This window comes from Aristolochia californica, unplaced genomic scaffold (assembly GCF_029961685.1).
Source record: "Aristolochia californica isolate CCGP_79_NKW_82.1479 unplaced genomic scaffold, dmAriCali1.0.hap1 SCAF_12, whole genome shotgun sequence".
In the NCBI taxonomy this organism is placed as follows: domain Eukaryota; kingdom Viridiplantae; phylum Streptophyta; class Magnoliopsida; order Piperales; family Aristolochiaceae; genus Aristolochia; species Aristolochia californica.
In genome coordinates this window covers 193,853-253,715 of record NW_027181793.1, presented here as the reverse complement: position 1 = coordinate 253,715, position 59,863 = coordinate 193,853, and the positions used below count along the sequence as shown (strand labels likewise).

The 59,863-nt window shown below is 36.6% G+C and overlaps 2 protein-coding genes across 2 annotated transcripts; both read right to left on the bottom strand.

Moving 5' to 3' along the window:
* Positions 1-26,625: 26,625 nt before the first annotated feature.
* Positions 26,626-31,525, bottom strand: LOC137946461 (DNA repair RAD52-like protein 1, mitochondrial). The gene is made up of 5 exons (XM_068792769.1): positions 31,455-31,525; positions 31,023-31,271; positions 28,379-28,416; positions 28,158-28,252; positions 26,626-27,123 (listed from the first exon to the last, which is right to left on the bottom strand). The coding sequence occupies exons 1-5, from the start codon at positions 31,484-31,486 to the stop codon at positions 26,980-26,982; spliced, it is 558 nt and encodes a 185-aa protein (XP_068648870.1). The 5' UTR covers positions 31,487-31,525; the 3' UTR covers positions 26,626-26,979.
* An 18,311-nt stretch (positions 31,526-49,836) lies between these two features.
* Positions 49,837-53,047, bottom strand: LOC137946989 (protein NRT1/ PTR FAMILY 4.4-like). The gene is made up of 5 exons (XM_068793282.1): positions 52,921-53,047; positions 52,237-52,454; positions 51,698-52,138; positions 51,092-51,231; positions 49,837-50,805 (listed from the first exon to the last, which is right to left on the bottom strand). Exons 1-5 carry the CDS (start codon positions 53,045-53,047, stop codon positions 49,929-49,931), a joined length of 1,803 nt encoding a protein of 600 aa, XP_068649383.1. The 3' UTR covers positions 49,837-49,928.
* Between the last annotated feature and the right edge of the window lie 6,816 nt (positions 53,048-59,863).

Below are 59,863 nucleotides of genomic sequence, written 5' to 3'. Positions count from 1 at the left end.
AATAGCAATACCTGAAATGGGTCTGGGCCCAATAACATGTATCAAATTGTGAAAATCTTCAAAAAAAGAGACCCATAAAATAATCCATTGCGAGTTTGTGCACCAAATAATATGCTAACCAAGTAATAATAATCCAGCCGCAGAAAAAAGGACCTAGTTAGATATCAGACCAAAACAACCGAGTCGTGGAAGAATAGGTATAGAACTCGGGACCCAAACACGTATATTGAGGCAAACAAAAGTGGACTGAGTCAAGTTGACCCGAACCCGAGTTGACTTGGACTGAATTGACTCGGATCGAGTTAACTCGACATAACATAGGTTGAGCTTGGGTCGGCAGCGTCGCTGGGTTAACTCGGCTCGGTCCAGGTTGGGTCAGAACAGACATGGCCCGACATTGGATCAAATTTTCCTAACTTAGGAAAAATTTAATCAATCTGCCTTCGTCTTCCTCACGACGTCGAACAGGTCGGCAACTGAACTTCTTCTTCTCCCCCTCACCGAAAGATTGTAATGGACTCGGTACATGGTTCACTGGTTCAAATCAGCACCTCCTTGACGGAAATAATCCATCGACCAGAAACAGAAAACAAACTCACAGAGTCGTATTCTCCGACAATGGCGTTGGTGGTCTCCGAACAACGTGTGACAACAACGAGAGGTCTTGGATGGCGATCAAAGGAGTTTTCAAAAAATTAGTGGTGGAGATATCTTCTAGAAATGATGTGAGGTGGAGAAGAAAATTCCGAATTCAGTAGAGTCGTCGTCCTCCCTGTTGGGAGATAGGGCCCAAGCCCACATGACCAAGGAAGACCCACATATCCAAGTGTGTTGGCAGATGGGCCCAAACCCATAAGACCAAGGAAGACCCACACATCCAAGAGATGTGGAAGATGGGCTCAAGGCCCATAGATCAAGGAGAAGGCCCACATGCCCATAAAATGATGACAGGATGGTAAATAAAGAGTCATCTCATAGAGATGGCATTGATGTAATTAGGTTAAAGTTCTACGGTTAAGACCCTAAACCCCAAACCCTAAGTTCAAGGGTATTATTGTAATACAGTAGTTTGGTTAATCTATAAATAGAGCTTTAGGAGAAGGGTTAGGACATAAAGTCCTTAACCTCTTCTTCCTCTAGTTTTCTCCCAATGGGTCTCTGGAGTCCTAAAAATCAACATGGTATCAGATATTTGATTTTCAGGATTCCGACTATGGTTTTTTAGATTCATTCTCCGTTGTTTTTTTTTCATAGTTTTATTTCTGCCATTTTGTTTTTTTGCCGATATTAGTTTCATCTTTTGCCATTTTATTTTATTATCGTGTGAGATGCACTCTGCAATTGCGGTGGCGTCGACCATGAGTTTTCGGAGCCTCCTACCTCTCCCATCACTGGTATCAAAGCATATGATTTTTTTTTTTTTTTTGCATTGGTGTTTTGATTAAACCTCATCCACCGTCCTGTTCTTCTGGCATCTACCTCACTGTTTTGGCTCCAGCAATCAGCCAACATCTAGATATTTTTTCGGAGCTAGTCAACAGTAATTCAACGAGTTTTGGTCTCCATCCATCTCACTGGTTTTCCTCGCTTGATAAATCAAAATTACATTATAAACGGCTAGTTTTCTTCAACTTTGATCATGGTTAACCAACTGGGGAAGCCTCACTCGAGCGAACTAGCGCTTGCTTTCTTTGTTTCTCCTGCCAAACAACAGTGTTTCATTCTCCTTTGAAAATTTTCGGATAGATGTGAAAGAACTAGAGCCTAGCTAGCAGTAGAAAACTGGTGCTTGATCCTCTCCGAGGGTATTGCAATAGATTGACCCGTCTCAGAGTATCATTCATTTCCACTGCCGTGAAGAAATGCCGGTGTACGTTTTTGGTCATTGTTGATCTCGCTCGTTCAACGAGGGGGAGTTTTTTCTTCGTCATGAGTTTCTGCCGGTTCTCGTCTCTTTGCTAACGCCACCAACCTGCTGCCATTTTAGAAACTCACTGTCTGGAAAGTTGCAGCTCTGTTCGGCTGCGAGGGAAGACGACCCACCATTGCCAAAGAAGAAGAAGACGATCTGTGTTGCTATTTCCTCTCATTCAAGAAATTTGGATGGAAAATTATTTGCGAAAGAAGATTATAATCCAGAGCTGTTTCTTATTTCGAAAAATCTCTCTACCAATACGTTGCTATTTTTAGAACATGGCTCTCCATTACTGTTATCTCTGTTTTTCAGAAAGTCTCGTGGCCGTATCCCGCCCTATTGCGGTTTCGGAAGAAGAGATATTGTTGCCGTTTCTGGAAGTAGCTCTCGTCTTTGTCGGCTGGTTTATTCCGGAAGGTTTCACTTGTTAGGAAATGTGAATTTCCTATTCTAATTTGGGTAACATATTTATTATGCAATTATATTTTTTATTTTTAATGGAATGGGCTGAAATTAAATGATCTTATTTTGTATAGCCCATTAAGGAATGGGCCATGGATATGGGCCCTGAATATGGGCCAATTGAGTAGATACCATAGGGAATTATAGGAACCCTATATAAGGAGACACAACATGGTTATGGTCCCCAATATACTAAATCACATACAGTTTTTCTTCTCCCCATCTGGAAGAGAGACGAAGGTCCCATTGAGGAATAAGGCGATAAGAACGGATATTGATGTTGTGGTATTCCGCAACTAAATTGGCTTATTCCTCAATGGGACTTCGTCTCTCTTCCGGATGGGGAGAAGAAAAACTGTGTGTGATTTAGTATATTGGGGACCATAACCATGTTGTGTCTCCTTATATAGGGTTCCTATAATTCCCTATGGTATCTACTCAATTGGCCCATATTCATGGCTCATTCCTTAATGGGCTATACAAAATTAGATCACTTAATTTCAACCCATTCCATTAAAAATAGAAAATATAATTGCATAATAAATATGTTACCCTAATTAGAATAGGAAATGTGAATTTCCTAACAATATCCCGCTTGGGTTACATATCATTCCTAAAATAATTATATCACAAATTCTTGAGGCGTGCATCTGTATACTATTAATAATGGAACCACCACGACTTTCATCACATTACAGTCGTGACCAAACCACGATGATTAGCATACTAATACATTCAATGACATAGATCAAATATGGATGAGTCGCATGGAAATTACATGTAATGTGATCTCAAACATGCCTATTTCCAATTGGTCCTTCTTTAGTCTTTAGTGAGATCTTTCCATAGTCCTTAATGCAATGTGAACATTGTACGTAGAAAAACACAAGCAAGTTCATAAATAAAATAATAAGCAATCAATTTTATTAAAAAATTGAATAACTCAATGTCTAAAGCAAACATATAGTACAAAAATGACTCCCACTAAACCAAGGTATTCTCAGAAATAACGCCCATATGAGCAGTGTGCTCATGAAAGACCTTAGGTGGTAAACCCTTGGTTAATGGGTCTGCTAGCATAGAGCCCGTCCCTATATGTTCTATAAACTTTGACTTCATCGAGCTCCTGTTGTTGTTGGAATAAAGTACCACCGAGTTATTGTCACAAAAAATCTTTAATGACCTGTCAATGCCATCTAACACTCGCAGCTCAGTGACAAAGTTTCACAACCATATTCCATGGTTTGATGCCTCAAAACAAGCAATGAACTTCGTAGCCATGGTTGAAGAAGCTATGAGAGTCTGCTTTGTAGACTTCCATGAGATAGCTCCTTCACCCACATAAAGATGTAGGTTGATGTGGAGCGTCTACTATCTTGGCATCCGGCAAAGTCGGAGTCAGAGAACCCAATGATCTCTAAACTGTCTGATCTCCGATAAGTAAGCATGTAGTCTTTTGTTCTCCTCAAATAACGCATCACCTATTTGGTTGCCTTCCAATGTTGCATACTCGGATTACTCAAATACCTGCCCAGAATTCCTACTATAAATGCTATGTCGGGACGAGTACAAACTTGAACGTACATTAAACTCCCTACTACTGATGCATAGGGAATTTTCTGCATCTCTGTTCTTTCTAGATCATTTTTAGGGCACTGTTTGAGACTAAACTTATCTTCTTTAGCAACGGGTGTGTCTCCTGGTTTATTATTTTTCATGCCGAATCTGCTCAACACCTTATCGATATAGCTATTTTGTGACAACCTAAGGATACCTTGAGAACGATCTCTAAGTATCTGTATACCTAATACAAAAGAGGCATCACCAAGATCTTTCATCTCGAATTTCTTTGTTAGAAATTTCTTAGTTTTAAGCCTATATCGCTACTAGCGAGCAGAATATCATCGACATATAATATCAGGAAGATGTATTTACTCCCACTGAACTTATGATATACACAATCATCAACAACATTCGCCTCAAAACCGTATGAGGTTATGACTTGATGGAACTTGTGATACTATTGACGGGAAGCCTGTTTGAGACCATAGATGAATTTATTCAATTTACAGACCATAGACTTTGAATCACCAGATACAAAGTTTTCTGGTTGTACCATATAAATCGTCTCATCAATCTCCATTGAGAAACGCAATTTTGACATCCATCTGATATAGCTCTAGATCTAAATGAGCCACTAGTGTCATTATTGTTCTAAAAGAGTCTTTCGAAGATACCGAAGAGAAAGTCTCTTTATAGTCTATGCCTTCCCTTTGAGTAAAGCCTTTAGCGACTAGACGGGCCTTATATCTCTCGACATTGCCCTTTGAATCCCTCTTGGTTTTAAATATCCATTTACAACCAATGGGCTTCTCACCTTTAGGCAAATCGATGAGATCCCAAACGTCATTGTCATTCATAGACTTTATCTCATCCTTCATGGCATTAATCCACTTTTCAGAGTTAGAACTGCGCAAGGCTTGACATAAGTTAATCGGGTCATCTTCTATCAATCCGACGCCATCCTCATGTTCTTGGAGAAATATGATATAATCATTTGGAATCGCATTTCTCATCTCCTTAGTGGATCTCCTTAATGGCACTTCTTGAGGTTGTTGAGTTTTTACTAAAGGTAGTGCAAGAGGAAGAATCTCATTGTTGGCTTGATCTGAAACAATGTCAGGAATAGGAGCCTGAACATTGTCCTCTAGTGCCTGAACTGTGCCTTGAACAATAATAGGTATGAAGACCTGATCACTATCAATAACAGATTCTTCTTCAAAAACAACATTCCTTATGTTTTCTTCCCCTCCAAACTCAATATCTCCAAGGAATCTCACATTTCCCGTTTTAAAGAAGGATCGTGATGTGGGATCATAAAACTTATAACCCCGAGAGCGTTTAGCATAACCAACGAAATAATAATTAACCGTCCTTGAGTCCAGTTTTCTTTCATGTGGCCTATAAGGCCGTGCCTCAGCTAGACAACCCCAAATGTGCAAGTGCCTAATGCTAGGCTTCTTGCTTGTCCAAAGCTCATAGGGGGTTTTGGCAACTGCTTTGCTCGGTACCCTGTTAAGGATGTACACTGAGGTCTTGAGAGCTTCTTCCCAAAGTGACTTTGGCAAAGAGGAATGACTGATCATACTCCTTACCATATCCTCAAGAGTTCGGTTTCGTTGCTCTGCAACACCATTCATGTTGGGTTTGTCCGACATGGTGTATTGCGGAACAATTCCACACTCTTTGAGGAAAATAGCGAAGGGTCCTGGACGTTGTTCTCTTGATCCATCATACCGTCTGTAGTATTCACCACCACGGTCGGATTTGACAACCTTGATTTTCTTTCCAAGTTGAAGTTCAACTTCAACTTTGAAACACTTGAAGACGTTCAGGGATTGTGACTTCTCATGTATTAAATATAAGTAACCGAATCTAGAGTAATCGTCTATGAACGTAATGAAGTACTGTTGGCCATTCCAAGAAGCTGTAGGGAATGAACCACATATATCTGTATGTAAAAGTTCTAAGACATCTTTACCTCTTTCGGCACCTAATTTTCTAACATGTGTTTGTTTCCCCTTGATGCACTCAACACAAACTTGAAGGTTTGTAGTATATAGGGATTCAAGAATTCCATCCGACACAAGCCTTTGAATTCTCTGTTTAGAGATGTGTCCTAAACGTTTGTGCCATAATGTGGCGGAATTCTCACTGAATTTTTGCTTCGTACCACGTGAACTACTTTATAATATTTCTCTATAGGAACTAACAACATCAAACATATATAGATTATCAATTAAGGGACCAGAACCAACAAAATTTGAATTTTGGTAGAGACTAACTTTATTATTTCCAAAAGAACAAGAAAAACCTGATTTGTCTAAAATGGAAATAGAAATTAAGTTCCGCCTAAAAGATGGTGCAACAAATGTCTCAAATAAATCCAAATAAAATCTAGTGTTTAAAGGTTCCTATAGCCTCTACTGCACCTTTATTGCCGTCGCCCACAAAGATGAATTTTTCAGCATCACTTGGCGGTCAGCTCCACATGCAACCCTGCAAAGACATACTAATGTGAGTGGTAGCACCAGAATCCACCCACCAAGTGTCTTTAGGTACAGAAGCTAAATTAACTTAAGAACAAACTAAAGTTAGAGACATACCCTTCTTTACACGCCATGCGGCGTACTTGGGACAATCCTTCTTCATATGTCCCGATTTCTTACAGAAGTAGTAGGTAAACTCCTCAGCCCGCTTCTTCTGTTTCTTAGTCTGAGAAGAACCTACCGCAGTATCCTTACCTCTCTTCTTCTTCTTGTACTGAGAGGTTGAGGCCAAGTGAGTCTTATCCCGCTGCTGCCTCTCTTCCTCTTGCACACGGTGAGATATAAGCTCATTTAGGGACCATTTGTCCTTCTGAGTGTTATAACTCTCTTTGAATTGGCCAAAGTGTGCAGGAAGAGAGATCAGAACCAAGTGCACGAGCAAGTCCTCAGACAGCTCTAACTTAAGTGACTCGAGTTTTGACGCGAGATTAGACATTTCCATGATGTACTCTCTTATGTTCCCTTTGCCTTTATACTTCATCGAAATGAGTTTAGCCAAAAGGCTACTCGCTTCCGATTTTTCATTCTTGGCAAATTATTGTTCAATTTCTTCTAGGAACTTCTTGGTGCTCTTGCTCTCCGTCATAGAGCCCCGAAATGCCTCCAGAATGGAGCATTTCATGATCATCAAGCACATTCGGTTAGAGCGCTCCCACTTCTCAATTTTAACCTCATTGAGGTTATCCGGAGTAGAAATGGGTGGCTCTGCCCCAAGTGCAAGATCCAAATCCATACAACCGAGGACAATTTCCATGGTATCTTTCCATGCCTTAAAATTCGTCCCGCTCAGCATTGGAATGCTACTTATTTGAGCAGTAACATTTGAAGCAGTAGCAACAGAAACTGTATAAAGAACAAAATAAACAATCAGACTCACATTAACTAGCATGTCATATAAAGAAAAATATACAAGTAAAAAATAAAATCCAAATCGGGGACCCATCTCAAGATACCTATTACAACATTAATTCCTAGTCTTTGGACAGAGAAATTAATTGTAAGTGGTACTCTCAGTGCAACGATCAAATACTGACAATCAGTTCTGTCAAACAATAGCCTTTCTTTGGACCAACTATTGTTTACATGAAAAGTTTTTATAATTGTCACACATTTATCATCACAGGTACGTTGTTGATTTGGCCAAATTGTGTCTTCCTTTTGGGCCGAACACAATTTGCATAAATAACTGCGTACAAACATCTTTGTATTTCTAAGAAAATTATTCTACACTACAGAGGTTACTTTGGCAACATGTAGCTTCAAACAATTTGATTGAAAATACTAGACCAAATGAACAAAATATTTTTTTTTATTCAGAGTCCCAACAGTGTGGCACCGCCCCATTGACGTTGCGGCGTTGGTCTTTATTTCCTTGGAACTGCAATGAATGTTCTGTAATTTAATATATATAAACAAAACATTTATCCAAATGTAACAAACAAATATGAGCAACCTTATTGGGCATATGCGCCAAATGCAAGAGTCAGCTCGGTCGAGCCAGCTCAGCCCAAGTCGACCCGATCTGCAGCAACCGGTTCTAGTTGACTCACCCGAGTCAATCTCGTTAGGTAAATCTTACAAACCCAGAGTAGTTTTTTTTTTATTTTTTTATTTTAATGTAGACGTCCAACGGAAATAGCAGCGCGCCCGTACAACAGTTGTCCAACGGATGCATGCCCACTGCAGTGAACCGGCACTGCAGTTGCCCAACGGGCATGGCAGCGCGCCCGATTGAGTGAACGGGCGCTGTTGTCACCCAAGGGCCACGACAACGCTCCTGACGGGCACTGCTGTTGCCCAAGGCCATGACAGCTCTCCCGACGGGCATTGCTAGCGCCCAACGGGCACAACAGCGGTCCGACGGGCACTGCTAGCGCCCAATGGCACGACAACGCTCCCGACGGGCACTGCTGACTATGGAAAGATCTCACTAAAGACTAAAGAAGGACCAATTGGAAATAGGCATGTTTGAGATCACATTGTTACTTACCATTGCGCCAAAAGACCGGTCTGTTAGCTAAGGCGCAACATGCATATTAAAGACAAGTCATTCCAACACTCCCCCGCACGGGGAACACCCGTGTACAAATGCAAATGCACAATCCCACCTATACGGGGACGGCCAAAGACAAAGTCCCACCTATGCGGGGACGAAACAAAGACAAAGTCCCACCTATGCGGGGACGGGACTCAAACTCGAGACCACCTGCTCTGATGCCATGTTACTAACCATTGCGCCAAAAGACCGGTCTGTTAGCGAAGGCGCATCATGCATAGTAAAGACAAGTCATTCCAACACACATTACATGTAATTTCCATGCTACTCATCCATATTTGGTCTATGTCATTGAATGGATTAGTATGGTGAACATCATGGTTTAGTCACGACTGTAATGTGATGAAAGTCGCGGTGGTTCCATTATTAATATATATGATGGTTCCATTATTAATAGTATACAGATGCGCGCCTCAAGAACTTGTGATATAATTGTTTCAGGAATGATATGTAACCCAAGTGGGAGATTGTTAAGAAATTCACATTTCCTATTCTAATTTGGGTAACATATTTATTATGCAATTATATTTTCTATTTTTAATCGAATGGGCTGAAATTAAGTGATCTAATTTTGTATAGCCCATTAAGGAATGGGCCAATTGAGTAGATACCATAGGGAATTATGGGAACCCTACATAAGGAGACACAACATGGTTATGGTCCCCAATATACTAAATCACACACATTTTTTCTTCTCCCCATCCTGAAGAGAGATGAAGGTCCCATTGAGGAATAAGGCGATTTAGTTGAGGATGACCACAACATCAATATCCGTTCTTATTGTTCGTCACAGTAAATTCCTCATCAGAAGACGAAATTCACGGAATGAATCCAGGTATGTTTTCAATCCTAATATTCTAGCATGTTGTAAATTCTGGATAAGAATTTACTATTACGGATTCCAACATCCCTCTGGTTTTTCGATCTATTCGGCCAAGACAAAGAAGAAGATACTGTTGATAAATTTAAGGTTTCCTAACTTTGGAAACATGATTTATTAAATCCGGGCCGGGATGTTCTGCCACAACCCGGATCAGGCGACTTAACCCAGCAAACCAGCAACCCGAGCACTTCTGCACCAGTATTCCGAGTTAACTGAACCAACTCGGACCGAGTCAACCCTGTCCAGGTCAACTCAAAATTGGTCTACTTATTTTTATCCTCGGTATACGTGTCTAGACCAAAGATTATACATATTTCTTCCACAAATCGGATATATTAATCAATTATTTGACTCGATGCGATTCGATAATTTTTTTGCTAGATTATTATTTTGAAGAATTGACAGATCATTCCTTGGTCAACATATTATTTGGTATAGATATTTGCCTTAGATTATTTCATGGGTCAATTTTACAAGGATTATTTTGGTTCGTGCAATATGGGCCCAAACCCACTTCAACTGCTGCTATTGTGTCTCTTTGGATGAGACATTATTATTGAATAAGAGGTAGCCTCAGTATCTTTCCTCTTACCATAATTTATTTGACTCTCAAAAATATTTCTGTTGGGACACCATGAGAGTCGGTGCTTAGATTGGGACACCATGATGGATGGGTTTATTACAACATATCATTATACTTCCCCCCATTAATGTCATTTATTACTCCTACCACTCGAGAGACGTTGTCCTGTGGAGTTTTCCAAACATACCTATAGAAGATAGGAATTTGCTAAACATCCAACATGAATTATTTGACTGGATTAAAGAGCATTGTCATACAACTTGAAGTGATGCTAGTCACATTTTTCTTATGCCAGCTGGGCCTCATGAACGTGAGCACCAACATGAGGGGGAGTGTTGGAAGATATGGATGACCGCCATTTTATACAAAAAGATTTTGCTAGCTAAAGTCAAAAACTTGTTGACTTATATCAATATCCCTGCCAACGAATTTGGAAGAATTCATTGGTAGAGACAAATTTTTTATAACAAATTTTGAAATTCGTTGGCAGAGAGTCTATTCTCTGTTAGCAAAATTTGGCATTCGTTGGTACAAGACAATGCTGCTTTTGCAACAAAATTTTTAATTTTATTGGGAAAGCATAAAAAATTATATTTTTTATAATTTTATTAAATTTAGTGTTTTCTTTGTTTATTATAAATATAGTGAAGTTATAAATAAAAATAAAAAAATCAATTGAATTATAAAAAATGCATATAACAAGAAAAATATATACAAAAAAATCCAATTTTTTTATAAATTATACAAAAATAGTAGAAACTATACACCATTTGTTGGAGGATCTGGAGGAAGTTGATTTTGAGTCAGCATCTACTGAAAGATGTAATGCATCTTATCCTCAATGGTTTTCAACCTATTTTCAAAGTTATTTTGTAAATTATTTAGTTGTTCCTTAGCATGACACTCAGACTCCTCAACATGATGCATAGACTCGTCAGTTCGACACAATACATTTATCAACTGCTCTTGATTTTGGGTCAACACCTCTTTAGTATGCAACAACGCCTACTCCATATATGCAATCGACTAAGGGGAAGATGATCAGACCATCTTGACTACTGGCGATTGAATGAAACCCAACCCCTTGAGTAAGTCAAGAAAGTATATTTTTTTCGAGTTAATTTCTATTGAATGAAGATGTAATTTATATAATCGTAAATCTCACGATTTTATACTATCCATTTACAATGGTTGAGCTTATCGTTGATTTCAACCGTGATTTTCTCAACACTTCCCCTCAAGTTGGAGAAGGAATGTCAAGAACTCCCAACTTGCATATCATAGTTGAGAAGAGTTCCTTTTCCAATGGCTTGTAAAAAAAATCCCAACTTGCATATCATAGTTGAGAAGACTTCCTTTTCCAATGGTTTATAAACACATTAGCAAGCTGATTTGTTGAAGCAACATATTTGGTTACAACCGAACTATCTTGTATTTTGTCACGAATAAAATGACAATATATCTCTATATGTTTGGTTCTTTCATAAAAAATGGGATTGGTTATTATGTGTAAGGCAACTGTGTAATCACAATATAACGATGCTGGCTTTGGATGTATTATTCTCAACTCTGTCAATAATGACCGGAGCCAGGATAATTTGCAACATGTACTTTTCATGGTTCTATATTTGGCTTCTACTGAGGTGAGTGATACGGTTTTCTACCTCTTTGTCCTTTGGGAAATAAGAGATGATCCCAAAAAAAAAAAAATACAATAACCCGTAGTGGATCTACGAGATATTGAACAACCAACCCAATCTAAATCAGAAAAAGCTCAAAAGGATAAATCGTTCTGAGAAGTGAAAAACAAACCTTGTCCTAAACTGCTTTTTAAATAACGTAACACACGCAAGACAACTTCCATGTGTGGTTTGCGTGGTGCATGCATGAATATGCCTAACACATGGACCAAATAGATAATATCCGACCGGGTGATAGTCAAATAAATTAAGCATCCAACAACTCACCTATACTGAGATGGATCGTTAAATAATTCTCCTAAATTCAAAAGCTTTATGTTTTGCTCCATGGGAAAGTTCACAGGTTTAGCACCCAAAAATCCACCCTCTTTTAAAATTTCCAAATTATATTCTCATTGTAAGATAAAAATACCTTTATTTGACTGAGAAACTTCGATGCCCAAAAAATACTTCAAATCACCCAAATCTTTAATCCAAAAATGACTATGCAGAAATTTCTTGAGGGCTAATATGACATTGACATCATTACTCGTAATAAGAATATCATCAACATATATCAACAAAACTGTAAAAGATTTTATTTTTCGATATATGAATAATGAGTAATCTGCTTTGGATTGAACAAATCTAGAAGTTTGGATAGCTGTAGAGAACTTGGCAAACCATTATCGGGAAACTTGTTTTAAGCCATATAACAACTTGTGAAGGCAGCACACAAGATTTTCCCCCTGCCGCCAAAGACAAAGAGGTGGAGACATATACATTTCTTCATTGAGATCACCATGAAGAAAAGTATTGTTGACATCATGTTGATGAAGAGACCAATTCAAGGCGATTGTTAAAGCCAATAAACAATGAACCATAAACATTTTAGTAGTGGGAGAAAAAGTGTCATGGTAATCTATACCTTCTAGTTGTGTGTAACCTTTTTCACAACCAAATAAGCTTTGAAACGATCAATAGTACCATCCGATTGCCATTTGATTTTATAAACCCATCGACAACCGATAGGTTTCTTACCAAGAGGTAGAGAAGTGAGGGACCAAGTGTGGTGGGTTTCTAAAGTGGCCAATTCATATTGCATTGCTTCTTGCCAATGTGAATGAGAAGTTGCTTCTGTATAAGATGTAGGTTCGATATCTTGAGTGACAACAACAATATAAGATTAATGTTTCGCAAAAGTAATAGTCAAAAAATATTTCACACTAGAAAGAGAGGCAATTTTATAGGGGCCCCAAATGTCACAATGAATTAATTCAAAAGGTCTCATAGAGGAAATTGAACTAACAAAAAACAAAAGTCTACTTTGCTTTGCAAAAGCACAAACATCTCAAGCATGATTAGACTGGAAAGAGAAATTTAACAAATATTTTGACATAAAATCTAATATAGAGGAAGATAAATGCTCCAATCAGCGATGCCACAAGGCTATGGAAGAGGAGACCTGATGACTGGGTGAACGACATGAAGTGGTTGCTACAGATAGAGGTGGAGGTTTTGGCTTCTTTGATGCTAATGCAACCAAGTGATAGAGTCGGTCTCGTTGTTGACCTAAACCAATTGTCTTCCTCTTCATTACATCCTAAAAAATACACCACTGAGGGAAAAATGTTACTAAATAATTGAGATCTCTGGTAACTCGTATCACCGACATTAAACCCACCTTAAAGGTGATAGTGATAAATATGATAGAGATAAAGATAAGAGCTAATAGAATTTGAGATTGTCTCAAATTGTAACTATGAAGCAATGTAAACTCTTCCTAGTGATAATGCTTATCATGTAAAATCTTATCTCTTTGTAACCTATAAATGACCGAATTGATGAATGTAAAGTATTGGGAAATTCATCAAATCTTATTCTTTACATGGTATCAGAGCTCCTGATCGATTAATCAGAACCAGTCTGTCGCCGCTGGAAATCCTTCTCGGAAGCAGCCACAGCCAACTGTCGATACCCATTCTTGGTACTTTTCTCTTCCCCTTCTACACTTCTCTAAATAGCTTTCGACAATCAAAGTACAATCTCGCCGGCAATATTCTCCAAAAAAAAAAAAAAATTGTCAGCAGCCATCCTCTATTTTGAACTTCCTTAAGCCGTCACAGTCGATCTCTATTGCCATCGCCCCTACTCATCGCCATTGCCTCCTGCTGCCACCGCTGCCCCTACTACTACTGGTCTCAGTTTGTCACCTCTAGCCAGTTGCCACACTGGCCAGTGCCGTAGCTGAAAATCCTTCTCAGAAATAACCACCTTTGACTGTCATTCAGTCTTGCCAGCGCCATCACCGCCGTTACTTCTCACCGGTGCCATCACCTTTGTTACTTCTCGTCGGCACCATCACCACTGTTACTTCTTGCCGATGCCATCACCTTCCTCTCCAAATCTTCACCTCCATCTTCGGCAACCAGGTGATCGAGATCGCCTATCTCCAAATCTTCACCTCCATGCATGTCTCGACAAAACATTGACCCTACCTCAAAATCTTCCAATGGTATCATTCACTTGGACACACTGTTCCATATTGCATTGTCTTTCGACAGATGTATCCACAATTGCTATGATCGCCAACTCTTCACTCAACTCCTCAATGGCAACCACGTGTACATCTTGTGGCCAACACCTCTCCTGCTGATTCTACTTGGGTTCTGGATAGTGGTGCATCACACCATGTTACCACCTACTTGAGTAATCTCCTTAGTCATAGTCCTCATGACGGCACTGAAGACATTGTTATTAGTGATGACACGGGTCTCCTTGTTACTCATACCATTTCCACATCCCTCTCTACATCCTTTCGTATATTTTCTTTAAATAATATTCTTTGTGTTCCTACCATGCAAAAAAAATCTTATTTCTATCTCTCAGTTTCGTCAATCTAATCATACTTCCATTGAATTCTTACCTACTTCATTTATTTGAGGCACGTCCAAGTAGTAGAGTCTCCCTTGTTCACGGCCTCCACCAATCACCTGCTTCGTTATAAGATCCTAAAACACAAGAGATGTGGGTGAAAAGGTAATTGAACAATTAAAATGTTGTGTTAGCTGACTAAAAGATAAAAGATTCAAGGGAAATGTAGAAACAAAAAGAATATCTGTGAGCGGAAGTGATGGTGTAACAGAGGTGGATCCTTTCTTGAGAACTTTTGTTTGGGAGCCATCAACTATGGTAACAAGTTTATGCGAGAGACAAGGAGAAACTGAGTGGAGTAGATTTTTGTTACCTATGAGATGCTCGGAGGCCCCTGAGTCAATTATCCAGGATGAAGAGGAAAAAGTGGCAGAGAGCATACCTAAAGCGGTGGTGGCAGAACCAATTGAGGAGAAACTTGGAGGAGAGACCATCAATGTTTTCATTTTCTGGCATAAGTCAAACTCATCATCGGTAAGGGTTTTCTTTTCTGTTGATGGGGAGACTGGTTCTCCTTTGTATCACTTACTGAGGCTTGATTAGCCTTAACGCAATCCAGTATCCATGGTTTTTAAAATACTGATCTATAGTGTGGCCATATTTATCACAATGGGTGCATTCCCTGTCGTCTGTTCTGACAAAACTATTCCTTCTACCTCTTCGTTGTCCTCCTCTATAATTTCTTCCACGGCCTCGATCACGGTCGGTTGATGTTCCCTTATGGCTGGAGTACATAGTAGATGACACTTCAGTAGGAGAAGGAAAAGAAGAGTCTGAATTGCGGAGTAATGCGGCACATACATCATCAAAGGTGGGAATAGTAGAGGCGCTAAGGAGTTGACTTTTAGCAACTTCGAGATATGGCTTAATGTTTGCTAGGTAAATGGTAGTGGCTAAGGCTTCCTTCTCCTTGTCTTGGATAGAGACATTGGTGGAGGTAGGCTAAGCTAGCTTCCATTCTTGAAGAAGGCCTCTAAAACGAGCCAAATATTCATAGATATTTTCTCCTTGTTTAGTGTTGAACATCTTTGGAGAATATCATATGGCATGTGTAAGTTGTCAGAGCTAGAGTACAACTTAGCACATGTCTCCCAAATTTGTTTGGTGGTGTTGAGATGAATAACATTGTTGGAGACAGGTTCTTCCATGCTGTTGCTGAGCCAACTAATTACCAAAGTGTCATTTTTTAACCACTTAGCTTAAGCAATATCTTCTTCATCAATGGGTGGCCCAAGTATGGTGAGGTTACCAAGTAGATCCCTTGTTATAAGGAACCGTCAAACCAATGTGGATCAGCTCAAGAAATTTGATATCCCTCTCAAGGGTATGGTAGTGATCTTGAGAATATCATTCTTGTTACCCATGTATTCTTCAGCCATAAGAGGCAATTCAAGGGTAACAATGTACTCAAATTTGAAGTAGCCTAAGTCAGGAACTTGGAGATTCAGACCAGCCAAGGCTAGCTCGGGTAGATGGGAGGAGAACCCGAGCTTTGTCAAGTCTTTAGGCAAGGAGAGAACCCTCTTAGGCCAGTCAACTTGCTGGCCAAAAAATTATATAATTAATTCTCTAGTCTTCCTTGTAGAGAATAGCAAAAAATCAATCAATAAGCATGAGATCAAGTAAGGTAAGGTAGCAATTCCGAATTAGATCTTTCAAAGATCATTCCAAAAATATATTTGACTCCAACTTCAGATAAACCAGTATATATTCAGTCCTCATGAATTAGGCAAGATATAATTGATAAAAAAATAAACAAAATCAGGCCTAATCAAGAAGATATTGTAAGATCTTCAAAAACAGCAATCTTTCGTCAAAGTGATTTGCGTCAACTAGCCACTTCCTTTATTATTTTATGCTCGGTTCATTTTATGTAAAACACAATTTTCGATGTTTGATTTTCCAAGAACAATTAGCCACCTCGTGGCTCTCAAAAAATTCTCCAAAAAATCACAATACCGAGTAAAGTTCTTCAAACAACTCAATTAATGAAGAAACTTTGCATAGAAGCTAAGTAATTAGATTTATGAAATCTAATGGATAAAAAACCACTCATAAAAGGCTCAAGAACAATTTTCTTCATCAGTAAAATCTTGTTCCCGCAAAATTATAACCTTTTATGCAAAAAATCTCAACATAAACCAATTTTCAGCCAAGAACTTGCAATCCGACAAAACTGCCTTGGTAAACTTCTAATCCGAGATGCATAAATCTCAATAATTTCATAAGATGAAGAAAAAAATAAAATCATCTCTAAACCATCTTCTAAAGATTCGAAGACCAAGTGCATGAAGTAATAATAACAAGAATGAAAATTTATCTCACAAACTTCAATTTTGCTTCACAAAGAGCCTTCTATGAGTAACTTTGATCATAACTTCTTAGAGCATTCTTTTGACGTGGGTTTAAGGTTTCAAGCCAGATGAGAGAGGGAGAATAAAAAGAGCAAAGAGAGAGAGAGAGAGAGAGAGAGAGAGAGAGCTCGGGTAGAGAGGAGATATGAGAAAAGAGAGAAAAAGAGTTTAGGCAAGAGAGAGATTCTTCACGAGTTGAGAAGTGGATAGTTTGATTGAACCCTTCAACCAAGACCCCTATTTATACTATTTTCATTACATATTTAAAGATAAGATAGGATCCATAATATTCCTAATTACATCAATCATGATTATCCAAATCTACATAAATCAAGGGAAGATAAATCGATTACATTAATCAAGGAAGATTGCCAAATCTTCCAACTCATGTGATAAGGATGCCAAATCATGTGATGACTCATATTGCCACTTCACGTGATCATGGTGGGTCCCACCTTGTAACACGCATGATGACACAAGTATTTTGACCATTCCTCAGCTAGTTCTTGGTGGCCTATTTTGATGATATCCTCATTTATAGCTAGACCAAATACCAACACCTTGACCTTCTTTGCCAAGTATGCCACACACTCTGAAAGGAGAAGTTTTATGCAAATCTCTAAAAATGTTCCTTCTTGACTAATTAACTGGTTTTCTTAGGTTTTGTGGTAACTTCTGTTGGCATTGTTGTTGACCCCTAGAAGGTGAAAGTCATCGTTGAGTGGCAAGAACCAACCGTGCTCCATGAAGTTCACACTTATCATTTTCTTGGCACTATCTACTGATGATTTATTAGGGGATTCAACACAATCATGTCTCCAATCACTGATTGTATGAACAAAGGAGAGTTCTTTTAGTTGAAAGTTACCTCTCATGCTTTTCAAGAAATCTAGAAATGTATGATAGAGACACTTGTTATGAGATTACCTGACTTCTCTAAGGTGTTTGAAGTAGAATGCGATGTATCAAATATACATATAGGAGGATTACTTAGTCAGGAGTGGCATCTATTTTCATATTTCAGTGAAAAACTTAATGCCGCCAAACAAAATTACTCAACCAATGATAAAGAATTTTATGCAGTCACTCAAGCTCTACGGTACTGGCGTCACTATCTACTTCCACAAGAATTTTTCGTATACTCCAACCACAATGCCCTTCACTATCTCAACTCCCACAAGAAACTCTACCATAAGCATGGTCGATGAGTCGACTACCTATAAGAGTATTCATTTGTTCTTAAGCATAAATCAGGCAATGAAAATAAGGTGGTTGATACCCTAAGTCACATAATTAGCATGTTGTCCACCATGAGCATTCAGGTCACTGGCTTTGAGAAGCTCATAGATGAGCATGCCTCATGTCCCGACTTTGGTGGCATTTATAATTGCAGGAAGGACCATATCACACAATTGGTGACTATCATATCTAGAATGATTATTTATTTTGGTGCAACAAGTTGTGTGTTCCCGTATGTCAGTTCAAGACTTCTTAATTTGGGAGACTCACGCAGGAGGACTTAGTGGACATTTTGGGCCCAATAAGACCATCGCAGAGGTAGACTGTCAATTTTATTGGCCAAGTTTAAAAAGATATTTTGCCACGTGGGTAGGATAGTGTAGATGATGCCAGTTGGCCTAACACAACAAACATGATAGGGGATTGTATATTTCCTTACAAAACCTCAACATAGATTTTGTCTTAGGTCTTCCCCATACCATTTGGAAACACGACTCCATCTTCATCGCAGTGGACCATTTTTCTAAGAAGGCTCACTTTATCCCCTATACTAGAACATCTAAAGCCTCTAAAGTTGCTCGACTTTTCTATGATGATATCGTCAAGCTATATGACCTACCTTAGACCATTGTTTCGGCTAAGGATGTTTGCTTTATGAGCTATTTCTATAAAACTCTTTGGCACTTAATGGTACCAAATCAAAGTTCTCTATTGCCTACCACCCCCAAACTAATGGTCAAACTGAAGTCATTAACCGAAGCTTGGTAAACCTCCTTCACTACCCCATAGGAGATCACCATCGCACATGAGATTTAATTCTCACAATAGCCCAATTTGCCTACAAGAACTCGATCAATAGGTCCATAGGCATGAGCCCATTTCAAGTTGTCCATGGTTATCAGCTTAGGAAATTTTTAATTTTTAGGATTCCATGGATTTAGCTCATGGAGAAAAAAGGGAGAAGTCGTATTGGGAGAAAATAGGAGGACGAAAGAAGTTATGGACTTATGTCCTAACCCTCTCCCTGAAGCTCAATTTATAGATGAATAACATTACAATGTAACAATAATACCATTGAAACTCAAACTAAATACATCAATGTCATCTTTATGAGATGACTTTTTATTTACCATAATGCCACCATTGTGTGGGCATGTGGGCCTTCTCCTTGGTCTGTGGGCCTTGAACCCATCTTCCACCTCTCTTGGATGTGTGGGCCTTCCTAGGTCTGATGGTATTGAGCTCATCTTCTAACACAATTGGACTTGTGAGCTTGGGCCCATCTTCCAACAAAAACCTTTGGATTTTATACCCATGTCACCTCATGCTAGGGTTTTAGAGCCCACCACAACATTTGCACCTGGGGTTCAAGACCTGCATGTCGAAATCACTAAACAAAATCCAAGCAAGTAATGCCCAATAAAAACATTTGGCCGAGGTGCATAAATATGATAAACAATTTAATATGGGTGACTACTGTCATGGTTTAAAATATGCCTGAGTGGTTTCCTATGGGATCTACTTAAAAATTTCAAGCTCAAGTGTAGGGCCTTTTAAAGTGTTGAAAAAGGTAGGTCAAAAAGCTTAAGTTGTTGATTTGCCATTTGATTCAAACATCAACTCCACTTTAACATTAAAGACTTGATATCCTTTTGAAATTAGACTTAAATATGAACCAAGTATATCTTCTCTTCATAAAATACACTTTTTTTGAGATAAATAATTTGATAGATTTCGGACTCTATAATCTGGCCGAATTGAGTACTCTTTCTCCTTTGGCCAGGATGACTATTGACTCTTTCGAGATCGATTTCTCAATATAATTTTTTTTTATTGAGAATTGGTTGAATAGGTAAGAAAATAGACATAGAGATATTTCTTTTGATATATAATTCTCCATATAAAGTCTCATTTTTTATGGCATAAAATAGCTTAAAATTTAAAGCTTTCTAATGTTGCACGAAACTGCTCTGCTTCAGATATCGATTTCTCTTTCTAGAAAAATCAGATCTCAACAATTGTTTTTGAGTTGGAAATTAGACTCAAATATCTTTCCCAAGATGTACAATTTTTTATATTAAAAATAAGTTAAGATAGTTAAAAATCCAATAAAAAACATGAATTGGGAAATAAGAGTAAATGAATGTTGGAAGATGGGCCCAAGCCCACACGACCAAGGAAGGCTCAGACATCCGTGTGTTAGATGACGAGCTCAAGCCCATAAGACCCAGGAAGGCCCATACATCCAAGAGATGTGGAACATGCGCTCAAGGCCCACAGATCAAGGAGAAGGCCCTTAAGCCCACATAGTGATGGCAAGATAGTAAATAAAGAGTCATCTCATAGAGATGGCATTGATGTAATTAGTTTAAGTTCAAGGGATATTATTGTAATATTTTAGTTTTATCAATCTATGAATTGAGCTTCAAGGGGAGGGTTAGGACATAAGTCCATAACCTCTTCTTCCTCCTGGTTTCTCCCAATGGGTGTCTCTCTCTTTTTCTCCATGAGCAAAATCCATGGAGTCATGAAAATCAACAAGGAAAAATGAGAAATTCCTCTTATTTCTTGTTACTTTTCTTCTTCCTCTTCCTCTCCTTCTTGTCTATCTTTTTCTCCTTTTACATGAGAGGGAGAGGAGAAGAAAAGAATAAGAGAAGAGAGAAAGGGAGAGAGAGAGAGCCTTTAGGGTAAGAAAGAGCCGGGACAAATTAAGAGAAAGTGAGAGAGGTTGAATACTCTACCCTAGGTCAAGGGCCTCTATTTATAGTTTTTGAGAGGATGTTAAAAATCCATAATGCCGTTAGGGGTACAAGCTTTACATAAGAAAAGACATAAGTAGACATGTTCTTCCTTGAGTAATTACATCCTCGTGTCATCTTTATAAGAACTCTTCTTATTTACCATGATGTCATCTCTCTTAGATGTGTGGGCCTTCCTTGGTCGTGTGGGTTTGTGCCTATCTTCCAACAATTCTATTTAAAAGCTTGTTGTTCTGAAAGATTATTGAGCAATGAATTTTGAGAGAGCTTCCTTTCCCCAATTACTCTTGGTTCTCTTATTCTTCTTCCCTTCTTTTTCTTCCTCCTCTCTTCTTCTTCCTTTCTTCTTCTTCTCCTTCCATTCTCCTCTTGCACCCTCACTGTCGGAGACACCATATTCCCATCCTGAGTCAATTTTATCCTTAACGTTTGGCCTTATTTCCACTTTTTCCCTTATTTGATTTTTTTTCATTTTTACCCTTGAGCTTCTACACCCCTATGCATGTGCATGGGTCCACATTTGTGCAACATTTTCTCTTGCTTCTTCTTCCTTCTTCCTTCATGCTTTTGAGGATTTTAGAGAAGCTATCATTCCACCCCTCTTGAAGATCAACCTTGCCCTAAAGGTTGGAAATCCATAAAGCGAAGAAGGAAGTCATCCTCACTTCTTCTAGTGGGGTTTGATCCCATTGAACAAGGTCCTTTGTATGTAAGCAGGAGTTATGTCGTACTTGACGTTTCTTCAATATAACTTGTGGGAGAGTGGTTGTTTTGGCTTCAATGGATGGTAGAATGGTGGAAATGTTATGTGCCTCTTCGAGTTCCTTCTTTAGTTCGGAGATGTGGAATACCAGATGGATGGTGGATATGTTTGGTAGGTGCAAATGCTACGCCACTTTTCTGATTCTTTAAAGCAATTTGAATGGTTCAAAAAAATTTGGAGCAAGTTTCTATTTCGTTTTGACAGCCAATGATTGTGGCTAATATGATTGGAGTTTGAGATAGACCCAATCAGCTACTGAAAACTCGACTTCCCTATGTTTGTGATCGTTTTGAGTCTTCATGCATATTCTCACTAAGGAAAGATGGTGTTTGACCAATTTCAAGGTCTGATCTTGATCTAGTAGAGCTTCTTCTAGAGAAACAACATGCGTGGTGCCTTTCACATATGCAGAAATGATTGGGGAAGGTTTGCCATATACTATTTAAAAATGGGACATCTTCTATGAAGAATGATATAAAGTGTTGTAAGAGTATTCTACTCAAGGAAGATAGAGGCTCCAAGAAGATGGTTTGTCACCTAAAACCCTGCATAAGAAAGTCTCTAAGCATCGGTTGACCACTTCGATTAACCATCCATTTGACCATCTTCCTCATTGGACTGGAGACATCGTTAGATGATTAGCCAAGTTTGAAGGAATAAGAAACCTCTAGAGTGCTAGGACAAGAAAGATAATTTGAGACACTTTCAATAAAATGATAGTTATCTTCAAAAAATGATGCTTCTTAAACTCATGGGAAGTAGTATTTTCTAACATATTTGAAAATATGTTTCCAAATAGCACACAAACTTCTAAAAATGAAACTAAAAAACACTTATAAGTTCAAGAACTAAGAGGGAAATCGATGAAACCTCAAAAAATTTGCTAAAAAGAGTAGGTTTGAACGTCTAAAACAACAATTCAGTTGAAAAGAAGGCGCTCAATGTGGCTGCTACCTCTTAACTCGGTAGAAAATCAATTTGGGATAATCAAGTAGCAACACATAAAACCCTCAAACAACTTGCTAAAAACAGTAGGTTTGCATATCTCAAATAGGAACTCATAAGAATAGAGGCCACTCAATGTGGCTGCTAACACTTAACTCGATTGAAAATCAATTTGGAATAATCAAGTAGCAACAAACTTGTTAAACTTGAAAACTTTAGAATCTCATGCATAAGGAGTTTTTGGGAAACAAATTACTAGCCCTCAAGGATTTTTTTTTTTAAATTTGATTAGCAATCCAATGAACAAAACTTAACAATATTTGTTAGTGTGTCAATGCCCACCTCTCACAAGTTACTGCTAATCTAATGTATTCATTGGCCCCCAATTATGAGGAGCGCCAATGTCGATAGTGAGTAAATTAGTTAGCAGTTCTGGCGTAGATGCTGATGAGGTCAAATTGTGACCGCAATGGTTATTAGTGAAGAAACTGTAAAATGAAGGTGGGGTTCGGGGCGTCAGCCCCGATGGGGGTCTAAGGGGGCTAGCCCCCTTGGCGGCGGGGTCCGAGGAGACCCAAGAATGAACGAAAAATTAAAATACTCAAGTGTGAACGGAAATTAATGGAAGCAACGGAAAACAGAGGCGCACTCTGTACTGACCGTCGCTGCGGGCAAAGGCCTCCATCGGCGTCGGAAGAGAAATGAAACTTCCTTTCTCTTATTTCGGTATCTATCTCCTAGCTGTCTTCCTCGATTCAGTGCTGCAAATCACCTATAAATAGAGGTGTTCTTCAGCAACAAATCGCATCCAGAGTAATACCTATTCCCTGTTCGTTTTATTTTAGTTTCTTCTTGTGTAAGTCCAGAAGCCACTGAAGCTCTTTTAAGAGCGTGTGGTGGGACGAAATCAACTTTTTATTGAAATAAAGTTCAGTGTTGGCTTTCTTCTTGATTGTTGTTAAGATGTTCCTGGGTTGAACTTACTCTGTTTTACAATTTTATGCATGAGATTGGAGAAGAACCAAATTCAAGGGGTTAGACGTGCAAGAAAATGTTATGGAATAAAAGTGCATGGGAAGAAGAAAGCATGCAACTAGACATCCAAAGCACTTAAAATAACTACTAAAGAGTTTCTAGTACTTAACTCCCTAGAGGAAGATGCCAGAGCGCTAGCTATGTTTGAATTCTCTTCAACCATTGTGGTGTCTTCCCACACAACAAAAAATAACTTGAGCAATGAATAAATTACCAGACTTGAGAACCCCTACATTGATACCATAATAAATTTGAAGGTCTCACATCATAGTAACCTTATTTTAGGAGAAGAAAGTGGAAGAAAGGAGAAGAAGAAGAGAGATGAAGTTGTAGCTAGTGAGAAAAGGATGAAAAAATTTGAATAGAACGAGAGAAGTGGAAAAAAACACAAGAGTGGAAGCTTCCTTCAATTAGGTCAAGCTCTTCTCATCCTCCTTATTTATAATGATCAATTTTTTTTCAAAAAATGATAATTCTACCCTTAGACAAACTAGTACAACTAAGTAAATCATTAAGTAAAAAATGCAAAGAAACTAAATACATCTCTTTCTTTAACATTGATCAACCAAGACAAAAAGTTGATTGATCAAGTTGCAACATTAGGAGAGGAGTTGAAGCTATGTTAATCACCTTACCAAGGTGAGGAATGATAGACATGCAACATAAAACTAATGTAAGATGGTTGATCGAACAAAATGACCTTAACCCACCAAGATATGAAGTGAAGCAAAAACATTGATCGATCAAGCTTTTGGGGTTGATTATCGATCAAGTTGAACCCAAAACATGTGGAAGAAATCTTTCAAGCTTCCCATGGGAGCTCATAGGTGATAAAATCCTATAATTGACTTACCACTAAATTAAAGAGCTCAAGCCACAAATTTTTAAGTATTTATTTGCATATTCTAATGCAAGATTTTAATCAATTTTCATAAAATGACAAAAAGATCCATTTCACTGTCAATAACTAGTATTTACAACATTATGAATTATCTATTTAAAAAATTTTAGTACTTGCAACCAATGTTATTAAAACCAAACCAACCATCATACTGGTAAGATGGCCAGTCTTGATCGAAACGGGTTAAACTAGGTCAATTATAGGTTGGACCAAGTGAGATGATACCAGTAAATTTATTATATACTTTTTATTGGATTAACTTTTAACACAATCAAATAGATTGGTAAATTGGCCTTATTAGAAGTTAGGTCCAAGGTATATCCCAAAATGATTAGCAAAGTTAAGATTCCTTTGTTCCAACTAATAAAATAAGGCCAAGGTCTTTATACTCATTTTTCCAAGTGGGATAATTCTTTCCAACATTCTCCTTCACATATGAACCTTTTTTACCTCACTTTACACGTGGACAATTAGGGGTGGAAACTCATGCTTGAGTAGGTTTTGATAACATGTTGAATTATAGGAGAAGAAAATAATTCATTGATTGTGTAAGTTGAGTACACAAGGTCAACATTTATAATAGAGATAACATAGAATCAAGATTAAATTAAAACTACCCACATCCCAGTTACACCCAAAATATAATTCTAAAAGATAAGTCGTAAAATAATTAAACAACTCTAAAAAAAATAGAAGACTAATAATACTAGAATTCTTCCCTCTCTGAAGCTTCTTCTCATTAGACTCCTTTCCAAAAGAGTCATGTAAGACCACTTCATATTTGTTCTTTAACACTTTTGTCAAACTAGAGTTTGTAACTTCAAATCGCAAAGGAAAACAATCTTAATCTTTCATCTTCTTTGACTAAAAAAATTCTTCATAGATGCAAATTATTCATCTTTTGTTCTCCGCTTTAGATATTCTAGTCATAAAAAATTATCATAACATGTGGAATGAAATGCATCTTTCTTTGTATTTCTTCTTCTACTTCTCCCCCTCAAGCCAAATCTCTTCCTTTTTTCAAAATGCCCAATTTGCACAAGAAAAATATGGGAAAAACTTACACATAAAACAAAGCCCATACACTAGTCTGAAAAAAGCCAATTCTTAATAAAAAAAAAAAAAATAAAAAAAAAAACTCATTTTCAGAGCTAGACAAGCCCAATTTTTGGGCATTAAAAAGAGTATATTCACTATTTCAAAGGTAATTAAAAATAAAATCACCACTAAGGTGAATAAAAAGACTTGACTCAAGTTGGATGTTGAGCATACTCCAATTCTTGTAGGTAGTGGTTTTTAGACATTACTCTGAAGTGATAAAAATAATGACAAATTGGAGAAATACTAAAAGGTTTGGATCAGTTTGGACACCAAGGGGATATAAACAACTTAAAAGACTCAATTTCTTTCATGGTTTTTGAAATTTTATTAAAGGATCAAGGAACATGAAACTAACAAAAAAATAATTTGGAGCTTCACATATGTTTGATCAATCAATGACCTTCAAGAGTAAAATGGCAAGTAATATTTCGTAAAATCTATTAATAGAATTCAAAGAGTGAAGCCAAGTAAACCAAGTAGGCAAAATTGAAATGGGGATTCATGGTCAGTATGAGTTGATAAAATTAACTCATAAAACCTACTGTAAAACCATCAAGGCATTTTCAGAAGAGCATCGGCTTTTCAAGAAACTATTTGTGGCATTAAATTTAACTCCCAAATATTGTGATTGACACCTAGGAATTGAGCGTAAATCATTTCATTGAACTTACAATGCAAAATCTGCCTGTGCAAGAGACAATTTGTATGCTATATCATAAGCAAGTATCCTTACTGTTGTAATAGGTCCAGTCCAGCCTTATGTAGGCAAGACCACAACTCCAATTCTCTGAAAAGCCTTTGAGACCAGGTTGATTGACTGTTGAAATATCTCCAATGTGGGGCTAGCCTAGTGTACCAAATGTATTGTAAGTCATTGAAGTGGGTATTGTAAATTAAGCAATTCTGTATCATATACGAGCCACTTGATGTAAATGTCATTTGGTTCCAAAGCTCGAGCAATTACAACCCCTGGCCCAAACTGATTATGCAAATACTAAGTCAAATGGCATGAGTCATGGGTCAGATTGGTGAGTTGCATAAACAAGAAAGTATGAATTCTCAAGAGATCTTTAGCATATCACCTGTTGAACAACTCTAGAAAGTATACCATTGGAGTCTACTATTGCAAAAGTTCTAGTACAGACGGATGTCTTCAAACCTTCAAGGCAAATGCAAACAAAATCCTACACAGGAGTCAAAAAATTGGACTGATCCTGAACTTGCATTCAATACCATAGAAAATATGGCCATCCTGTTCTTATTCCATATCTTCATGGTAAAGATGAAGCCCAAGACCCAGACGTGCACAAGCTCGACGGAATGCCATAGCTTCAGCCTTCTGCACAGGATCTCCATAACTCGTGTCATTGACTGAGGCAGTTCCCGTTGATTCCCGATATATCTAAGATACCAAGCTATTTAGGTCAGATTGTAGTTTTCCCTTTTCAGTAACAATAGCATCTACATATGCTAAACTCTGAAGCAATTAACTATCAGTTCTGTGAAATGATTCAATTTAATACCAGAACAGTCAAAAAGTACATTTTACAGTCTAGCAGCCCAAGAGTTGTTGCCTCCCTCTGGCAATTTACAGCAGAGAGGCTGTGAAGCCAATGACTACTGGAGACATTAGCCTTGTTAAAATTTTCAGAGACACTTACAGTCCCATTTCTTCATCAAGTCAGAGAGGAATTCATGACAGTACAGAACTCAGGAATCTTGTACTTGTAAATACAGATGAAAAGAAGCTACAATGGGGTTCAGAATAATTAAATAAAGCTGTCACCAAAGCTATTGTTCAGATGCTGTAACAGGTCCCAACTTCTACAAGGAGAAAGAATGGAGAAAACAATTTTAATTATAATTTGAAAAGTCCCTATTTATCTTCCAAAAAGGGGCTCCTACTCACCAGACTACTAAATTATATATCTAAATGTTAATTACGGAATTATAAGGTGCAGACATGAACGGATGCTGATAAAGGACAGCATGGGACTTCACCTTCATGACATCTTAATTTGCACAATATCATTCTGTACAAGGAAACTAGGTGTGAGCATAGACACTTTCACCTGACTGAAATTAAATATTGAACAGAAAACAACTGAACAAAGTCTTCAAAGTTGAAGTACAAATTATCTCCCCATTCATAGAGGCCACCAAATAGGTGTAACACTAGAGCTACAGCGGAATGGTAGTTATTTTACCAAATGTCGACATGATTTAATAGAGCATGAAAATGGTTTATCCTTCAAAACAACTATACTCCCATAATTAGATTGACCTAAAGGAAGAGTAAGATCAAGGCAAAACTACATATTCCATGCAAATCATTTCCTTTTGATAATTTAGCAATATGATAAGCAAACCTTTTAGTCTTGAAATGGACATTAATCAATGTGTGTCTATTTAAGCAAGGGTTTAGTCGAACATTACCTCTGCGTCAGTACCATATAGGGTGACACGGTAGACAACAGATACAGACTTGCCATCTGCAGAGTAGGTGATGCTTCGGACCTCACCCGACCATTCTATTGATGAGTTGAATAATTGTATGTCAATACTCCCATAGTTTATGAAAGAAGGAAAAGATAAAAATTAAAAAAATGTGCAAGCAACAGATGTTTTTATACATTGAGAAAAATAACAAATCATACCTGGGGCATGAAAGTTCATGATCCGATTTACTACATGCCTGCAAATGAACAATATTATAAATTAGAAACCTAAATATAAAGTCCTTAAATTGCAACACGCAATACAACAGCATAGGTACTGTGGCAGATCAAACCATGCAGAAGTAAACCTTTCATGGGAGCTAGATGAAATTGTTGTTGACCGATAGCCTCAGTTGCAGACGTGCATTAACTAGAAGTTTTGCACAACAAAACAAAAACAAAAACCAAAACTGAAAATTGTCACTCAGAAACATGCTACCAGTTTCTACAGTAAAGCAGAATCCATTGACAACTTTATAACTCGTTAGAGCTGTTACAGAATAATACTTGATAGGGTTTATTGCACAAATTCTGTTGAAATATGGCATAGGTACCCATATACCCTTAGCTTTCTAATTAGTATCAACAAAATACCCATATACCCCTCCCTCTCTGGCAGTTAACACCAACTTTGGCATAAAAAGAAAAATAAAAATAATTCAATAAATATTATATACTTCTTTTATGATAGTAAAATGAGTTAAGCATCTTTAAAGTCTACAGAACAGCTGTTGGAATGGAAAAATTGAGTAGGACATCAGAGAAAGAGAAGAGAAAGTTGGAAAAGAAGAAGAAGAAGAAGAAGATGATGATGCTACACAGATATCAACACCCATCCCTTCATAGTGTACTTATATTTTCCATTACACGAATCCTAATTTGAGTAAGATTATAAACCAATAAAAAAAAAAAAAACCTAACACAAAATAGATTCCTTTTATAAATCAAATATTAATCCTTTTTGTACTCAAACACTTCTATCCCCTTCATAATAGATTCCAACACTCCCTTCGAGCTGGTACATATAGATCATAAATGTCTAACTTGCCATAGTCAAATGCCAAGCTTGCCAGGATGAATAACATAGAACTAAGCCGAGTCTAAGAAGATGCATCAACAAGCTGATTGTGTATCGCTGCCTAATCATGTCAAGAGGCAAGAAGACACATAAACAAGACCACAAAGAGGGACTCTCACAACCCAAACCAGAGGGCACAACAAAATAGAGAAGAAAAAAGGGTTAGACTAGGACGTAATAAGAATCATTAACTAGAAAAAAATTAACCAAGCACTATGGGAGAAGTTTTGTCCCATTTATAGATTGCCAAGGACAACATAATCACCTCAAAGATCCCATAGGAAGGGGACCAACCCAAAGAACCCAAAACAAAGGATTTACTTGAAATCCCACAGCAAAAGGGAAAAATAATCCAAGAATAAAGTTCAAAGAAGACAAAATAAAAAGGTTGAAACAGGAACATAAAAAAGATTTTGAATTTGAAACCATCAAATAAATGAGTTCCAAAAGAAAAAAAGGATAACAGGACATACTTTTTTGTTTTAGATGACTTCAAGAATGCCAATAGTTTGTGAGACTTCAAAATTGACTTCAAACGGATGAGCCTTATCAGCCATGGTAAAATAAGGAAATGAATTCATGAAGAAAATAAAGGATGGACCTCAAACAATTTTCTAGAATCTCTAGTTTTTTTTTTTGGAATCTTAAGAGATTTTTCTAGGAACTTCATGGCATTTTCTTGAATTTTCAGAGATTTTTCAAGGTTTTAAAATTTCACAGAACTTTTGGAATTTTCTGGGTAAATTGAAGGAATTTTCAGAAAGTTTAAATTTTTGGAAAATAATTTCTAGGTGAAAATTTTCTGGCTGCATGGGAAAAACGTTTCTTGGAATTTGGTTTCCTAGAAAATGAATTTGGATAACAGACTCGGGAAAGAATATTAAGGAAATTACAAAATAGTCCTTTTTTCAGAATCAAATAAATGTCCCTGAAAACTGTGTTTTGGAAACACTACCCTATATTTAACAGAATTGCAACCGTCCCTAGTCCTCATCTTCAACCTTGGTAATACTAGTGACTGGTAACATGAGGGCATTCATCAATTCAGTGAGGACTATCAAATCTACCCACATCACATGTAAACACAATAATGAATCAGTCACCAATAAGCCCATATTATAGAAACGTTATCACATAATTTTTCATGAGGGTATTTTGGTTTTTTTCTATGCCATGTTAACAGATTAAATCCTAGAACTACAGAGGTATTTTTGTTCGATAATACAGGATTCTAGGTATTAATTTGAATCTCAGAGGAGCCATTCTTTCTTTATTAAGGAGTAATTAACCAATTCAACAATGTATTGAAAGACACAAATATACTCCACGAAATTCCTACATTAACCATAAAATGACAAAAGAATACTGATTCAGCCTATGATAAAAGGGCAAGCCCGTAGCAAAAAAAAGGGACCAGGATATACATATCGAAAAAGTCATTGCAGAACAGACATTGCTGAAAGAAGTCATGGGTGTAATAATAGAATCATGTAAACCAAAAATAGCAAACTACAAGCACTATGGTCACATTTTAACAGATACAACTGCTAGAATAATGAAAGAATGCAAAGGATAAAGTATAAACCACTCAGATCATGGACCTACTCCAGCAGAATGTTCAAAATATAGAAACCAATCTAGCACGTGATATGAAGAGAGGCACACATACACATCAAATTAAAATGAAAATGAAGAAAAATGTCCTGAAACAAAGTTAAGACAGACCAAGGAACGTATTTGATGGAAAATCCATCTTCAACTCGAGTCTTGATTAGCGTCTCAGGAACTTTCCGGCTGAGCTCTTTGAGGACTTCCGACAGTGAACGGTTTATTCCCGATGTTCGAACATCGGAGGAGACTTCCGATTCTGTCAAACCATCGTTCATCCCAGAAGCTGCGACTTTCGCATGAGAACGGGAGCAGAAAAACAGATGCCGCAAAGGCAGATGAGATCTTCTGAGAATGGGCTTCAGGCTGGCCATAGAAGAAAATTAGACCCACTTTTCAAGGGTTCTTCTTTCGCGCTCTTACAGTTACAGTCTTTTAGCGACAAAGAGTTAAAGAGTTTCTTCGACAAAGACCTGAGTTTCCCTTAAACCCGATTTACAAATGAAAAATCCCAAGTACGGTTAATACATCACTGGTAGTATATCATACCTGAGGCTGTAACGTGTCTGATAATGTAGCATGCTAGGTAAAAACTTCAATTTTTTTTGTTTTTTCCGGTCATCATGGGAGATAGTCTGACAGACAAGTCCGGCCTCCTCTTGTATCTCCGTTTGCATTGATCATCTTCTGTCCTAACTTCGGCCACTTATTTAGACAACTTAGACTCTAAACTTCTATTCTCCATTTGTTCACTTGTGACTACTTCTTCAAGATGACTTGACACAATGGCATTTTAGGCCTTGAGATGCATATGCCAATTCTTTTTTATTTTTATGTCTCTAGAAGGAAAAACCTCTGGAATGCTAAATTTACAATTGTTAGCTCGATTAAGTTTTTTTTATCATCAAAATATGGATGGGAATTTTTGGAAGATGGGCCCAAGCCCACAAGACTAAGGAAAGCCTATATGTCAAAATATGTGGAAGATGGGCTCAAGGTCCACAGACCAAGGAGAAGGACCACAGGACCACACAATGGTGGCATGATGGTAAATAAAGAGTTATATCATAAAGATGGCTTTGATGTAATTAGTTTAACTTTTAGGGGTATTATTATAATATAGTAATCTTATTCATCTATAAATTGAGCCTCAGGGGGAGAGTAAGGACCAAGTCCATAACCCTATTCTTCCTTATCTTTTGTCCAAATTTGTCATTCTTCCTCTTCTCCCCCTAAAACCTTCTCTCCACAATTCTTCTTCTTCTTACCCCTTAATCTTGTTCTACCATGATTATACATTATGAAATCCTAAGTTTCAATATGGAATCGGAGTGGGGAAAGAACTGAGATGGAGAAGGAGAAGAAGATGGAGAAGAAGGGGAGGAAGAAGAAGAAGAAGAAGAAGAAGAAGAAGAAGAAGAAAAAGAAATAAGAGGAATTTCTCGTTTTTCTTTTAGTCTTCTTTCCCAATTTTTGTTTTACATTGGATGTTTCACTCCATCATCGTATTTTTTATATAGAAAATTATATACCATTGGAAAGATATTTGAGTATAGTTTAAAAATAAAAAAGAATTTTTGAAATCATATTTTTCTAGAAAGATAAATCGGCATTTGAAGGAGCAAAGGTCAAGCAGCAGAAAAGTTCATGTAGCAGTAGAAAACTTCAAATTTTGAGCCATTTTATGCCATCAAGAACGAGAATTTATATAGAGAATTATATATCAAAAGAAAGATCTAGGTGGATTAGCACTTGAACTTGCAAAATATTTGTTGACTTCAAGCTGGGATCATTGACATTATCTCCAACTTGAGGAGGAGAATATAAGGCAAAATATGAATGATGAGTACATTGGAGATTGTTTGATTTATTGTTTACCAAACAACACTTGGTTCAATTTATTATTGGCAATCTATTACTCGTCTTGACTCACTCACTCGTTGTCAAAGCTACTATCTGCTACCAGCTTGACTCCAACTTGATTATTACCCTAGATTATTACCTTGGATTATCCTTAGCTTAATATTTAGTGCATAGCTTCCTTATTCAAGGATGGACTTGCTGCATATTAGCTTATGTGTTTTTATTGCTCTTAAGGACTTTTACTACCTACTAGTTATCCATTGCTATATAACCGCCTATTTGGTATGTGTTATTTGGGTCCAAGCCCATTTTAGTTGTTGCTATTATGTCTCTCTGATTGAGACATTATTAGTGAAGAAGAACTTCTCGGTTGTTGATTGTTGTCAGCATTAGTTATTATAATGAAGAAGAAAGCACATGGTGGCCCCAAAATATTATCTTTTAGTGATTACCCTTTATCCCCCTTGTTTGGCATTTTTACTCCCACCATTTGAGAGTCCATGCCCTATGGAAGGATATCATGATGGAGGAGTTTATTTCTATACTTCTGAGCAATGCCTATAGACCCACTACCTATAGAGGATAGGAGTGTACCCAACATCCAGAGTGAGTCAAGTCTATTATTCACCCCATAGATGTTTTTTTAGCTACCCTGAGAAAGTGGTAGATTATGTGCCCCACAGTAGGACTACTTATCCACCTGTGAAATTGAACGAAAAATATTTTTGACTATGACCATTTGACTGGAGTATGAAGCGATGTCTTATGGCTAGGAGTAATTTTACTCTCTTATATTATGCCAGCAGGGTCTCTTGGAAAATAACAAATAGACCACTAGCTTGAAGGGGAGTGTTGGAAGATATGATGAACTGCCATTTTATACAAGAAGATCATATACACCATTTACAGCAAGTTGGGTGTTCATGATGTTCTCTCACCCCCAGCTTGAGGGGTGTTGGAAGATGGGGTCAAGCCCACAAACTCAAGGTTGGTAAGCCCACACATCCAAGTGGTGGCATATGGGTAAAATAGGATATTTTCCATAAAGATGGCATAAACATGTAAATACTTATTTTTTTTATGTCTCTTATTTTATCAGGTTGTAGCCCTAAGGACATTGTAAAGCTATAAATAAAAGCATTGGCTAAGAGGTAGAGCATTGAAGCTCTCCCCTCTTTTCTCAAGAAATTCATCCAGCCTCCCTCCTCACTTGGTCGATGCACCTTCTTCTCCTTTAATCCAAACTCTTTCCATCTTGTTTCTTCTCCTCTCTTTCCTCTCTTCTCTTTCTTCTTCTTCTTCATTGATCTAAAGTCCTCCACATGGGATCTTAAATTCTACATGGTATCAGAGCAAGGAGTTTAGGATCCCCCTTGATGAAGTATGCAAGGAATTATTTATGAAGTCTATCCAAGAATTTGTTCATGAAAGGAGTCCAGCCATGAAAAGATAAATCAATTCTGGCCATTATTTACATACTCTTTCTTTAATTGTTGAATTCTTGATTTTTGAATTACATCAAGTCAAGATAATCTTCATATGAGAGGTTGTGAAGATTTATCTCTTATGACTAAGAAGATGTTATAATCTTGATCTTCTTGTAGTTAAATTACAAGTTTGATCAAGATTAATTGTTACTAGTGTCTTATCGAGATTGATAAATTGATGATTTACGATTCGGTTACCTTTATGTAACTTGGATCAATTTTCTTTGAGGTGTAATTCCAACACATGTTGTTGTAAATTCTCTCACTTGACGCTGCTCATGGGATCTTCTTATGTTGTTGGATGACCGTCATATGGTTAAAATTCCAGCTCCTACTTATCTCTATTACTTTGCTGCTCTTGAACTCCAATGATTGCCCTTTTTTTTTACGTTGGAGTGTTCCCATGAGTTGAGAAAATTTTGCTTCCTAGAGTCCGAATTTGCCTCTAAATATCTCTAAAGAAGATAGTGGTTCTCACATGTTTGCCCATGGTTTGTGTTAGAGTTTAGATTAAGGCATAAAAGTTTGCATCTATCCTCTCCTTTTTATTTTTCTATAAGAATATAATAAGAATTGAGTGATGGCCGGATCTTGTCCCCACTTGACAAAAGCACAAATTCCTTGATGATTTGGTGCTTTCTCTTGTGGAAAATTTATATTCCTTCCATTGTCGGTGACTAATTTGGTCCACGGTTTCTTCAAATTGCATTGAGTAATTTTTAGTTGAAGACGCCCCTTGCAATTGACCTCTGCATTTGAATTGCCTCATGATAGAGATTGGACATACAAGTAGTAAGAGTGACATACTCCGTATTACTACAATCCCATTAAGAGGTCTCTCCAATTATTTTATCTGGTCACAATTGGTACAATGAGTTCTCATTACTCGTGACATTCTCAATCACGTACTCAAAATCCCTCCTCTGATTGATGAAGAGGATGTAGCCTACCTCAAGTGGGTTAAAAATGATAACCAAGTTATTAGTTGGCTCATCAATAGCATGGAAGAGCATGTAGCTAACATGTGGTCCACTTGGAAACAGCCAAGGACATTTGGGACACATGTATTAAGCTATAATCCAGTACAACCACCTTAAAAAAATAATTCGATGTCTTACAAAGTATGCTGAATACTAAACAAAGAGATAACATTCATGAGTTTTTGGCCCGATTTTGGGGCCTTCTCCAAGAATGGAAAATCACTCAGTCATATTCAATAGACATTGCAATTCAAGAAAGGCAATGGGAGGTCTTGACAAATATCAAGCCCTACCTTGAGGTTGCTAAGACCCAGCTTCTTAGCTCCTCCGTTCTTCCATCCTTAGATGACATCAGTGCCACATTGCTTAGTGTAAATTTTCCAAGCAAGGGTTCTCGGGTGGTGACTACAATTAGGGAAACATCGATACCAAAAAAATTGTGTGTATATGTGTTGAATGTGTTTGTCTATCTCGCTTTTATATGCACAATAAGATTCATGCGTTTAAATTGATCACAATTTATATGAATATTTAGCTTAGTTAAAATTTAAATTTATAATGCCAATTCATCCCCCTCTTGAGAAGCCATTTGGACCAACAATTGGTATCAAAGCAGGTCAAGAACTTAATTGAATTCAAAATCCCTTGATTTTGAAAAAGATAAAAGGCATCTCAAATAGATGTTATGTTCCAAGAGGGTCATGATCCATTTTTGGTTTCGTTGCTCATTACTTCACAATACCAATGGTGGAGATTAAGAATGGAAGTTTTCTTACAATCCATTGGATTTATTATGGGAAGCTATCATGAGTGGACCCTTCATTCTATCCAAAAATGTAAAGTGAAGTTTCATTGCTAGAGTAGATGGCAATGTTAAGGATAGGGAACTCATTCTTAGTTCCTTGAGTGATGAAATAATTGATTCCTATGTATTTTTAAATAAGCCAAAGATTTATGGGATAAATTAGAATTTGACTTTTCTAGGAACAAAGAATGTAGCTCTTCAAATTCTCAGTACAATACATCTTGTGATAACACTGAAATTATTGATTGTATCCTCTTATATTTATATGGAAACACCATCTCAGATCGAGATGAAACTTCAATGAGTGATAGTGGTGAGGAATTGGACAAAGAATAATTAATGAGAAAACATGATGACTCAATATCCTCCCTTAGAAGAAGAGACAAAGAAAATAAGAAACTGAGGCAACTTTCCAAACTTAAAAAGGAAATCAATTCATTGAAAGCTGACTTTTCCTCAAAGCTAGAATAGCATAAAGAAAAGAACATAAAGCTCATTTCAGAATTTGAGAAACTAAATGTCTATTCTTCAAATATTCTTGAATTGAGAAAATAAAATGATAGTTACTACTCTAGGATTTTAGAATTACAAGATGAAACAAACTACTAAAATCCAACAACTTTATAGTTGAAAGAAGAACCCACGACTTATCTCATGCTTTAAAGATTCTAACATTGGGAAAAGCTATTCCTATGATTAGATCCTATAAAATCAAATGAGAAAGCTTCAATTTAGAGTTAAGGTCCTTTAGACTGGAAAGGAAAGGAAATCTAGCAGTTCTCATAGGACAAATGTGACAAAGGTCAGAACCTCACCAATACATAATGATGGATGCTATGCTTGTAAAATGATTAAACATTATTCGGTTGAGTGTTCAGTTAGAAGATCAAAGCTGAATGTAGTAAAGTAAATTTGGATTTCCAAGGGAAACCTAAATTTGTCTTCCAAAGTTCACATGGTGGGACCCAAGAGAATTTGGGTACTCAAGATCACTTGATCTTCATAGAAAGGAGTGAATTCTCCATGCAAAGCTACATATTACATGAAAATTACCTAGAGGGCATTGTAAAAGATATAAATAGAGGCCCTTGGCTAAGAGGTAGAGCATTAAGTTCTCTCCTCTCTTCTCAAATTCGTCCAAACTCTCCTCTTGGAAGTCTATTTCTAAACTCTCTCTCCTTTCTCTCTTCTTCTCTTCTTCTTCTTCTCCTTCTTCTTCTTCTCCTCTCTCTCTTTGGCTCAAGATCATTATGAAGGAGTCCTAAATTCTACAATGTTCAACTTCTTTGGATGAAACAACAACTAGATGATTATGGCTTAGAGCAAAAAGAAATTCCAGTCTATTGTGACAACATGCGTGCCATAAGTCTAAGTAAGAACCTGATTCACCAATCTCAATCAAAACATATAGAAATTAGACATCATTTTATCATAGAGTTGGTTCAAACCAAGGTTATTAAGATTGAATTTGTCTCCGCCAAAAATCAAGTATCAAATATCTTTACAAAGCAATTAGGATTTAATCATTTCTTTGAGCTGTGAGGAGAACTAGGCATGAACAAACCACTTTGATTCACTTAGGCTTAAAATTTTGAGCTTAATGAAGACATCCCATCATTTTAGTGCCCAAAAAGTGAAGTGGAAATCAAAATATTACATTTTTGTCACTCTACATAGGTCATTGACCGATCAATGCATATTAATTGATCAATCAACTTGTGTGATTGATCAATCAATCGAAATTGAATGATCAATCATTCATAGTGCAAACAGAGAATATGAAGAACCAAAGTCAATTTTAAGGTGACTTTTCATTCCTATTCTGAATCATTTTCTCTAAATTTTCTAGAGCTCCAAAACCCCAAATTTGTCCTCCTTTCATCTTTAGCATTTTCCTAATTCGATTCAAGGTTTAAACCTTCATTTTTTTTAAAATCCACTCAAAACTGAATTTTTCCATCATGGCGAAGACAAATGTGATTGAAAAGAAGAAGACCCCATCCAAAGAACTTGAGATATGTGAGGAAATGCCCAATCGGAGGGAACATTTCTAAACACGGCTTCAAAGGGGTAAGTAATTCCAACACTTCACCTCCAAGAGCATTGTTGAGCCAAGTAGGATATATCTCTCTTTTTTGCAAACAAGAGATTCTTGATTTTGAAAGGATATATAGGCCTTCCAAGGGAATTCTGGAAAGTGAAGAAGGCATTCACCCTCTTTTGGTAAAAGTCTTCTAAACTAACCTTGAGGTAGAAGAAATCTTCCCATGTAACTTAAGGCTCACAAGCTATGTCAAGAAGACAAACATTTCAATCAAAACCAGTGAGCTCAGTACATTGCTCGAGATGATGTCTATGGGATTTGCAAGATTCATCAAGGAGAGCTGGCCTATGAACCTCCATAGTAACTGCCCTCAGAACATCCAAGATGCCATCCAACTAATATTTGGTCACACTTGTGGAAGCTCCAAAAAAGTGAAGATTAGAGACTTAAGCATGGAGCACCAAAACTTCATGGAAATTGTGACACACTTCCTCAATCCTAGGAAAGACACGTTCTCTCACCTCACCACCATGGATTTTTCTGGCTTTGGGCAATCATCAAGAAGATTAACCTGGATTATAGTTACTTCATGTTTAGCCGTATGATGGACAATGCCACCAATTCTAAAGCCGATGACCTTTTATTTTCCAGAGAGATCACTACTATCCTCCGCCAAAGTGGAGTGGACCTCTCAGATGAAGTGTCGGTGGACATCGCAAAGAAGATGTCCATAGGAGAAACCAAAGTGGGCAATTTTGGATTTTCCAAGTGGAGAAGACAATGGATTCAAAAGGAGAAGATTTCAAAGGAATCCGCCCCGCAACCAGCAGCATCAAGAGATGAGCTTAGTGTTAGGAATTAGATGCCTTAATTTAAAACTAACAAGAGAAATAATAATAAATGCAAAAAAATGAAAAATCAAACACAAAAAAAATAACAAGATTTATATAGGTTTGCCTCAAGGTTAGACTACATCCTTTCTTTTGCCACTGCAGTAATCCACTATAAAGATGAAATAGTTTACAAGAAAAATCATACACACTTACACGTGTTTTTCTCTAACCTCTTTTGGGCTGCAACTCAAGGTCTTCTCCATGATGATGAGTGATAAAACCATAATAGCGGCGCCCCCCAAATTATAAAGAGAAAATTAGGGCAACCGTTTTACAAGAGTAAAATTCCCAAACTACCCTTAATATATCGTGGACCTGGCGAGAGCTCCTCCCCCACACCCCCTGAAGGGGGGCTCCCTACCCCCCCTTCCAACCCCCATGACGACCTTACCACGAAGGTCGATCCGCATACCAACTCAGCGTAGGGAGTTGATTGGGCTCCACAACTTAACACTTAGTCCTTAGCCTTCGACGAAAAAATTTGAATTCATGAAGAAGTGCCGCACCGAAGAAGGAAGCTCAGCCTCCACCGATCATCTTACAGCAATAAAGGAAGTTGTCGATGATGTAGTGGAAACTCAGGCGGCAATCCTTACTACATAGGATCAATTGAAGGCCGGGCAGCAAAGGATTGAGCACCTCCTACAAACCATCCTCAGCCATCTCTCGCCTCCAGCTTAGTCATTTTAGTATCCACCCATCCATCCTTTTTGTGACTCCCGGTGTACTCGTTTTAATGATATACTTGTATGTATTTACTTTGGAGTAGTGTACACATATTTGTAAAGAATTGACAATTCTATATATGATACGGCCTTTGAGCCACGTTTTGTTGCAATTTGTGTATTTCCTTCATTATCTTTTTGAGTATGATAAAAGGGGGAGAAACAATGGGAACTTGGATTAAAAGACCTAGGCACTCAAAATTCTAAAAATTTTATGCTTAAAGGATCTAATCACTCTATGCCAAGATTAAGAGGAAGCTTAAGCTGAATTTGAACAAATTATTTTTACTCCAACCTTAGGGAAGTGTATATTTCTATTTTTTTCCAAGTTAGGTTTTGTCATCATCCAAAAGGGGAAGATTGTTGACCACGGGTTGACTCTCATGTTGCTTTTGATGATAACAAAACTTGATTGATCTAACAGCTTGAAAATCTAAGTATTTCATGTACTTCACCTTCAAGATTAAATGCATCTCAAGGTCTAAAACTTCAAAAGGATCAGGTCTAACTCAAGACCTCAAGCACCATCAAATGACATCTCTTGAAGAAGCACCCACAAGGAAGATGATAATGTGAAGACTAGAGTTCAAGTGTAATAGTCAAAATGTCCAAACTCGGTCACTTATGTAAGAGAGTATTCTAAACTCCATTTTCTTAAGCACAAATCAGAAATTTAAGTTTTAGGTCTTAATTTTCACTTAGACATGTTTAGGAGCATCATAAACATCATTTAGAACATGCTAGAGCACTTAGAGAAAAATATTCCCATGCTTTGAAAGTGAACATTGTTGAACTGGAAATGGAATGATCGATCAACCACTGGTAATGATCGATCATGCAGAACTGTTCAGACCAGAAATATCAAGCATGATCAATCAACCATAATTGATTGATCGATCATTCAAAATATGGCTATTTCATGCTATAAAGCTTAGTCGATCATACTACTTGGATTGATCGATCATTTCTGCCTAGGCAAGGAAATTTAATATGGAAAGATCGATCATCCCACCTGATTGATCGACCAGTTAGAATTTTCAAATAAGGGACATAAAGCATGATCAATCATACTTGTAGTGCACAACCAGAGGGAATCCTGTTTGATCAATTATCTCCTTGTCAATGATTGATCAACGTAATTTTTGTTAACCAACAGTGACATATTGATCGATCAATCCATCGATCAATAAGTCACTCTATAATAGAAAAGTAGTCATTATGTTTGATTGATTGATCAATTAATGTACTGATATTTTTAAACAGGAAAATAACTGCTAGTTTGAGTTGAGGAAGCTATAAATACCTCCACAAACCCTATATAGAGAATTTAAAGAGTATTTATTGGCAAATACTCAAACCATTGTTCTCTACCTTGCAAAATTCCTTTGAAAGTGCTTTAGAGTGAAAGAGAGAGTCTCACACTTTGAAAAATCTTATTTCTCTTTCATAAAATCCTTGCATTCTCAAAGTCAAAGCTCCTTCATCATTTCACAGCATGCTACACAGGAAGAGGAAGCTTGAATCTCTCAAGGAGACATATATCTCCATGTAAGGGTGTATTTTTTTCTTTCTTTTATTTGAATTTGTGAAATATTCATGTTGGAAGATGGGATCAAGCCCACACGACCAAAGAAGGCCATCATATCCAAGTGTGTTGGAAGATGGGCCCAAACCCTTAAGATCAAGAAAGGCCCACATATCCAAGAGTGTTGGAAGATGGGCCCAAGCCCATAAGATATGGGACCCACCATGATCACATGAGGTGGCATAAGAAGTCTTACACTATAAGAAGTCTTATAGAGCCAGAATTATTATGGAAGCAGGTCTCACAGAAGAGTTTCAATTTAATGGTGTTTTAGTCATGTTAGTCTTCTATTTATATTGGGCTATTTAATTATGCTAGGATTTATCTTTCAGTGTTAGAGTTTGACTGTAATTGGGACAAAGGTAGTTTAATTGTAATTGGACTCTACTACCTTCCTCTATTATAAATAGTGGTTCATGTACTCTGATTAAAATAAGTCAATAAAGTATTTATCTTTTCCATAAATTCAACATGGTATCAGAGCAGGTTCTACAAGTTGACTCGGTCAACCCACAGAGTTAATATGATCATTTTCTGATCTATTCTCTCTAATAGTTTAGGTTCATATTTATCTTTTTTTTTTTCTCTTTTCAGTCCCTATACACGTTGTTTGCTTTGTGTTTTCACCTCTATAATGAGCTTTTCGTATTACATATTATATATTAACCAAAATATATTCGAGTATATTTTCCAAGGAATTTTTTTTTTTTGCAATCAGAGTTATCTACAAAGAAAAATTGATATTTGAAGTAGCAAAGGTCAGATTGCAAATGAGGTTCGAGTAGCAGCAGAAAGTTTCAATTTTCTAGCTATTTTATGCTATCAAGAATGAGACTTTATATAAAGAATTATATATCAAAAGAAAGATCTATAAGTCTATTTTTTTACCTATTCAACCAATTCTTGATCTGAGTATTTTATAAGGATATATTGATCTTTGAAGAGTCAATGGTTATGTTGGCAAAAGGAGAAAGAGTACTTAGTTCGGCCAGATTATAGAGACTGAAATCTACCAGATTATATATCTCAATAGAAGTATATTTTATGAAGAGAATTTATACTTGGATGAAAGGTATTTAAGTCTAGTTTAAGAAGGAGAAATTTTTATGTAAATATGATCTATATTTAAGGATATATTCATATTGGAAGAATCAAAGATCATGCTGGTATCTTATTGCATTGAAAAATCCAAAATTAAGACGAATTATTTCATGTGTCCTTATTACTCTTAAAAACTTTGATCATTTACCTGTTATCTACTGCTATGCTACTGCAAATTTGCTACATCTATGTTATTTGGTTCAAACTAGGATCATTGCCATTACCTCCTAGCTTGAGGGGGAGAAGTAGAAGAAGAAGTACAAGAAAGAGCAAATAAAATTTATGACCAAGAATCCTGACTCGCAATAGTAATTGTGGTAATTACTAGTGATACCTGACTTGGCGCAACTCAATTCTGTTTCTCTGGCAAGATTATTATTTTGAGGTATTCGTAACATATTCCTTGGTCAACATATTATTTGGTGCACATACTTGCATCGAATTATTTCATGGGTCCTTTACAAGGATTTTTATTATTTTGGTTCATGTTATATGGGCCCAGGCCCATTTTAGCTACAGCTATTGTCTCTTTGGATGAGACATTATTATTGAAGAAGTGGTGGCCTCAGCATCCTATCTTCCTCTTTACCCATTACCCATTAGTTATTTTAAAATCTCTCTCCTACCATCCTTTATTTGATTCTCACATACATCTCTCTCCTACCATCCTTTATTTGACTCTCACATGTCACATCTCTTATCGCCGTCTTGTGAATGATATGTATTTATCACCCATTTCTACCTGTAAGAGTTGGTGCCTGGGTTGGGACATCGTGATAGAGGAGTTTATTACTACATATATGTTACCCCCCCTTAATTGGTATTTATTACTCCTACCACTTGGGAGTCGTTGTCCTGTGGAGGGACACGGTGATGGAGGAGTTTTTACTACACTTCTGAGCACTACGTATAGACCCACTACTTGCAAAAGATAGGAGTGACACTACCTGAGAATGATAGGAGTGTGCCCTACATCCAGCATGGGTTATGACTGGAGTATGGAGCGATTTCATACATCTTGGAGTGATTTTACTCTCACTTATCTTATGCCAGCTAGGCCTCATGGAAGAGAGCACCAGTGTGAGGGGGTGTTAGAAGATATGGAGGACGACTATTTTATACGAGAAGATCTTTTACATCATTTACGGCAAGTTAGGAGCTCATGATGTTCTGTCACCCCCAACTTGAGGGGGAGTGTTGGAAGACGGGCCCGAGCCCATAAGATATGAGATCCACCATGATCAAGTGAGGTGGCATAAGAAGTTTTACACAATAAGAACTCTTACAGAGCAAGAATTATTATGTAAGCAGGTATCATAGAAGAGTTTCAATTTAAAAGTGTTTTAGACATATTAGTCTTCTATTTATATTGGGTTATTTAATTATGCTAGGACTTATCTTTAAATGTTAGAGTTTGGGTGTAATTGGGACAAAGGTAGTTTAATTGTAATTGGATTCTACTACCTTCTTCTGTTATAATTGAGGCTCATGTACTCTGATTACAATAAGTCAATGAAGTATTTCTCTTTTCCATAAATTCAACAATTCATCTAGACCTATATAATCTAGATAGAAAATTCTAGCTAGAGCTAGAAGATATTGGCAATGTAAATACCGTGTATTGAGTTACATGTGGCCAACGAGAGTTGATATCTCTTTTGTAATTCTAACTATTAGAACTTTTGAAAATAGTGGATTTTTTTCCTACAAGGGTTCTTGGGCAGTGACTATCACTAGGGGAAGATCAATAACAAAAAATATTTGTCTATGTGGTGTATGCATGTTTCTTTTTATCATGAATTGCTTTTATGCATGACTTTTTAGTGACACGCACAACTTGTTTTTAATTTGATATTTTAAATTCATCCCCTTCTTGAGAAGCCACCTGGGCCAACACTTAGTTGTGTTTAGTTGAATAAAATTGTTTGCAACAATTTTTTTCATATTATTGATCAACCAACTTATTATTAAGGTATCTTCATTTAGCCACTTGTGATAAGAAGCCTCATCTTCATGCATAGGTAGCTGATTTAAATGGTCAGTATGATTTCTGGTGATTAAGAATCATTTAACAGATTGTGACCATGATACATAGTTAGTCTAACCTTTGAGAGGATTTGTAGTGATTCTCAAAGGATCATGTTTTCTAAAATTAGTATATGATGACGACGAAGATTTATTTGAAAACTCAACCATGCTTAGACTTGATTCAACACCTCAATTTAAATTCATAGACAATGCAAATGACTGTTGAATTTCTGGAAAAGAGAAACACTTCACTAACTTGATGTAATTTGAGTACAATGAGCATCTATTTATAATTGAATAAACAAGTAGAATCCACTTACAATGAAACTACCCTTATCCCAATTACACCCAAAGTTAAACGCTAAAATATGAGTCCTAGAAAAATTAAATAACTAAACATAAATAGAAAACTAACATAACTAAAACACCTTTAACTTAGACTCTTCTGTGAGACCTCCTCCTATGAGACTCCTGTAAGCCTCTACTATATTAATTCTAACTTTGTGAGACTTTTTACTATGAAAGTCATGTAAGACTCTTTCATACATTATCTTCAACAATTACTCAAATAATCACTCTTAAAAAACTGATCAAAGAAACATGCACAAATAATGGCTGAAAGTGAGAGGACAAACCAAACAATTTTAGTTCATGAAGCGAATAAATTATAGCACTTCAACTTTTTTCAGCCAAATATTTCAAAAAGTGAGGCGTATATTTTTATGGAATAAGGAAGAATATCAGGTATTAAAACACTTCAAATCAATGTCTCACTTAAGGAAAAACATGCATAATTCACAAGACGAGCAAGCTTAAGGATAGGATTTTTAAGCAGCCCACAAAACTTGAATTATGCAGCCACCAATTCCAATAATTAAGATACAAACACAATGTTGAAAAAAAAATTAAGCCAGGATCACATTTCAGCCTTGAAATCAAATTGACAAACACATATGGAATAAGATTCCTCCAAACATAGCCTTCAAACACTAACTTAGGGTTTCAAAGAGATGAAGAGCCAACACAACTCTCATCAAAGGGAGATGAAAACTATCACTTCAAGGGACTTTTTGAAATCAAAAGTACTAATTTTAGCATAAATTATATAGGCAAATACAACAACAATACACTAAATAAAAAAAACAGATTTCAGCCTTACTTTGGACTATGAAGAACTTGATTTTTTAAAGGAGACAATATGGATTCCAAAACGAAATTTGGATAAATTCAACATGATTTTGGATGATCTAAGACATGAATTGAAGGATGTAACACACTTATTTTGAGTTTTGACCTTGTTGGAATTGAGTATAGTTTATTTGTTTGTTATGTCATAAGATTTTCAAGCCATTGGATAAGAAATGTATCATAAGTATAATGGTTCCAAAGCATCGCTATCTTGGTTATTCATGCCTTACATGCATTTAAGTGCATTTGGTTCTTTAATCCACTTGGGTATTTAGCTTTTGTCAACAATGTTAAGCTGGAGGACATGCTAGTTCAAACCAAACATTTCTAAGAATCCTATTCTTATACTAACTTGGGTTGTGTATGCAAATGCATTTTTTTACACCATTAGGCAAATGACATTGTAGGTGGAGTAAGTATTCTCCTTCACTTTCTACTTAGGCACTCATGGTTGGGGACACCAATGTGTTTCAGCCTTTTGGGCTCTTTTAAGGGCTCTAAGTTCAATACTTTCGACAATCGAATTTTTTTCACTTGTATGAACGGACCTAACTAGGTTATTTCCAAGCATGTCAAATCTTCCCTCATCTTCAAGCTATGGGAAAATAATTCTTTCCCAATCCTCATTTTAAGCTAGAGAATCTTCTTAAATTCATGCATTAAAATGATTCAACATTACTTCACATTTATAGAGCCTATCATTTTGGGACATAATATATGATTCTCAAGACTTGAAAGATAGAGGTACTTGAGACATATTAAGCCTTAGCTGCTTAAATTTTAAGCTCATGGAAGTTATTAAAGCATACTCAAATTAATTTGTGTCCTTCATTTCACCTTTTTCTCATATAATTCTCATGTCATACAAATTACCAAGAGCTGGACAATTGTAATTTTAATTCATGTTTACCTATACATTACTACATTGTGCACATACGGAAGGATAAGAGAAGAAGAATTGAGGAGTATGAAGGAGGACGAAGAGAGAAAGATATAAGAGGGAGAGAATAGAGATAAAGGAGAATGACACGAGTGAGAGAAGAGGGTGCCAAAATCTGCCTCTCATTTAGCTTCTTCTCCTTTTATTACATTTCACTAGAGAGAGTGCTAGCATAGTTTGAATGATAGCATAGCTTCAGATAAGCTTGGCTTTATATTATTTCTAGAAATTCAATACATATCAAGTTCCAATTGAATTGTAACATTTCACACCCCCTCCCCCGTGAAAGAACTACCTTGTCCTCAAGGTTGGAAAATAAAAAAAATGGTGGAAGACATCCCCAAGTTTCCAAGTGGCATCATCATGTGATTGTACAAAATCAATAGCTCAATGTAGAGTTGGGAGCCATGGCAGACATGGCGTTTCTTCAGAATAGCTAAAGGGAAGGATAAAGGTAGGAGGGTAGAAGAGATCACTTTATTGTTGCCCAAATGTTGTTTTAGCTAGGATACATGGAAGACTAGATGAATTGTTGTCATCCAGCAATTGTAACTTGTAGCTATAAAGCATGATCCATCATATCAAAATTATGATCTATCTCACCTACAGCTGCACAGCCGGGTTTAGTAAGCATGATCAATCAACCTAAATTGATTGATCAATCAACAAGCTTAGGGAACTCAAAATATAGTCGTTATACATGGTTGATCGATCATAACTTTCCAGTGATCAATCAACACTTTTTGCAACCTTTTGAAAATAGGCAAAAACTGATAATTTAAAGGGGAAACTTATATATTCGCCTGCAAACGTCTAGTGAAATATAAAGAGAGCACTCGACCACTATTTTTAGTTAAGATTCTTTACAAACCCATTTTTGAGAGAAAAGAGTTGGAAAGTTGCGAAAACTTCCTATCTCTCTCAAATTCTTTGTACATCATAGTACTTCAAGCTCCAAAAACTCTTCCTCTTGTGCATCAAAATTTGGAGACTTAGAAATATCAAGGAGAAGGTGGTCTCTCCATATTTCAAAGGTCTAAGTTTACCTTTATTTATTCATTTCCATTATTTTTCTATACAAGGCTGATCTAGAGCCTATTAATCTAAAGGAAATTTTTCTAGAGCTAAAATCTAATCGTTTAATTTTAAAGAGAGATTTTTAATCGTGTATTTAAACGTACAAGTGGCTTCAAAGATAACCAAAATCACTTCTATGTAAATTTTTGTGTTAAAAGACACCCACATGTGTAGGGGTGGTATGGCTAATAAATAAGGAGAACTTCTATAGAGATGGCATAGAATTGTAATTATGCAAGCTGGTATATGTTCTCTTATGTCCTTTTCCTTTTGAAGCATGAAGCTCTAAAGGCATTTTATTGTAAACACCTTCACACAACTTTAAATACAACCTCAAGGCATTACCCTCTTTAGTGATTATTATCAGTATTTTTTTCGAAATACATTGAGGTTAGTTTCAACTTCTGCTTTATCACCCTTGTTTTTAAATTTTGGAGAGATTGTCTAATTGAGTACTTATCATTGGGACACCTTGAAGAAGGAGATAATTACTACAACAATTTTTTTTTATTCCAAGCTAGGATCATTACCATTACCTCTCAACTTGAGGGGTAGAATAGAAGGAGAAGTATGAGGATGAGATTGGAAGTTGAGTGTTGCAATGGTTAGGCCTCCTTCCGAATTCCATGTTTAAGAAGAAGTATAATCACTAATAAAGAATTTCTCGTGTTGGGGGTAATCAAATTTTATGTGACTAGAATATCTAAGGAAGAGAACGAGATGAGAACAAGATGGAGACTACAAGCAAGATGTCAACAAAAACTAGATCAGTCAAGCAAGGCAATCAAAATTTCTTTTTTAAACCACACAAGACTAGAATTTCTTTTCAATCACACAAGTTTTTTTACCAAGATTATTTGCAAAGTGGAGTTACAAATACCAGCTTAAGGGGGAGTGTTAAAAGGCACCCACGTTTGTAGGGGTAGCATGACTAGTAAATAACGAGAAAATCCATAGAGATATCATAGAATTGGAATTATGCAATTTGGAGTATGTCCTCTTATGTCTTTTTCTTTTTGAAGCATATAGTCATAAGGGTACTAAGGGTCTGTTTAGATACTAAGGGTCTGTTTGAAATCCCATGAAAAAGGAAAAAAATAGAAAAAAAATGATAATTTGATCATTATTATTCCAAAAAATAGTTAGTGAAAAAAAGAATTTGATCATTATTTTATTTTCACTGATTATATTTGGGAATAATAATAGTCAAATTCTCATTTTATTTTATTTTATTTTATTTTATTTTATTTTCTAGGGGTTATAAACAGACCTTAAGGTTGAACCCGATTTCATCCTAAAATAACTAACCAAAATTAAAAGGTTTATCATTCACCCTTATAAACTAGTTATTTTTTTCTTAAAAATAATGTAAACCTATTCCCACTAACACCCAAAGCTTCAGGCATCTCATGACAAAACAGTTGATTGTTCTCATGATAATACCAGCAGTGAATGGAAAAACAGGCGAAATTAGGGTTTGGAGAAGATGAAACTGACAGAACTCGGATTAAAACTCCAAACTTGAACTCAGTAATAAGATGCTCCAAAGCCATAAAAAAAAACTCGTACTATGCGTTTATTCACAATGTTGTGTCTGCATTTGGTCGGATTAAACCACGGCCCACCAGGAACATGGCTTCTCAGATGACTTCACCATGTCACAGGCAAACATAGTTACAGTAGGTCCAGTTTGCATGACAGTGGCAAACAGCAGCGAGGCATTATGCAGGGGAGAGCCTACCTGAACAAGAAACATGTATGGGACATGTTTTTAAGCTCTTCTGAAAAAGGAGAGTTAGCTGTAAAAGAAGATGGAGTTCATGGGGAGGTCATGAAAATCACACTCCTTTTTCCAGACTTTTGGAAGCTCCATCCACTCATCAATGGATGAGAGAGAGAGAGAGGTGGAAAGTGGGTTCAGCCTACCAAGTCCATCTTCATTTCCAATTAAATTAATGAAAAAGAAGTCTTCAACCCATGACATGGCATGAAAAAATGGGTCAAGATTAATGAAGGAAACCCAGGGGAATGCAATGAATCTTGTAAATGGGACTGGACCTAACAAGCATAGAAGATCCCTGGAATTATTGGGACCCCTTAAAAGGCACCTCTTGAGACATTCAATTATTAAAGCAAGGGGAGGGGGAAAGGTACAAAGGTTATCCACCTAGCAATTGCTCAAAAGAGGAGGGCCCACATAAGTAAATACGGATATTTCATATATTTTTTCTTTCTACTACTTCCTTTTTACAAGGATCAAGGCAGAAAACAAAAAAAAAAAAAAAATCATTAAGAAGATAATGTATTTTAAGGTATATTTTCAGCTGAAATATGTTTTGAGGAGCTGAAGCTTTGTTGCTCTTCCTCATCTGATGGGGTTGGTGAAGGAGATGAATTTTGAGAGTACCATCTAGACCAAAAAAGATAGTTGAAGCAATTGATGATGCTGAGACCTGCCAGTATCCAATAGAAAAGATCCAGTCTATCCTTGTTGAGATCATTATAACTCAGCCATCCACCACCTCTTGAGCTTGAGGTGATTTTGTTTACTAATGAGACCAGAAGAGAGCTCAAGTAGAAGCCGAAGGAGTAGGAGCAGTAGGTCATGGCTGTCAAGAAAGACTGCATCCCTTCGAGTGACTGTTTGTAGAAGAATTCTATGAGGCCCACGGCTGTCAACATCTCCGATAAGCCAAATATCACGAACTGCGGTGCAATCCAGAAGATTGAGAGAGTCCTGTTAGATTCATTGGCGAAGTTTCTTCTCTTGCTCTCTACCAAGGCAGCTGCAACCATTGAGAATGTTGCGAGAAAGAGTCCAAAGCCTATTCGCTGTAACGGGGTAATGCCGGATTCTTTGCCGGTGAATTTTCGCAGCAAGGGGACAACGGCGGTTTCATAGAGCGGGACGAAGAAGATTAGCATCATGTAGGGGATTGACTGAAGAGAAGCAGGTGGTATCTGGAAGCTTTTTGTGAGGCTGGTGTTCATGGCACTCCCCTGCTGCACTGAGAAAGTCTGGAGTTGAGCCAGAAGAGTGTTGAAGATTATGGTGCAGGCAAATATGGGGATGACGGAAAGGATTATCTTGACTTGCTCGACTTGACCGACGGTGCAGAGTCTCCATGGGCTTTCCTTTTTGTGGCTCTCATCTTCACTTTTTATACATGCCTTATCCAAGAACCTGAAGACATGGCAAACTTTTGGTTAAAAGTTATTTAGACAAACACATGATAATGTTAAGCTGTAAACCATCACAGTATTCAATTAAATCATCGTCTTCTTAGTATTCAGTGGATTGATAAACTCCGTTTCAAGTAGTTTCATTTCAATTTTCCTCCAAGCCTGTAATTTGAAGCAGGATTTCTTGTACAGCGAGCATACAAAGGCGATCGGATCCCATGATAAATTAAGTGGTCCTTCTTGGGGACCCTTACAATGATTCGATGGACTGTAGGATGTCTACTGACCGGAATTTATCGGCATGTGGAAGTTTCCGAGCTTGGGCTCCGTTGAGACTGGAATTAACGGAGTGGCCGGAGCCTCCATGGATCATTTCCGAGTGAGATGGACAAACTTGCCTTCTCTTTACGATTGCCGCAACAAAGACCTGCAGTGAGGAAAAGCAATAATCTAGTCTAATTAGGCACTAATGTTGCTTGGTTTAGGATGAAGTCACGTATCAAAACTTTTTTATATCCTTAAAAAGCAGCAAAGTTGGAAAAAGTAATTCTGGAGGAGATAAACAGTATACTAATGGAGCAATTACTGAACCCAAAATGTTTCTTATTTCGCTAAAAATAACCAAGAGACTTTGAGAGACCGACATGAATATCTTTGCCTGCTAGCCAACACAAACAGCGGTCGACTCTGCTCCCAAATGGATAACAACGAACGAATAAATAAATAAATAAATGAGGAGATTTGGAATAGACGACCCAGTAACAGTTTTCAAATATCCTTATCTCTATCAGCATGTAACTCAGAAATCACTTTGGCGATCCTCAGAGGAGCAAAGCTGATGAAAAGTAAAAAAGTGATGTAGGATGAAGAGAAGAAGGATGGGGTAGTCGTACTTGAGCGATTGGCGTGAGGATGCTGCCTCGCGGAGGCTTATTTCTGTAAAAAAGAGTACCAGAAATCAAGCTGATGAGCCCCATGGCCATGGCTGCCGCGGAGACACCAAACCCAACATCCATCCCAGATTTTGTCTGGACCCAAACCAGAACGGTGAGGGCGATGAGTTCTCCCACGCAGAAGCTGAAATAGGCGAGGTTGAAGTAAGTAGAAAGCTTCTTTGATTGTTCTGGATCTTCCTTACTGAACTGGTCCGCCCCATGAGCGATCATATTTGGCTTTACGCAGCCACTTCCTAAGGCAACCAAGTAGAGGGCTACAAAGAATATCAAGGACTTGAATCCCTCGGCTTCCACGCAGGCCCCTCCCTCAGTCAACATGTTGCACTGTGGGGGTCTCAGTTGAGGAACATGAGCTTGGACTGATAGCAGTATAAAGCCCTGAAAGAGACAACAGAGTCAAGTCGAAAGTTACAACAATCTTTCCTCTTTCAACATATCTTCCAAGTTGATAGGAATTGGGGAAGCTATCAACTTACTGAGAGTTCCACAAATCCGAAGATCATCATAGTCCAGAAGCAGCCGAGGTAGGAGTCTGAGAGGAATCCACCAAGCAGGGACAAGAGGAAGACAGTTCCAATAAAGTTTGTCACCACATTTGCAGACTTTGAAAGGGAGAAGTGCATCTCGTTGAAGACATATGATATGAGGTTGTTGCCAACTGCAGCTATTGCCATTATTTCAAAAGCTTGAACACCTGAACCAAAAGGTAGAAGAGGTTAAAAACAATCGGAACCCAGCAACCATTCTTTCAGAGACAAATTCTTATCCTCAACTTTCCTCCATGAACTGATCATAACCAAAGACAGAACAAGAAAAACAGCAGACTGGTAGACGGGAAAGTGAAGTTCCTTTAGAGATGGTTTATCTTTGTATGTATTGCTGGAAAACATCTGCAGCTCATGAAGCAAAGTTAGCAAACTACTTCGGAGACTTTGTCATGTTTTTTTTTTTTTTCAGAAACAAAAAAAAATTCGAAACCGTCATTTTATTTCCAGTACAGAAGCCTGGTGAAGGTTGGAAAAGGTGAATATTGTAAAGCAAAAGTATTTTTTCGAAAGGAAACGAACAATACAAAAAGCATTGGAACTAGATACAAAATCCAGTGATCGAAAACCATGAATCCGGAGAAAAGCGTCGGAGGGGAGAGAGAAGAGAGATACCCAATGCAAAGACAGCAGCTCTCATGCCTCCATGCTTGTTCGGCTTGCAAGGTCTGCCCTTCCAATCAATTGATAACTCATTGGACATGGATTCTCCTTTGAAATTGTGTCTTGCCTGAATATCCATTTCTTCTCCTTCCTCTGCAGGGAAGAATCTCTAAAACTTCACAAAAACAACTAAAGAACAATTTAACACTTCCTTGGATGATCACATACAAGTTGAGGCGCATATTTATAGGCAGCTCAGTAGTGACTGAAAACGCCGAGAAGAAGGAGAAAGAGATGGAAAAGACAAGGTAGGTTTGGTGCGGCTCTCGGATTTGGTGGAGAGTAATGATGCGTTTCGAACAGTTGTGGATAGTGCAGTCCACTATTCAATGGTCAGAATATGTTGTGTTTTTTAGTGAAGAGAGAGAAGGAACAGCCAAAGCCGGTCTCCCACACTGAAAACCATTGACATGGAATTATGCCTACTTATATTTTTATTGAATTCCCTTATCACCTTTTCCATTTAATACCTTACATATGAATCTGAAAAGATAAATAAAAGCCGGAAAAAAAAAGAGCTTCTATGTTACAGAGGAACTCACGAAAATACAGAAAACATGGTGCTGTAAGACTGTAAGATAGCTGGGAAGCAGAAGTTGCTCTCCTCAAGAATCGCTCTCTGTAATTCATTTCTTTTAGACTGTTTGCGAGTTATGTTTCAGAAATTTTTCATCCTTCCGTTAAGATGATGGGTTCTTTCTAGTCCTGGCCATCTAATGCTCCATTACGATCAAAGAAAAAATCTCCCATTGTCACATCAAACGATAGACCTTCATTCGTCTGAAGTTTTCTTTGGGTTCTTATAATTTTTTTTTTTTTCCCAAATAGTTTCTTACGTCGCATCTCATTGTTGTTGGAAATCTGCAGGTTATTCAAATAGGTACTTAAAACTCTCATTCGTCATGGTTTTTTAAGTTAGACATTGGACCTGATTCAGTCACCCAAAAATCCAAATTGGGTTGGTTCGGGTCATCTGAATCTTAGGTGAAAATTATGATTTGAATGCCTCAGAGGCATCTTTTCGTTTCCTTTCATACTTGGGCTAAAATTTCATTTCTCATTTTAGATTAGGGTGCAATTTGTTTTGATGTTGTTTAGTACTTACACATGCTTCACGGTGGGCACAATTGATTACTTAAATCTTTAATGGTTTTAAAATATTTAGCCATCGTCGTTAGTACCCTATAAAGTAGTAATAAGACACCATTCAAATTTCAAGCATGATCTAAATGTTTTCTTTGTTACATTTAGAGGTGGATGTCGGGTCAGAACTCACCGGGGAACTCATGACCCAACTAAAAAAACTAGGATCGGTTTTACATTTCACTACTAAGAACCTATTGGGCTTTGGGTCGGAAACGGGTTTCCTGATTGGCGGACTTTTATACTAGTAACGCCCTTTAGAAAATATATGAATGACATATATTTTGATGATTCAAATGTAATTTTATAAGTTTTTTACAAATAATTGATGAAAAATAAATATTTTAAAATATTTTATACTCGAAGGATATACCTAATGGCCTAAATAAATAAAGTTTGATGTTGTGGGATTTCTATGATGTATTGGGATTTTTGTCATTTAAAAAAAATTATAATTTTTACAAGTTTATAGATAATTTAATAGATGAACAAGGTGGGGTAAGGTAAAGATAAGCTGCCAAGGATGGGCTAAAGATTGATTAGAGATAAGAGATCGGATTAGGGGAAGGCGGAGACGGGGTTGAAAGATAAGCAACCATGTAACTATCGAGTAATCATCCACAAGTATAAAAAAAATACTTAAATTGAGATATATTTGGGACATTAACAAGTTTTCACACATATGAATGAACTAAAGTAAAAAGACTAGAAGCAATATTGTTTTGCTTGGGTTGAAAACCCGATCTATGGTGTTGACCAAGCTCACAAAAGCCATAAGGCAACTGTGAAATCGAATGAAAAATAAGGAACTAACTTTTTTAATTTGCTTATGAGGGATGGCCAAACCTTTTATGCCATTTGAAAGCCTCTTTTGTGGTGGTTTTTAGCTACTGCTATCAATGTAATAAGATCCATATAGAAAAGACCCCCTCTCTCATGGCCACCACCAATCACCTGTTTCGGCTTGATGTTCTGAAACACACAATGAGATGGAAAAAAAGGTAACAGAACAATTTAGTCTCTTGGTCAATTGACTCACAGACTTAAGACTCGATGGAAAATGATGGACCAACAAAACATTAGAAAGTGAAAACGATGGTGAAATGGTAGATGTACCAATATCCATCTACAATGGAGACAAAGCGATCTAAAGTACATGGTGTCACAGAGGAAAAAGTTTAAATTTTAGTTGTGTGGTGCTCTGCTCAGAGGATCTAAAATCAATGATCCAAGGTGAATTTCTTGAGCATGAGAGAAAGGAATATGCACCTGTAGTAGCAACTATGGCGATTGTGTTGCTTTGAGGAGAAGCCATTATACTTTTAAACTTATAAAACAATTCATAATCCTCTTCTAATATACTCAATCTTCCTGTGGAGGACTTTGAGGATGCTTCGCTTTTGATAGATGTAGTAGAGATTGATGGTTGATTAACCTTGAAGTAAGGTGGTTTGCCATGTAGGTTCCAACAATTTTTAACTACATAGTTGTTGAGTCCACAAAAGGTACATCGCCTTTGCTGACCAATAGTGTTAGAGGTAGGAGCATTCTCACCTCTACCTCTTCCTCTGCCATGTGTCTTTCCACCTTTTCTTTTTTCTCTTCCAAACCATTGTTCCCTCTCCCTTTGGAGAACATTGTTGAGTTTTCCACTTCTTTTGGTTGACTATTCAACTCCTTAACTGGAATTTGTAGCATCGTTGCATATATATCATTAAAAAAAGGTTATGTAGGAGAGCTAAATAATTGTGGCTTGGCAACATCCAAGTAGGGTGGTAGATTAGCAAGATCCCTCTGTTTTTCATGTGTGACAATATCAAGTGCATATGGTTGTGTAACTGTCCTCTGAATTTGTCAAAGTACTCGTGAAGCTTGTCTTTACACTTTGTGTTGCACATCCAGAAAAAAAGTCATAAATCTATTGTAGACTATCAGGAATAAAATATAATTAAAACCATGTACCCCAGATTATTGTGGTTGTATGTACGTGCACCACATTGTTTGCCACATATTCCTCCATATTAATCAACCAGTTAATAACTACTATGTCTTTCCTCAACCACTTATGGTAAGAGGGTTTATCCACATGCATAGGTGGCTAACTTATATGCTCAAAAAGGTCTCTAGTATTCAGAAAACATTTCACACATTACAACCAAGACAATTAATTATTCAAGCCTTTACAGTGGAATTGTAGTAATCCTCAAGGGATCACCTTTGCTGAATTCAACATATGTAGAAGAAGAGGAAATATTTGACAATTCAGACATTACGACTTACAAAAGAATTTTTTTTCTTCCAGAAAACCAGCACGTTTAGGTTAAGTTAGGTGGAAAGAGGACAAGAATTTATCAAAACTAACAAATATTTGAAGCAATTGAATGCAAAACTATGTAATATCAAGTGATCAAATTTAGCAAGTAACAAATAAGGAAACCATCCAATAGATCACACAAGCATGACCCCTTTTTCAATATTTTTGTTGTTGTTTGAGATACTAAACTAGAATTATAATCACTCAATAACCAATGGTGATTAAAAAAGGAAAAAATGAACTAGGTGTTGGTAAGAAAGCAATAAAAAACAAAATAGAACTAATGATTACTTTCCAAAACTATTCTTCAAATCCTAACTTTGGGTTTTAACAACTTAATTGAGCAACCACTCCTTCAAAAAACCAGAACTTAGAAGATATTCATTAGTAAAGGTGATTTCAACCATTCAATATGAAGAAAAAACGAATTTTGAGGGGGTAATTAGGTTTGAGTAAAAACAACTTTGTGATTATAAAAAACTTGAATTGAATCCCTCATATGTGAAACATAAGGTGAAACTTATCTGATTAAGGAGAGAACTTGCTGAACTGACTTCAACTTTTTTCTCCTCTTCAAAACTAGTTGAAGTCTTTGTTATTTGAAGGCTGAGTTGAGTTTCTTTTCTACTAAACTTTCCTAACTTGATTAGCTTTACTTTAAACCCTAGAATTCCAGTTCTGATACCATGTTGAATTCTAGGGTTTATTCCATAAATAACTTAGTTTGAGAAGAAGAAAGAAAAAGAAAAAGAATGAAGGAAGAAGAGAAGATAAGATAAGAAGGAGAAGGCAAGAGCATGAGTTGATGAGAGAAACTTTAGGGGTTAAGAGAGAGCACGCGAATGAGCTCCTGTTCTTCTCTTTCTTGTTTGTATAGGTGGGGTATGTATGTCATTATAAATAAGGATAATAAAAAACTTAAACTAATGAATAGTAGCTTATGCCACTTACTCTCATAATTACATAGAATACCACCCCTAATTACTTCAAGTTCTAAATATGACCACAAATTTATCTTATTTTATTATGAACTAATTCTAAATATGATATATCTAAGTCAAACTTTCTAGAATCCATTCTTGTAGTGATACATCTTTTTTTTTTTTTTAACTTCATATCAATTTCAATTTTTATAGTTGACAAAAGTTAAAATTATTGTTATACAATCCAAACCAAATCGACTAGTTAAAACCTAATGAATGATTAAAACCCAAGCAACCTAGTCAGCTTTCCTAGTTTAATCAACAAATTGGGTGACCCGATCGATCAACCAAGTAACAACTACAAAGGCAACACGACCTCACATAACATTGGTAGGAATGGTAACTTAAAAAATAAAAGTTTTGCAAACAATTACCATGAAAGGATATAAATTTCACCAATCAAACTATTTTTAGAGGATTTTTTCCTAAGAATTTTTGTCGGTGGTAACCGCCAACAATAGATAATTTCAACAGAAATCAAATTTTACGACCAATAATTAAAATTTGGAGGAAATTTTTATATTAAAAAATTATTTTCCAACAAATTTTTTGGAAACAATTTCATCAATAAATTTTTTAAAAAAATTCAAAAATATTTTTAAATAAATAAAAATTTTGAGGCAAAAAATCTTCTACAAATTTTTTAAATTTTTATGAAAATATTTAACTTTAATTTTTAAATAACTAAAACTACTTTTAGACTAAATTTGGTTGTCGATTTTTTTTACTTTTTACGAAATCTACTTTGGGGCAAAATATTTCAGCAATAGTCAATTTTTAATTGATTTTTTTAATTTAAATAATTATTTTTGGTTTAGTATTTCATCAATAAAAAATTTAAAATCTAATTAATACTTTTACATAAAAATACTTATCATAAAAAATTCCTATATTTTATAAAAATCTTACATGGTGTTATATTTCAAAATTTTTAGTTTGTAATATTTAAGTTTTACTTTGAAAATATCTTTTATTTATAAATATAAATTATGTATTTATTTTATTTTTTTATATTATATCGTTCTTTAAATTATTTTTATAATCATGTTATACTATGTTAATCGCAAGACGGAGACATCATATAAATTCAATATGTCACAAATTTATAAAAAAAATTGTTGCTAAAGTCAACCTTGTCATCCTCGTGTCAAAATCCTCTATAATATCTTATTTTGTTAGACAATAACTGATCTCATAAATGTAAAAAAAATATGATCAAATTGATTCAACCCGAGTTTTTGTATGTAGTATTTAATCGATACATAAATGCATTATTTTTCTATTATTTTCTTTAAATTAGATTTTCCTGAGAAAATACTAGACCATAAATCACTCTAAATAGTTAAATCCTTTCACCACCCAAAGTCCAACTGAATCACTCTAGTTTATGTCCAATCAAAAGGTCTATGATGTTGAATTTTTCCTTATCGGCCTATTCGAAAATGGTAAGTCTAAGAAACGTCTTTCTTTAACTAGTAAATCCAAGATCTTCGTATCAATAATCCATATAGAATTATTTTTTTAACACTACCCTTTATTTGTCAGCTCTTTTTTGTGATTTTTACATGTTGACATTTTAGGTGGAGGTCCACATATGAGTATATGCGGCCAAAGATTTATTTTAAAATGACTAATAAATTTAAGATCATAAAGACTATATCTATTATTTACGTATAGAATATGGTTTTCATTCATGAGCAATGGAGGCTGTTGGGAAACCGGTCCAGCTAGGGTATGTGATCAGCGGGACAAGGTTGGGACACGATTTTAAATGAAATAAAAACGTAGACAGGGTGCTGGGTCCCCCCACATCTTCTCCGTTCTCGATGGCCTGCTAGTGAGGTCAAAGCTTCGGTGTCAAACGCTACGTTCAGGCCCTCTTTCCACCCCATTGTTTAAGTTGGCGGGACCCATACATGTCTTTCTTTTTATTGTCGGGTGGGCATCTCGGATAATCGAAAATCTTACACTTTTTGGACACTATTTGCCACATAAGGTCCCCCAATGGGCACGTATCAAGTGTAATGTTACACATTGTATGCAGAATGTGTACCATCCCTACTAAAGTCTGAAGCCCTGTTAGTGTTCTTGGGAAATTACATAAAAAAATTTAGAAATTTTTAAGGAAAATTAAATGGACTTGTTAGTGCCTTTTCCGAGGGAAATAAATAAAAATTAATAATCAATCTCATATATTATCATATTTATTCGATAAACTTTTAATAAAATAAAATGTTAAAAGAAAAAATTGCCATGAAAATTTGACTTATGCTGAAAATACTTATTCAAAAAATTTTCATATGGCTTTTGAGCCCATCTTGGCTTAAAATTTTTACCTGAAAAATTATATGATTTTCTTTGTAAGAATTTTCAGTTAGAAAAATGTTTCTAGGAAACATGATGCACTAATGGTCCCGGAAAACATATTTCTACTAGAAATATTTTTTTAATATTT

Coding starts and splice junctions, on each gene's coding strand:
- LOC137946989 (XM_068793282.1), bottom strand. CDS start 53,047: ATGGATATTCAGGCAAGACACAATTTCAAAGGAGAATCCATGTCCAAT. Junction 52,139..52,236: donor TCGGATTTGTGGAACTCTCA/GTAAGTTGATAG, acceptor TGTCTCTTTCAG/GGCTTTATACTGCTATCAGT. Junction 51,232..51,697: donor TCCTCACGCCAATCGCTCAA/GTACGACTACCC, acceptor TCCTCACTGCAG/GTCTTTGTTGCGGCAATCGT.
- LOC137946461 (XM_068792769.1), bottom strand. CDS start 31,486: ATGCTACATTATCAGACACGTTACAGCCTCAG. Junction 28,417..31,022: donor TCCATCAAATACGTTCCTTG/GTCTGTCTTAAC, acceptor GTTCATTTGCAG/GCATGTAGTAAATCGGATCA. Junction 28,253..28,378: donor CATGAACTTTCATGCCCCAG/GTATGATTTGTT, acceptor ACTCATCAATAG/AATGGTCGGGTGAGGTCCGA.